This window comes from Melanerpes formicivorus, unplaced genomic scaffold, assembly GCF_026170545.1.
Source record: "Melanerpes formicivorus ecotype bairdi unplaced genomic scaffold, bMelFor1.0.p_v2 SCAF_6, whole genome shotgun sequence".
NCBI lineage: Eukaryota > Metazoa > Chordata > Aves > Piciformes > Picidae > Melanerpes > Melanerpes formicivorus.
Genome location: NW_027142358.1, coordinates 32,996,027 through 33,068,115, shown reverse-complemented (window position 1 = coordinate 33,068,115; position 72,089 = coordinate 32,996,027).

Below are 72,089 nucleotides of genomic sequence, written 5' to 3'. Positions count from 1 at the left end.
CCAAAGCTATTAAAATGATATAAATCCTGAACACCAGGTTGTGAAGTTTGCCTTCATTACAGAGACCTTTCCCCAGCATCCTCTGAGTACTGCAAAAGTCCTGCAAAGAGCTCCCTAAATGAGGCACATTCTGGAACACTGTTCCAGGGTATGAGCAGGAATGAGGAGATCTACAAGTCATAAAGACACCTTGAAAAGGCCATTTTTTAAAGTGTGAACGGTGACAGCTCAGAAGAACACATTATGCCTGTGTTGTTTCAAGGAAAAGAAAGTCATGTGCTTTGTGGATGGAACAGTAGATGGCCAAAAGGGTGATGACTCTCAAAAGGCAGAGTCTACTGAAGTGGGTAAATGTAGGGCTGGGTGTGGTTGTTCTCTTGCATGTGTTACACACTCAAACTCAGCCGACAGAGAATCCACAATGCATCCTAAACCAATATGAATCACACAGAATGTCAGATTGGAAGGGACCCCAACCTTTCTAAGTAGTAGTCTAGGTTGAAATGAGATGGCCCAGCACCCTATCAAGCTGAACCTTAAAACGGACCAGTGCAGGGGAACCCACCACTTCCCTTGGGAGATGATTCCAATATGCCACTAGCAGCCCCTACTCTTTATCAGTGATGTGTCTTTGGTTAAGGCATTTACCCATATAGCTGAAAAAAATTCCTTCCCATGCTCTTTCACCTAAAATAATTTGATCCTATGCCTTCTAATTTCCTGGACACCACTAGCTAACAGGTTAGAGTAAATCCTGGGGTTGTGGATGTTTACCTCACTGTTGTCCCACTAAAGTAATTAATGAAGTGTTTACAAATATCACATCATCAAAGCAATGATTTGCCATGTTTTGGCAAGCTCTCAGAAAAGCTATGCAGCTCTTAATTTTACTCCCTCAGGGTTTGATTAAACTACAAAGTTGAAAAGAAAATTATCACTTATCACAGCATCACAGAATGGCAGAGGGCTGGAAGGGACCTCAAGAGATCATCCAGTCCAACCCCCCTGCCAGAGCAGGATCACCTACACCAGATCACACAGGAATGCATCCAGGAAGGTCTTGAATATCTCCAGAGAGGGAGACTTCACAACCCCCCTGGGCAGCCTGTTCCAGTGCTCCATCACCCTCACAGGGAAAAACTTTTTCCTCATGTTTCCATGGAACTTCCTATGCCTCAACTTTCAACCAGCATCCCTTGTCTTGTCATTGGGCATCACCGAGCAGAGCCTGACCCCAGCCTCTTGGCATTCACCATTTGCATGTTTATCAACATGAATGAGGTCACCTCTCAGTCTCCTCCTCTCCAAGCTAAAGAGCCCCAGCTCCCTCAGTCTCTCCTCATAAGGATGATGTTCCACTCAATCATTTTTGTGGCTCTGTGCTGTACCCTTTCGAGCAGTTCCCTGAGGTCCTTCTTGAACTGAGCGGCTCAGAATTGGATACAATATTGCAATGCAGCCTCACCAGGGCAGAGTAGAGCAGGAGGAGAACCTCTCTCGAACCACTAACCACAGCCCTTCTAATCCACCCCAGAATGGTGTTGGCCTTCTTGACCACAAGAGCAAGCTTCGAAGCTTCTCTCTCGTGGTCACAGTCCATTTCTTACATCATCCATCAGTCAGTGATAACTACAGTTCCTTCTGTTCACTCCCCAGCACCCCACTGTTGGTTTGTATACTTTACATAGTCATTTAAACATGAAATGTGAATTAGTTGCTTTTCCTCTCTTTTTTTATCATTTGATTAAAAGGTTAATCTTCTGAAAAGCACTCTATTGCTGAATCTCTGCACAGGAATGAAAAATAGCTTGAATCATTTTTTGTAACTTATCAAGACAATTGGTTGTCATGCCTTTGCATTTCCAATAGTTTCCAAATTCAGTTTCCTATCAGATGAAAAAATACAAGTGCACAAGAGAAAGTGAGAGAGCAGGTTAAAAGACTTTAGAGCCCAGCTGTGCTGCAGAAATGAGTTCACCACATCATAGATTTTGCTCTCCATATTCTCCAAAGGGGAACTTGAATTTGTGTTTGTCAGTCACTGAAATCTATAGCTGTCAAAAAGTGGAGGAAATTCACTTATTTATGACAGTGGAAGAGCTGGTTTGTACAGACAGACAAAGCTCGGAGACTCCAGCCAGGATCTGTACAGATCTATTAGCACAGCAGGTTTTGATTCAACGAAGCTTAATCTCAAAACAAGGATTGGACTCCACTGGCAAAAGACAGCCCAGCTAAAAGTTTGTAGGCAGCTAAGTTGGTCTTACATGAACACATACAGGTACAGCAACTGTGTGCTGAGACAGGCACAGTGGTGACAATGACCTAAGGCACGGAGAAGGCAGGATCCCAACAGCAGCAGCACTCACTCACATGACTGCTCAGGCTGCGTTTTGCAAGTCACAAAGATGTCTTATCAAGCAGAGATCCAAGACCTCAACTTGCTAAGTGTGTCCAGAGAAAGTGTGTGGGCAGAGCAGCCTGGGACACACAGCTGATGGCTGTGCCTGGAGGGACAGGGCTATTACCCATTCCACTTCATTCCATCAAGTTTATTCACATCCTACAGTCCCATCAATGCCTTTTACAGGTCAAAGTACAAAAACCTAGCAGAAAAAGAATTTCTCTAGCAACTGACAGTGGAGATAATTAGTCTTTTCAACATCTGAAATGTCATTATTGCCCTGGCTTGAAATCACTCTTGATGTGCTGCAGTTAGAACAATCCTTCCACCATGGTGCCTTACAGCCCACCACATCATCTGCATTACCTTTATTCAGTACACAGCCTGACTTTGGTGGGTTTTCCATAGCCCTCACTCCCACATACAAATAGCCATGAGATGCACTGGCTAGGCCACACCTCGAGTACTGTGTCCAGTTCTGGGCCCCGCAGTTTAGGAAGGAGGTTGACTTGTTGGAACGAGACCAGAGAAGGGCAACGAAATTGGTGAGGGGTTTGGAACACAGCCCTGTGAGGAGAGGCTGAGGGAGCTGGGGCTGCTTAGCCTGGAGAAGTGGAGACTCAGGGGTGACCTTATTGCTCTCTACAACTACCTGAAGGGGGGTTGTAGACAGGCAGAGGTTGGTCTCTTCTCCCAGGCAGCCAGTACCAGAACAAGAGGACACAGTCTTAGGCTGCGCCAGAGGAGGTTTAGGTTGGAGGTCAGGAGGAAGTTTTACACAGAGAGAGTGATTGCCCATTGGAATGGGCTGCCCAAGGAGGTGGTGGAGTCACCATCACTGGAGGTGTTCAGGAGGAGACTTGACAGGGTGCTTGGTTACATGGGTTAGTTGATTAGGCGGTGTTGGGTTGGACGCGATGATCTTGAAGGTCTCTTCCAACCTATTCTATTCTATTCTATTCTATTCTATTCTATTCTATTCTATTCTATTCTATTCTATTCTATTCTATTCTATTCTAAAACCAGATAGCTTTCATAGAAAAAGAAATACAATTAACTATTGAAATTTATGCTGAGGTTTCAATACAAGAAACATGTAGACATGGCACTGCAGGACATGGTTTAATGGCCATGGTGGTGTTGGGTTGATGGTTGAGCTTAATCTTAGGTGTCTTTTCCAACCAACAGAATTCTATGATTCTACATTACATATCAACAGGATAAAAATAACACGAAAGGTACATGAAACCTGCAAACTGGGAAGAGTACCTTAGCTGCAGCCAACCTTTCAGAAAATAGAAAGGACTTTAGGAGATGGATGCAGCAGGGATTTAGATGTCCCTCTGTGCTTCCCTGCACAGAAAGAAGGAAGGCAATATCTAAAAAAAGCCTAAAACATTGACAACATTTGTCAAAAAAGTCCTCCATGAGGTAATTGTTTTTCTCTCAGTGAACACCACAACCTGTTCAGAGCACCACTGATCATACAAGGCTGTCACTGGATAAACTCTCAGCTCAGTCAGGATGATGCATTCCTGCCTTTCTCACCTTTCAGCTGCTTCTCTGTAAGCAATCTAAAATTCCAAGCACTGAATGCCCAGGGAAGAGGCACCAGAGACAGCTCTTCAGACCCCTGCTGAGCCCCTGCTGCTGGGGACAGTGCCCACCATCAAGTCCCCACCACAGAAGAGGCTCTGCCTGCTGCTGTTTACTTACAGCACTGCCTATCAATGGTCTCTCAGTCAACATCTTGTCACAAGCCTTACTGTGCCTTCTTTAGAACATGAATTTGCATTGGCAGTGAAAGAGCAAAGAAACCTTTCACACAAGATTCCTTCATTTACTACCAAGAGAAGGTGAGCCATTGCTACTGTTACCTTTAATTAGAACATCCCTTTACAAGAGCCTACTTTGTTCAAAGTTTAAGACAGAACAACAGCATTCTTCTTTATTAGAGGTAAAAGAATGGCAGTGCAGAGTAGTGCCTGGAAGAAGAGCCTCTTGACAAAGCAGAGAGAAGTAAGAGCCAAAGAGGCATCAAATATATTGAGGTTGTAAGAAATGCAAAGGGAATTTAATATTACTGTATGACAAACACAGTCTACATCTATTCAAATATGATAGGAGTCTGTCATTCCTCTTAGAAGGAACAGGCTATACATAGGTAACTTTCTAAAAGTTCTCAAGGCAGGAAACAACAGTGACAAACAAAATCTCTACCCTGTCAGCAGCAGCACAGCCAATACATATAGCCTGCTTGAGTACCTGGCAAGTAATTGAGGCATTTTAGTTTATCAAAAGATTGCCTACAATAAGACATTTGCAGGGCATACAAGGTGACCACAACTCTGATAGCCTAAAATTCAGCATCACTGCATTGGGAATCAATATCCTGGAGGAATCACTGCAGAACAGCCTGCAGGGGAGGTGTTGTGTCACTGACTTCACACTTGCCGGTGGAGGCCTACACCTTGGCTAGCAGAACAGCCATCAACCGCAGAGCTGAAACTTCAGTCAAATCTTCTGTCTCACACTGGAATCCAGCTGCCACCCTGAGAGCTTTCTCCAGCCCTAAAGACAGAACAAGCCAAACTGGCCCAAGTGATTCACAGAGGAGCCAAGAAAATCAAGTACTTGGAGTATTTTGCTTCATCAAACTAAACCCTACTTGAAAAGTAAGTGACGGATCACTCTGGGAGAAGACCTGGTTGAGATTCAGCACACACTGTGGGCAAAATGAGAGGCTTGAGGAGAGGTTGTCTTGGCAACATCCTGTGATTCATATTTAGAGATAAAAGCACTCTCCAAAGCTAACTTCAAGCAGATGACAGAGATGGGAAAAAACCTAACCAAAAGAACCCAGGTAGGCATTTGTAATGCCTTCACAGCAGAAAGCACTGCCAGCTGCCCCAATGCTTTTGAGACTGTTTCCTTTGGGTGCTGATGGTACAGCCAGTGATTTTAACTGCTTCAAGTGACATGTAACTTCCTTTGCAAATAATCTCCTCAGAGGTGGTTCTGATGAGATGGGTAGGAGAACCCATGGAACGTCAGCAGGCATTTGTCAGGTCACCAGCATGCACAATGTACAGCAGCATGGTGACACCAGAGTGCTCTGTGATGGATCCCACCAGGTATCTGCTCAGTCTACCCAGGAACCTCCTTCCAGCAGCCATGTCTCAGGTCAGGAACTCCCATCTCTAATCACAGTATCACACAGTATCACACAGTATCACTAAGGTTGGAAGAGACCTCAAAGATCATCGAGTCCAACCTGTCACCACAGACCTCATGACTAGACCATGGCACCAAGTGCCACGTCCAATCCCCTCTTGAACACCTCCAGGGACGGCTAGTCCACCACTTCCCCAGGCAGCACATTCCAATGATGAATGACTCTCTCAGTGAAGAACTTTCTCCTCACCTTCAGCCTAAACTTCCCCTAGAGCAGCTTGAGACTCTATCCTCTTGTTCTGGTGCTGCTTGCCTGGGAGAAGAGACCAACCCCTTCCTGGCTACAACCTCCCTTCAGGTAGTTGTAGAGAGCAGTGAGGTCACCCCTGAGCCTCCTCTTTTCCAGGCTAAACAATCCCAGCTCCCTCAGCCTCTCCTCATAGGGCTTATGCTCAAGGCCCCTCACCAGCCTTGTCAAGTTTAGTAAATTGCCTTGCTCCTATAACATTCTGCCTCTCACTTCCTCAAAGTTTTTCTTGTTTTGCCTCAGAGGAACACAGGAAATGCCCAGCTCTACGTACTGTTACTTTGTGAACTTTTGCCAGGCAAACAGGAACACAGCAAAACCAGAATGGCCTCAGTTATTTGTCTCTTTTCAGACTTAAATAGCAACTAATGGCAGAAGAGGAAAATTGAAGGGAAATAAAGCCTACAGCTCTCTGCATTTCTTTTACTTGTATAACTTCAGGCTTTGTCAGCAGATGACTTGCCTAAAATTCCACAAGAAATTGACTCCAGAAGAAGAAAAACCAACAAGCACTTTACCAACTTCTGTCATGACACTTCAGTTTCCCTTATCTTCTGGACTTCTTTCTCTTTCCTTTTTTAGCATCACATTTCCTTTTTTAGAATCACAGAAACATTGAGGTTGGAAAAGACCCTCAGGATCACCAAGTCTGAACAGTAACCCTACTCTGCAATGTTTGCCCTAAACCATATCCCCAAGCCAAACCCCCACATCCAAACCACCCTTAACCATATCCAGGGCAGCAGGTTCCAATGCCTGACCACTCTTTCCATGATTTTTTTTTTCCTTATCTCCAGTCTAAAGCTACCCAGTCACAGGTTAAGGCTGTTCTCTTGTTCTCTCTTGTTTTATCCCTTTATAACCTGTGAGAAAAGATCAGCATCAACCTCTCCACACCACCCTTTCAGGGAGTTGTAGACAGCAATGAGGTGTCCCCTCAGCCTCCTCTTTTTCAAACTTAACAGCCCCAGCTCCTTCAATTGCTCTTCATCAGATTTATTCTCCAGGCCTTTCCCCAGCTTCCTTGTTCTACTCTGCACTGGCTCCAGCACCTCCGCGTCTCCCTTGTAATGAGGTGCCAACAGTCCTGCAGAGGCAATTACAGCAGTGGTTCAAACAACATACAAATGTTTTCCTCAAGCTGAAACACTTCTCTGACCTCAGTAAAGTTTGAGTTTGCATTGTCTTCCAGCACTCCTTAGCTGCCACCCACCCACGATCCTGTTTGCTAGTCAATGGGCTGCTCATCACCTGGCACTGTAAGGACACTGAGGAGTGCCACCCTGTCATCTCTGACATTCACTGATCTGCATTTCAATCGGGAACTAATAACAATTTCCTGATTACTATTTTTCTCTAGATCATTAAGCCACATAGCTTAAGACACTCCCAACTCTTTGTAACTTGACAGCTTCAACCACTTCTGTCTCATTGGCACTTTCTATATCCACACAGTGCTTAATCTCTCCTCTCTATTAGTCTCTTGAATAGCCTCTTGAGGCAACTACTGCTGAAATTTGAAGAATGGTAGCAAATTGGTGTAGAAGATTGATTTAAACACGGGCAACATCTTCATCAGATCTTTCAGTCTGTGAATAGCAGAGATTCCTTAATTCCCTCACTAATAATCATTCTTCATACCACTCTGGAGAGGTTCACTGCTCCCTCATTTCCAGGCTCAGCTGAGCACTACAGACAGGCAGTTTTTCCATCAGGCAGGCAGCCCACTTTCAAAAGCAAACTTTAGACTAATTTCACTCTTTTGACATGAGTCTCTTTTTTGTTGGCTATCTCACTTTTTTTCAGCCCTGACTTTTAGCACTCCCATGCTAACAGACAGCACACAATCCTTCCTTCAACAACTAGAAGTCTAACACTTGTACAAAGGTAGTCTTTTCTTCACAGGAACGAACAGGTGGGCACACCAGAAGGATGAAACAATTACATTTAACTGGCTGGCAATAAAGGATGATCCCAAATACCTGCTGCTAATGCAGTGTAAGTCTCAGCTCCAGCAAGCATACAGACAGACAAACGCAAAGCTGCTCTGTGCTTGAAAACCTGGAGAGGCTCCCAAGAGCTGGTACGGCTGCAGACACCGCTGTGACTCGGCAGGCACAGGCACTGCCATGGCCTCACCCAGCATTTTTTCTCACTAACTTAGCCAGTAGTATGCTTCTAACATTGGGGATGGTCACTGGGACATCTCCCCAGCTGCCAGTCAGTCCTGCAGGAATGGTCCCAGCCCTGGGAAGCAGGGTGGGATTCCCTCCCATGGCCTGTGTTTCTCCTTTGCAGTGAACCAAAAGAGCAAAGTTATGTGAAAGGAAGCATTCATGACCTATGTTTCTCAGGCATCCAGAGGTTTCATGATGAAGATATGCCTCGTGGGACTCCCAAAAGACTCTAACCAGCTCACAAAGGGTTTCAGTACCCACAAAATTGCATCATTCATCCAGACCTCAGTTTGAAAAACATTCTGAGGACTTCCATCCCAATAAGGGCTGCCATTTCTCTGTCACTTACCTCTGGGCTCACTGAAGGGTTCTCAGATGAGCCTGTGTCAGCCCCATGTTGCCCTGGGCCAGCACTGTCACACAAATGCCATGACTATCCCCTCTGGACTAGGCATGGCTTTCAGGGATGCATAGGGAAGTTCAGCTCGAGGGAAGAATCACAGTGCATTAGGAGAGGGACTGTGCAGAGAGCTTGGCTTAGGGGAGCACACAGAGGCAGGAACTGGAGCATTGGTAACAGTACTAATAGAGAAAAGCTGCTCAGCTGATAGGAAAGGAAATGTTTGTGCTTTCTGCAGCCTCAGAAGTGAAACATTGGAACTGTGTTTCAAAAGAGCCATGCCAAAATACTCTTACATTTAGCTGATAAAAGCAACTATCACAGAAGAACCTATTTTCCTGGCAGAAGCTGCTGTTTTGCAGGGAGTTCCTCTTCCATGAGAAAATTACTCAATCAAAAATTCCCAGTCAGCCTTGGAAAGCCTTTGAAATCTGGTCCCTGTTATTGATGGGTACATTGCTCTGCCATCAGAGCCCTGAAAGGGCAAAGGAAATCCAAATCCACCCCTGCAATCAGCTGTGTAAATCTCAAGCCAGTGCCCAAGGACTGGTGTTCTTCATACAAAACACAGCTATAGAAAAGCTTTAGCTCCTTCTCCCCTGCTCCCCTTCTATAAATAGAAGAAAACTGTGATTAAGACTAAACAGGTTAAGTAGAATCCACTCCAAAGGGTGGGTTTTGGTTGGTTGTTTTTTTGAAGCCTCCATTAATCACCAAGCTTTCTCATTGATTTTGGTATCATGGTAAGATTCTACAGCGAGGAAGCCACAACTGATGAGGCTACACTCTCTGCTTGGGCTCTCTGATACTCAGCTAAGGTTAGAGATGGGATTCAGAGTCAGGTCTCTCTCCAGTCACCTTGTCACTCTCAGTCACCTAGGTGTTACTGCACATACTGCTCACTGGAATTTCCACAATAATGTGGCATCACAAGTACCAGGCAACACTTGTGGAGTGCATTTACAGCATTTGAAGGAAATGACAATCTTCTTTCCTGAAATACCAATGTTTTGCTTGCTCAAACTAGGAGTGAAAGGTCTTGAAATAAATAAAGCCCACTAATGATTTACCAAGCTACAAACTTTGGCAGACAGATTTTTCTTGTAGCACCTGTTAAGTGCCAACATTGTGTATGTATCTACAAGTTTTAATTAGGCAGAGCATAAAACTGTCTCAGAAGTGTAAAACAAACAGAGTATCATCAACAAAGACACACGGACAACATTTTTTCTATCATTAACTGAGTGGGGTTTATTAACTGCTATTTAGGCAGTTAGACTAAATGACCCTTGTAGGTACTTCCAACTGAACTCTTTTATTTGACAGGCTGGACAGATGGGCAGAGTCCAAGGGCAGGAGATTGAACACATCCAAGTTCCAGGTTTTGCACACTGGCCACAACAACCCCATGCAGGGCTACCGGCTGGGGTCAGAGTGGCTGGAGAGCAGCCAGGCAGAGAGGGACCTGGGGGTGCTGGTTGATGGTAGGCTGAACATGAGCCTGCAGTGTGCCCAGGCAGCCAAGAGGGCCAATGGCATCCTGGCCTGCATCAGGAACAGTGTGGCCAGCAGGAGCAGGGAGGTCATTCTGCCCCTGTACACTGCACTGGTTAGGCCACACCTTGAGTCCTGTGTCCAGTTCTGGGCTCCTCAGTTTAGGAAGGAGGTTGAGCTGCTGGAGTGAGTCCAGAGAAGGGCAACAAAGTTGGTGAAGGGTTTGGAACACAGCCCTGTGAGGAGAGGCTGAGGGAGCTGGGGTTGCTTAGCCTGGAGAGGAGGAGACTCAGGGGTGACCTTATTGCTCTTTTCAACTACCTGAAGGGAGGTTGTAGCCAGGCAGAGGTTGGTCTCTTCTCCCAGGCAGCCAGCACCAGAACAAGAGGACACAGTCTCAAGCTGTGCCAGGGGAGGTTTAGGTTGGATGTTAGGAAGAAGTTCTATACAGAGAGAGTGATTGCCCATTGGAATGGGCTGCCTGGGGAGGCGGTGGAGTCAACATCATTGGAGGTGTTCAGGAGGAGACTTGATGGGGTGCTTGGTGCCTTGGGTTAGTTGTTTAGGTGGGTTGGATTGGTTGATGGGTTGGATGTGATGATCTTGAAGGTCTCTTCCAACCTGGTCTGGTCTATTCTATTCTATTCTATTCTATTCTATTCTATTCTATTCTATTCTATTCTATTCTGACTGACTTCTTTCTCACTCCTGTTCACTCCCCTCTTCTCCTGACCTGCTACTCTTCTGGAATTTTGAAAAGAAATTACACATTTGAAAGAGATTTGGGATGCAGAAATCACACTTAGTTATCCTAGGAGGAAACTGCTGAAGCAATGACAAACATGACACACCTGCAAATTTCACGTATTTGTATTCAGCCCACAAACAGGGAAAAATCCCAGTAAGGAAAACCAAAGACACAGCAGTATTCTTACTAGTACTCTTCATGCAGGAAAAGGAGACCAGCTTCCACTTGAATAATTTGCTATGTCTCATGCATCTTAAACCACAAGTGATATTTAAGTTTCAGAGCATTCTCCCCTAAACAAAGAATTAATCATCCACATAATCAGAGAACCAAAGAATGGTAGAGGCTGCAAGTGACCTCTAAAGATCATTAAATCCAACCTCTCTGCCAAAGCAGGATTGCCTAGGGCAGGTCACACAGGAACACACCCAGATGAGTCTTGAAAGTCTCCCCAGAAGGAGACTCCACAACCTCTCTGGACAACCTGCTCCAAGGCTCCAGCACCTTCACGGTGAGGAATTTTTTCCTTCACGTTGAGGTAGAACTTCCTGGGTTCTGGTTTACATCCCCTGCCCCTTGTCCTATCAAAGGACATGATTGAAAAGAACCTGAGCCCTTCTTCTTGACACTCATGCTTCAGTTATTTATAAACATTAATAAGATCTCCACTCAGCCTTCTCTTGTCCAGGCTAAACAGCCCCAACCCTTCCCCATCAGACAGATATTGCAGTCTCTTCAGAATTCTCTGTTGGACCTATGAGGAGAGGCTGAGGGAGCTGGGATTGTTTAGCCTGGAGAAAAGGAGGCTCAGGGGTGACCTCATTACTGTCTACAACTACCTGAAAGGTGGTTGTATCCAGGAAGGGGTTGGTCTCTTCTCCCTCGCAACCAGCACCAGAACAAGAGGACACAGTCTCAAGCTGTGTCAGGGGAAGTGTAGGCTGGAGGTGAGGAGAAAGTTCTTCACCGAGAGAGTCATTCATCATTGGAATGTGCTGCCCAGGGAGGTGGTGGAGTCCCCATCCCTGGAGGTGTTCAAGAGGGGATTGGATGTGGCACTTGCTGCCATGGTCTAGTCATGAGGTCTGTGGTGACAGGTTGGACTCGATGATCCGTGATGTCTCTTCCAGCCTTTGTGATACTGTGATACTGTGGACACTCCCTAGTGTATCCCTGTCCTTCCTGAACTGGGGAACCCAGATCTGGACACAATGCTCCTGATAAGGTACGGAATGCTTAATTTATATCTTGACTAGCCTCCAGTGGAAGGAAATCCCAAGTGGACAGATTAAACAATGGCCCCATTCCAAGTGGAAGATCCTAAATATCAGCTGCCTTTGAAAGGAAAAGATGCCAATGTCTATAGAACTGCTACACACTAATCCAGGAGATGAACCAGCAGTGTGTCAGCAGCCCTACAGCACTATATAAAACCCTGTGCAGAGTTATTTTATAGGGAAATGAACAGAATATGTTTTTATATAGTTCAGCTTTATGATTTATGGGCTATCTGCTTACTAAAAGTACACAGTAAAGGAAAAGGATGTTTCCACTTTAGCAGACTCATGAAACCAAAAGGTATGAAAATAAAGTGATCCTTGAAATCCAAATATATTTTGGCCTAATAAATATAATTTGTAATATTATTTTATTTTTAATTTTAAAGATATTTTTATGCACCCTGAGACACTGCACTATATTATGGATTGCTTAGAATCTAGTTAACAATAGTATCCTGTGATCCTCTCTCCTAGGAAGGCACTGCAGACACTGAATGTCCTTTTTCCAGTATATGGTGTTAAGGTTACTTGAAAAACATAGAATAGAATAGAATTAACCAGGTTGGAAAAGACCTCTGAGGTCACTAAGTCCAACCTATCACCCAACACCATCTAATTAACTAAACCATGGCACCAATCACCCCATCCAGGCTCTTCCTAAACACCTCCAGGGATGGGGACTCCACCACCTCCCTGGGCTGCACATTCCAATGGACAATCTCTCTTTCTGTGAAGAACTTCTTCCTAACCTCCAGCCTAAACCTCCCCTGGCACAGCTTGAGATTGTGTCCTCTTGTTCTGGTGCTGGGTGCCTGGAAGAAAAGACCAACCCCCACCTGGCTACAACCTCCCTTCAGGTAGTTGTAGACAGCAATAAGGTCTCCCCTGAGTCTCCTCTTCTCCAGGCTAAGCAACCCCAGCTCCCTCAGCCTCTCCTCACAGGGCTGTGCTCCAGACCCCTCCCCAGTTTTGTTCCCCTTCTCTGGACACCTTCCAACAACTCAACATCTTTCCTAAACTGAAGAGCCCAGAAGTGGACACAGGACTCAAGGTGTGGCCTAATGAGTGCTGAGTACAGTGGCAGAATGATTTCCCTGCTCAGGAAACATGGATCCAGAACATCACAGGTGTTGTTTGCTATCCTAGCCAAGTCACTACATAAAGGGACCAGAGCGGAGGGTTAGAGTACCAGCATTGCTTGTGTACTCAGGTAAGGCAGGGAGAAAGCCATAAATACATCAGGTCTCACACAGGAAGAGGGTGAACTTGTGAGTTGCCAGCATTAATGGTGGCAATTTTGACTTCTTCAACATATATTATTGATACTACTTTAAACAGTTTAAGCTTCAGGTTCAAACACTTGGTCGAAAAACAGCATACAGAGTTGACAAGATGTTACACTGTGCTCCAAATCTCCCTTCCTCCATCTCCATCAGTGGAGGTTTGAATGGGGAAGAGAAAGGCACTATATTGCCTTCCAAGTTGTGAAATTGCCTGGGGACAGGTAATTAGTACACATTCTTCCTGCCAGGGTGGAGGTTCCTTCCCCATGCGGGAAGTCTGCTGGGTTTGGGAGCTATGATTAAGCAGGGTGCTTCGTACCCATTACACATTGGCCTTGGACACATTGTCTAGAAACATCTTAAATAGAGTGGTCTGTAAGCAATCAGGGCTCTCACCATCATCTTCCTCCTGCTCTTGCTCTTGATCCTGCTCTGGCTCCCACCTTCATCTTGCTCGCTCCACTTGGACCTGGCTTCTCCACAGACCCTGCCTGCCAGAGGTCCTGCTTCCTGCCTGCCATGGAGAGACCCTGCCTGCCAGAGGTCCTGCTTCCTGCCTGCCATGGAGAGACCCTGCCTGCCAGAGGTCCTGCTTCCTGCCTGCCATGGAGAGACCCTGCCTGCCAGAGGCCCTGCTTCCTGCCTGCCATGGAGAGACCCTGCCTGCCAGAGGTCCTGCTTCCTGCCTGCCGTGAAACCTGTGCCTTTCTTGCAGTGCTGCTGCTCAGGAGTTTTGCCTCATAGCAGCTGTGTCTACGGACACTTCGATTCTGGTGGGTCCTTTTCCTTTGGATCGTGCTGCGTTATCCACAAACTGGATTGTAAACCATGCAGTTCCTGGAGCCTGCCACCAACGAGAGACCTAGGGACCAATGCCAAATTGCTGCTTCATCCTCATGAGTACAACCTGGTGTTCTCATCGGCTTTCCCAAGGTTCCTGGCTTGCCTCTGATTATAAGTGGGGAAAAGCTATTTGTGGCTTAGCTCTATCCATTTTCTGGATTCTCTAAATTGTACTAAAGTTGCCTATAGGCATCCTGGAAGAATTCACAACCAAATAGAACCTGTCAACAATTTCCAAAGTTTTATACCTAATCTGGGGGCAGGGGCTTGGGGAAAAATGAAGATGACTAAGACTTTTATCATTCCTGCCTCATTAATTCAGCCCCTATCAAATCACAAGATTAAAAGTGAATGAAGTCTCTGAGAAGTTAAAAACCAGTACTACAAACACCAGACTAAAGGTTTCCATGAGGATTCACCAGGATTTGTACCTAACTTCCCTGAGGCATTTAGTGACCACTCAGCCAACAAGGTCTGTTATTCACCCCTGTAATAGTATAGATGTTTTGTAGATGTTGGATTTGCTTTGTGCAGTGCTTTCAGGACAGATGTAAGCAGGCAAAGATGTTTATTATGTTATACAGCAAAGTTATATAGTCCATCAGCAGGCACATGTGTCACATGTGTCAAGGGGAGATTGGACGTGGCACTTGGTGCCATGGTCTAGTCATGGGGTCTGTGTTGATAGGTTGGACTCGATGATCCTCGAGGTCCTTTCCAACCTAAGTGATACTGTGATACTGTGATACTGTGATACCTCTCAATTGGCCATTTTCTACTGGCATACATGGAATTGAGGCATACAATAGGTCAAAATAACAAAACAGTATTTTAACACATCCAACCAAATTCTGCCAAGCTTCTCTCCTTCAATTCCAAAGTGTTTACATTACTCTCAGAGTCAAAGACAAAACATAGCTTGCTCTAACTCGAGCAAAGGCAAACCTTCCCTACAGTCTTCTAAAGCTATCTGAAAACAACCCTCTTCCCACACACCCCCTTGTTGAAAGCATGTCCCAGTTAGACACTCCCAAGCATCTAACTGCAGGCAGCACATTCCACACTTAAAGACAACAAACAAATCAGACATTCCTAAAACTCACTGCTCTTATCTGGGATTTCTTTCCAGCTCCTCTTCTATGAAATCTGTGCAAAATTAGAGAGGGGTTCATTCATGTAGACAGGCGGATGTTGGTCTCTTCTCCCAGGCAGCCAGTACCAGAACAAGAGGACACAGTCTCAGGCTGCACTAGGGAAGGTTTAGGTTGGATGTTAGGAAGAAGTTCTATACAGAGAGAGTGATTGCCCATTGGAATGGGCTGCCTGGGGAGGTGGTGGAGTCATCGTCATTGGAGGTGTTCAGGAGGAGACTTGATGGGGTGCTTGGTGCCATGGGTTAGTTGTTTAGGTGGGTTGGATTGGTTGATGGGTTGGATGTGATGATCTTGAAGGTCTCTTCCAACCTGGTCTGGTCTATTCTATTCTATTCTATTCTATTCTATTCTATTCTATTCTATTCTACTCTATTCTATTCTACTCTATTCTATTCTATTCTGGTCTAGTCTACTCTACTCTATTCTGTCTCAGTACATAATCTGAATGGCCTCTCCAACCTGACAAAGGCATCAACCCCCCACCAAAACCAAACAAAAACCAGTGCATGAACTTACCCATGCTGCTGCTGTCATGCTCCCAGTTTGCCAGTCGAATGACTGTGTGACGATTTCAGAGCAGCCAGAGGATTAACTGAAGGAGAACAAAAATATGTTCAGTTTACGCCTGAGGAGTCAAACAGATGCAAAAAGAAAAATGAAAGTAACACTAATTCCTTGCACTCAGGCATACTTGCTACAAAAGTCTAAGGTAATCAGTATTTCCAGATGAATAGTCCTCTCTTCTCTTTCATCACACTGCAGGCTCTTCTGTATCTATTTCCCATCTGTAGTATTTCTAGGACATGCCATTCATAGATTTTCTGCTCACAACTTCATCCTCCATGCTAGCTAATAATCTAGAACAAAACATCCATTTCTTGGCAATGTGCCTAACCCATTTTATGAATCCATTTTCTGAACAGATTCATAAATTCTTCCCAAAATACTTTTTTCTTTCCCCAATCCCTTTTCTTCCCAAAACCTGTAAACTTCTCTGATATAGGAGAGAATAGAATAGAATAGAGAATAGAACAGAAAATGGAATAGGATAGGATAGGATAGGATAGGATAGGATAGGATAGAATAGAATAGAATAGAATAGAATAGAATAGAATAGAATAGAATAGAATAGAATAGAATAGAATAGAATAGAATAGAATAGAATAGAATAGAATAGAATAGAATAAGCCAGGTTGGAAGAGACCTTCAAGATCATCATGTCCAACCCATCAACCAATTCAACCCACCTAAACAACTAAACCATGGCACCAAGCACCCCATCAAGTCTCTTCCTGAACACCTCCAGTGATGTAGACTCCACCACCTCCTTGGGCAGCCCATTCCAATGGGCAATCACTCTCTCTGTGCAGAATTCTTACCTTTCACCATTGTCTCCAAATGAAACTTTGCCACTGAAGTGTGAAAGTCTGAATTCATGCTTACTTTAGTTGCTCTGATGCTATCACTGGGGGGGAAAAAGGCAAACCAGCCCCCAAAAACTTGCAAAAATATTCCAGACAAGTATAATGTAGAAACTGAGGAAGGTTTGTGCTCATTTCTATGTGGGGAAAGGGAAGTGACGAATCTTGTTTGCATTGGTTGTAGTTAATTACGTATTTAGCAGCATTAGCACCTCGGGTCAGCAATTAGACCCCTAAGGGAATTGGCAAGCATAATCTGGCTGCATGTTAAGAGTTATTACACAAATAATTTAAGGTATGAACTATGAAATCACCCAAAATGTGGCAAAAATAAATGTGAGACAGGAACCCTGGCATCAGACATCAGCCACTGTAGAGAGGACACTGAAGCAATGTAACTGCCTTGAAGAGCAGTTGTATAGGTAATGGTGCAGAAATACCACAGAATCACAGCCTGCATTGGGTTGGAAGGGACCCTTGAAGGTCATCTTGTCCAATTCCCCTGCAGTCAGCAAGTACATCTCCAACTAGATCAGGTTGCTCAGTGTCATACACATTCTGTTAAATAAGCCCCTCCTTGCCTTCAGAGATGAGCCTGGTCTCCTAGGAGGCCAAGTGAGTCACACCCCATCTCCTAACTGGGAGTAACAAAACAGAAAGTTGCCTTTCTCTTGTCCCAGATCCCCAGGCTCATTCACTGTAGAGCAGTTCGCTCCCTGAGGGAGAAGCTTCACACTTTGTTCCAGGTCGCTGTGTGAAATTCACAGGGAAATGACTGACAACTGCGCTGTCAAAACTCCGGAGAGTAAGAATCAAGGGACTGGCAGGGCTGGGATGAGCTCTGGCTAAGAGAGCATTCCTCCCCCAATGAGACAAAGTGCTTAAGGTGCTTATTTTAATAATCAAAATGTTTAGGATCTTTTAAAGGCCAGTTATTGTCTGTCACCCCAGGAGAAGCCATAACATTAATGGATACTGGCTTACACTCCCTGTACAAGGAAATGTAACTTCTGCAATTTCATTTTGATGTGACATTTACAGATTATTCTCTGAGTAAATCTCAAAAGATGTGTGTGTTAGTTACAGAGATCTGTATGCTGTTTGAAAGCTCCAATTAAACTTCCTAATTAAAATCCTTAAGTGACAAATTCTAAGCCAGTGCTCTCTCTAGATACAAAAAGGAAGCCAATGAAGGGAGCAGCATGACTGTGTGGAAGATCCAGAATCTAGCTGCCTGATGTAACTTCTGCTACAGAGAATGTAAAATACATTAAGTTTTAAAAACCATGGCAGTAACAAAACAAAACAAACTCAATTTGCTCCTCCAAACAGAAGAAATAATGCCAGGGCAGACAGTCATAAAATTCAACTCTTTGGCTTTGTCAGTTGCCTTTCAGACAACAGAAGGCGTACTCTAAACATTCTGAATGTTTGCAGTGCCACTGAAGGCTTCTGCCTCAAAATCGTATGAATTTCACCAATGAGTGGAAATGTTGTCTAGAAATATCCTTCTTACACTTTCATACTGGTGCTCCAAACAGAACCAATAAAGGACAGATGCTTAGAAATGTTCTTAAAGCTGCAGCTCAAAGCCAGCACCGTAGTCACTGTCTGTGAATGAGGGTACTGGTCCCTGTTGAACAGGTCCTGCTTCTTTTCTCCTATTTCACACATTCAGAAACTGCATCCAGTTGAAAAGGATCTTCAAAGGCCATCATGTCCAACAGCCTAGCAGTGAGGAGGGACACCTCCAATTAGATCAGGTTGCCCAGGGCCACATTGAGTCTGATCTCTAATGTCTCCAGGGTCAGACCCTCAACCATATCCCTGGGCAGCCTGTTCCAGCATTTTACCACCCTCATTGTGAAGAATTTCTTCCTAATGTCCAGCCTAAATCTACCCTGCTCCCATTTAAAACCATTGTCTCTAGTCCTATTGCTACAAGCCCTTCTAAACGGTCCTTCCAACTCTCTTGTAAGCCTCCTTCAGGTAAGAGTGTAGGTGTCACGCCTGCTGCAAGTCTTTTCAGACCCGTCAAGACTTTCCTGTAACCTCTTCTGGAGCCACACCAGACACAGCTCTCATTTACAGTTCACTTAGATGCTTGGGGTTTTGGGGGGGTTTTAGGACAAGTTTCATTTCATCTAAATGACCAAAGCACAGCAGAAACTTCAGCATCATGTAATCCCTACTGACAAGATAGAAAAACAGGAGAACATGAAAACATCAGACAAGCTCTCTGGGAGAAATAAGCTAAACCTCAAGCATCATGTAAGTTAAACAATAAGACTATTTGGGACTGTACTACAACACAAAAGTGAGGGAAAGTAACACACACAAAACAAACAAACAACCTGGACTGAGATAAAGAGTTGAGATAAGATAAAAAGAGTTCAATATAAATGACATGACATGAAGCACAATCACCTCAGCCTATCTGCAGAAAGAGCACAGCAAAATGCAGAAAAGCCACAGCAAGCAGAAGCCAGCAAGCGAAACCCCAAGACAGGGAGCTACCACCCCCCCCCCCCCCATCCCTTCCCATCCACCTGCCATCCCGATGGAAAAACCAACACCCAGAACTCAAAAGCAGCAATTGGCACAGGAAGCCTCTCATGTTACAACCTCAACTCCAAGCCCCACGGTGCTTTGCTCCAGCTGGACGAGGCTCTGGCCAGCCTGATCTAGTGTGGGGTGTCCCTGCCCATGGCAGGGGGGTTGGAACTAGATGATCCTTGTGGTCCCTTCCAACCCTGACTGATACTATGATACTATGATTTTGAAGCTGTCACAGGCAGGACGGCTTCGGATAACAGCGGCAAGCATTCAACATAACCCATGACAGTGTCTTGACTAAATAACTACCAGAAGACGAAATTAATCCCTAATTTTAAGTAACTTGCATTTTTCATTCTCACAAGGAAAAACCTTTCCCATTTGTAATACAACACAAAGAGATAAATTATTCAACCTAAAAAATAGCTGACATTTAAGAAAAGCAGCCCAAAGGATGTCAGAGCCTGTTAGCTGCTTTAGCACAGTTCATTGGGCTGTCTAAAAGAGCTAAGTGGCCAGCACCAGAAGCTTCACAGGCACTTCAAAGCCTTTCCTCAAGGTATCACAGTGTCACACTATCACAGTATAACTAAGGTTGGAAGAGACCTCAAGGATCATTGAGTCCAACCTGTCTCCACAGACCTCATGACTAGACCATGGCACCAAGTGCCACATCCAATCTCCTCTTGAACACCTCCAGGGATGGTGACTCCACCACCTCCCTGGGCAGCACATTCCAATGACAAATGACTCGCTCGGTGAAGAACTTTCTCCTCAAACAATAAAATCACAGAATAAACCACACAACTTTGAGGAGAGAGACTTGGGGGTGCTGGTGGACAAAAAGCTCAACAGGAGCTCTCAGTGTGCACTTGCAGCCCGCAAAGCCAATCAGATCCTGGGCTGCATCAGGAGAAGTGTGGCCAGCAGGGCAAGGGAGGTGATCCTCCCCCTCTACTCAGCCCTGGTGAGACCCCACCTGGAGTACTGCCTCCAGTTCTGGAGCCCCTATTACAAGAGGGATGTGGAGGTGCTGGAACGTGTCCAGAGAAGGGCCACGAGGATGATCAGAGGGCTGGAGCACCTCTCCTATGAGGACAGACTGAAGGAGTTGGGGCTGTTCAGTCTGCAGAAGAGAAGGCTCTGAGGTGACCTCATTGTGGCCTTCCAGTATCTGAAGGGGGCCTACAGGAAGGCTGGGGAAGGACTTCTCAGGATCTCAGGTAGTGATAGGACTAGGGGGAATGGAATGAAGCTGGAGGTGGGGAGATTCAGGCTAGATGTGAGGAGGAGGTTCTTCACCATGAGAGTGGTGAAACCCTGGAATGGGTTGTCCAGGGAGGTGGTCGAGGCCCCGTCCCTGGGGGTGTTTAAGAGCAGGCTGGCTGAGGCTCTGTCCAGCCTGATCTAGTGTGGGGTGTCCCTGGCCATGGCAGGGGGGTTGGAACTAGATGATCTTTGTGGTCCCTTCCAACCCTGAATGAAACTATGAAACTATGAAACTTAAGCTTTTAACTCTCTTAAAAGCTTAAAAGTTTTCAGGCATGGAGCCCCAAGATTATACAAAACTTGCACTGTTTTCTGTTACACACACTACAAAACATTCCCCACAACTGGTGCTCATATAAGCTGGTTATATATCTATTAAGGTAATGCAAGGTGAATACGCTTCAGAGATGATATTCCTAAAACCTTACATGCCTCAAATTCCTCTGACTTTTCTCAACATGATGTGGAGCAGGTGTCTAAAAATGCAGGAGCTTTGCTTATGAAGCGTGGCATTAAAACACTACGATTCTTCCCAATATTTGGAGCATTTAAGGCTGTGTGGATATTTTTCAATTGCAGTGTTGTCACCCTGGATATATCATGGGATATGCTGTCTAATGTCATGAATAAGCACATTGCACAAATAAACACACCTCACTCATCTCAGTCTCTGAAACCTTGGAACAGCTTAAAGTATGTGTTGGGGGAAAGTGAGAAGTGTGCTTTCAAATAGATCTTAGGTCTCTCTCTACCTCCTGTTGTCATGGGAGAAGGAGATACAAGGGCCCCTTCTTGGCTTCACAGTAACAAATGGTAGAGACTTGTACATATAGAATAGAATAGAATAAACCAGGTTGGAAAAGACCTTTGAGATCATTGAGTCCAACCTACCACCCAACACCATCTAATCAACTAAACCATGGCACCAAGCACCACATCAGGTCTTTTCCTCAACACCTGCAATGATGGTGACTCCACCACCTCCCTGGGAAGCACATTCCAATGACCAATCACTCTGTCTAAGAAGAACTTCTTCCTAACATCCAGCCTAAACCTCCCCTGGCACAGCTTGAGACTGTGTCCTCTTGTTCTGGTGCTGGTTGCCTGGGAGAAGAGACCGACCCCCACCTGGCTACAACCTCCCTTCAGGCAGTTGTAGAGAGCAATAAGGTCTTCTCTGAGCCTCCTCTTCTCCAGGCTAAGCAAGCCCAGCTCCCTCAGCCTCTCCTCACAGGGATGTGCTTCAGATCCCTCCCCAGCTTTGTTGCCCTTCTCTGGACACCTTCCAGCAACTCAACATCTTTCCTAAACTGAGGAGCCCAGAACTGGACACAGGACTCAAGGTGAGGCCTAACCAGTGCTGAGTACAGGGGCAGAATGACCTCCCTGCTCCTGATGGAGGCCAGGATGCCATTGGCCTTCTTGGCCACCTGGGCACACTGCTGACTCGTGTTCAGCCTACCATCAACCAGTACCCCCAGGTCCCTCTCTGCCTGGCTGCTCTCCAGCCACTCTGACTGCAGCCTGTAGCACTGCATGGGGTGGTTGTGGCCAATGTGTAGAACCTGGAACTTAGATGTGTCCAGTCTCCTGCCCTTGGACTCTACCCATCTGTCCAGCCTGGCAAGGTCCCTCTGCAGAGCTCTCCTACACTCTAACAGATCAATTCCTGCCCCCAGCTTGGTGTCATCTGCACATTTACTGATGATGGGCTCAATACCCTCACCCAGGTCATTGATAAAGATAGTAAAGAGCATGGGGCCCAGCATTGATCCCTGGGGGAGATATCTGCTCTTAGTTACTGCTGCTCTACAGTGAACAGCATCAATCTTTTCACTCTTCCATAAAAAAAGCTTTTCAAACTCCCTAATCTTGCTTGTTTATCTCTCCCTGGTCTCTGTGCTTTAATCTGGCAGAAAATATCATTATGAGATACCAGAGTAGATGAAATGACTTGGAAGCGCAGATTTTTATATAGAAGCAGTCACTTGCACATCTTGCAGAAGGGTTGTGTGTTGCTTTCTATTTTATACATCACAAATGGGTATTTTTGGAGGTAATTTACTTCAGCATTACCAGATGAAGCACCTCAGCCAGGGCCATAAGGACATCAGAATAGATGACTCTAATGATGCCTGACTGTCAAAGACCCATGCCATCATCTTCAGTCAAAAGCAGCCAGCAGGGAAATCTGGATGTGTCATACTTCACCTCCACCCCAAAATTTGCCTAGGTATATAAGGCAAAAAAGGGAATAAAAGTTAAAAAACTTCTTTCTATCTGCAAGATCTTCCAATCTCAACATGGTGTCTTTCTGGACAAAATCTTACAAAGCAAGAGTCAGAGTCCAACAGAGAGCTATGAGGATAATTAGTTGGTGTAACAGGACAAGGAACAGTGGATAACAAAGCAAGTTCCACCTCATCATGAGGAGAAAATTCTTTGCTGTGAGGGCAATAAAGCCCTGGAACAGGCTGCCCAGAGAGGTTTTGGAGTCTCCTCTGGAGACTTTCAAGACCCATCTGGACATGTTCCTGTGTGGCCTGCCCTGGGTGATCCTGCTTTGGCAGAGGGGTTGGACCAGATGATCTCTAGAGGTCCCTTGCAACCCTTAATATTCTATGATTCAAAACTTGTTTGACCTCCTTTGCTTTGTTTGTGCACATCCACAAGCCAGTCTGGAGAACAGAAGACTCCAGAGGCATTCCAGTACCTGAAGGGGACTACAAGAAAGCTGGGAAAGGACTTTTACAAGGGCTTTCAGTAGTAGGATGGGAAGGAATGGATTGAAGCTTGAGGAGGGGAGATTTAGACTGGAGATTAGGAAGAAATTCTTGACAGTGAGGATGGTGAGACACTGGAACAGGTTGTCCAGGGATACTCTGGATGCCCCTCCCTGAAGGTGTTCAAGGACTGGTTGGAGGAGGCCTTGAGCAACCTGGGCTAATGGAAGGTGTCCTTGCCCACGGCATGAGGGTTGGGCCAAGAAGGCCAATGGCATCCTGGCCTGTATCAGGAAGAGTGTGGCCAGCAGGAGCAGGGAAGTCATTCTTGCCTTGTACACTGCGCTGGTTAGGCCACACCTCAAGTACTGTGTCCAGTTCTGGGCTCCTCAGTTTAGGAAGGAGGTTGACTTGCTGGAAGGTGTCCAGAGAAGGGCAACAAAGCTGGGGAGGGGTTTGGAGCAGAGCCCTGTGAGGAGAGGCTGAGGAGCTGGGGTTGCTTAGCCTGGAGAAGAGGAGGTTCAGAGGAAACCTTCTTACTCTCTACAGCTCCCTGAAGGGAGGTTGTAGTCAGGTGGGGGCTGGTCTCTTCTCCCAGGCAACCAGAACAAGAGGACACAGTCTCAAGCTGTGCCAGGGGAGGTTTAGGCTGTATTTCAGGAAGAAATTCTTCATAGAGAAAGTGATTTCCCTTTGGAATGTGCTGTCCAGGGAGGTGGTGGAGTCACCATCAATGGAGGTGTTTAGAAAGAGACTTGATGGGGTGCTTGGTGCCATGGTTTAGTTGATTAGATGATATTGGATGATGGGTTGGACATCATGATCTCAAAGGTCTGTTCCAACCTGGTTAATTCTATTCTATTCTATTCTATTCTATTCTATTCTATTCTATTCTATTCTATTCTATCCCATCCCATCCCATCCCATCCCATCCCATCCCTGAGGCCCCTTCCAACCCAAACCATTCTATGGTTCTGTGAACTGTCCTAACCAAGTGGATGTATAAACATGAGAATTCATAGAGACAATAGCTGCCATGGATGCATCAAGCTGCAAATGCCACCATCTAGGGAAAATACAGAGGAGTCTCAAGGGAATGAACAGCAAAAGTGGAATCACTAGAAGCAGTCTTTACACAGCTAAGAATTACATTAATGCAGAAGGGGAGGGAGAAGAAAATTAACATTCTGTATAAGAAAGACTTCATGAGGACTATTTTGCCATGAGGTAGGTTAGCCTGTTTGTGGGATAAGGATAGCTTCTTACCTCTGAAAAACCTCCTGTTTATAAAACCAAAAGCTGCAATCAAGGGGCTTGAGAGCCTGCTGAAGTGCTGTACAGAGTGGGGACAGACTCCTGCATGTGCTGAAATGCCACAGTGCACACTTGTTACCTCTGGCAGAGACTGCAGGTTGTGTGAGCTACACATAAAACCTCTTAGAAGCATCCAAGTAGTATATTGTGTTTATCAGTGAGTATATTCCAAAGTAGCTCTACAGCCTAGACCTCTCCCATGAACAAAGACTGTGAGAGCTGAGTTTGTTCAGACAAGGATCTGGGGAGACCTTCCTGTGGCTTTTCAGTACTTCAGAAGAATGGGGACAGCCTTTCAGCAGGGCCTGTTGTGACAGGACAGGGGGTGATGGTTTAAACTAAAAGAGGGGAGATTCAGACTGAGTAGAGGGAAGAAGTTTTTTACAATGAGGGTAGTGAAACCCTAGAAAAGGTTGCCCAGAGAGGTGGTAGATCACTCATCCCTGCAACCATTCCAGCTCAGGTTGTTAGGAGCTCTGAACAACCTGGTTACTGAAGACGTCCCTGCTGACCACAGAGATGTTGGACTAGGAGACCTTCAAAGTTCCCTTCTAGCCCAAAGCATTCAATGAATCCACGATAGACACACAGCTCTTCATGCTTCCAGAACCAAAACCATCTTGCAAACCTGGAAGGAGCTAGAGTCACCATAGTTCATATCCTGCATTTTTCAAGATGCCTGTTTGTTTTTTCCCACCACTCCTCTACTACCACTGAACAGAACCAATGGATGAAAGGAGGCAGATGTTAGGACATTTGGGACATTAGCAGGAAATTATCATCATCCAAGTGCATTACTTCTTAACCACCTGAATAAGAATGTTTCTATAACTAAACATAATTCAGAGGCCAAGACCAAACATACTGTAATGTCTCTGATCTTGAGGCTTTAACCTTCAGCATCTTCCCTCTGCCGCTTGTTTTGACAAGACAAACGTTGTGGACACAGGTATCATTAATTTCACACTGAATTACCTCTCTCTGCTTCAAGCTTTTCGTAGCATTGAACACCACTTTGATTACTTCTTCTTCACAGAAAACCAAGAGAGCTCTGTATGAACAGCAGCTTCATTTAGACACAGATTACCCCCTCTGAATTAGTAAGAAGATAAATGTTAATAAGATTAGCCTATATGTGGAAATGGAAAGAACCCATGAATAATGTTGCTCTGATAATTTAACACACAGATCTACCACGCTATGAAGTGAATCTGACTATGTCTGATTTGCAAAACTGGAGAAAGTGAAATCAATCAAACTGATTAATAAATTAAGTTGGGCAAAATTATCTGCTCTTAGGAATTTGCTCTGTTATACCAAAGTTGGGCATCTCCAGTACTGAAGTGCACAGCTGCCTCCTCCTCCTCTTCCTTCTGCAACAAACATTTCAACCTTGTTTGATCATGTTAAATAAAGATGAACTCTTAAGTAATTGCTGCCAAAGAAAATAAACTAAGCAGTAGGCCAGGTTGAAAGGCAGCTGCAATGCTACCTGCAGTTCAGTCAAGTTAAGTCACAGCACTTTTTTGGATGTGACTCAAAGTGCTTGAATCACAGAATGGTAGGGGTTGGAAGAGACCTCTGGAGATCAAGTCCAGCCCCCCTGCCAGGGCAGGTTAACCTAGAGAAGGTCACACAGGAACACAACCAGGTGGGTTTGGAAGGTCTCCAGAGAAGAAGACTCCACCACCTCTCTGGGCAGCCTGGGTTCCAGTGCTCTGTCACCCTGAAATCGAATAAATTCTTCCTCATGTTTAAAAGGAACTTATGTTCAAGTTTGTGGCCATCATCTCTTGTCCTGTCACTGGGCATCACTGAAAAAAGAGTGGTCCCTTCCCTCTGGCACCCACCCTTTAAATATTGATAAGCATTGATGAGATTTCCCCTCAAATCTGAGAAGGGCTACAAATGACCTTTCAAAACAGACACTACAGGACAGGTCAACGGTCATGGTACCTGTAAGTGATCTCTGCAAAGCAGACACTCCCTAAACCACACAAGCTCAGGCCTTAACTGATGGAATCCAGGCTAGCTAACAGGAAAACAGACTTCCACATACCCCTAGAAAACTGAGGAACACCTTGAGAGAAGAGAACTTATATTTTCCTTACAAGTTATTGACTGTTCCAGGCAGCAATTAAATTGTACATGGCAGCAAGGAAAATGAGAATTTTCCATTATCTTTGTAATGAATTTAATTTCCTGAACTTGGTTTGTATTTTATTTAATTTACTGACAGGCACACTCTTCAGTGATGCTATCTTGCTGCTTCTAAAGCTGAAGGAGTTATGCCAGTTATGTTGTACTCTTTACTGCAGGTTATTTATTAAGAGTTCCCCTTTCATGGAATTTATTTTCTGCATGAAAGCAAATGAAAATGTAAACCTTGAGGGATGGAAACAAACTAGGTAAGAAAAATGTGACAGTTTCAGCTGCCACTACTAATATCCTAGAGTTGTAGCACTAGTGTGAATCCCTCAAACACTCCACACAGGTCCATTTGCTACAACCCATAGCAATGGGATGCTCTTTAAATGAGGGCAGAGCATTTATGTTACAAGCTCCTCTCCAAAAGTGTGAGTTCCCCTCAGACATTTTGGGCAGTTCTGATTCAGAACTCCTGCAAAGAGAACACTCCTTTGGCATGGTCATAAATGAGGGAACTGCAGACTATAAAGAGGGAATCACAGAATGCATCAGATTGGAGGAGACCCTCAAAGGTCATCTTGTCCAAGCCCCCTGCAGTGATGAGTGGAATTTTTAACCAGATCAGGATGCTCAGGGCCACATCAAGTTCGACCTTGAATATCTACAGGGATGGGGCCTCAGCCACAGGTCTGGGCAACCTGTTCCAGCTGTCAGTGCTATTAGTAGGGCCTCGTGTTCTGCTAAGTGACAGGCGCTTTGCACACATGACATGCCTTCCCATACAAGGATCAGGTTAGTATATACATTTCACATGAGTCTTTGTAATACCAAGTGTGGACACTGGCATCTACAGTTTTTATATTATCTATATTAATTCCACTTAAGAAGATATTAATGAGCTCTTTTTTCAGGTCAGTTTTAATGACACAATCTGACAAGGACTCCCCAAATCAGATCTTTGCCTTTCTAAGGCCTACAAGGGCACAGAAGACATCCAAGTTGCAAGAAGGCCAATGGCATCCCGAACTGTATCAGGAACAGTGTGGCCAGCAGGAGCAGGGAGGTCATTCTGCCCTGTGCTCAGCACTGGTTAGGCCACACCTTGAGTCCTGTGTCCAGTTCTGGGCCCCTCAGTTTAAGAAAGATGTTGAGATGCTGGAAGGTGTCCAGAGAAGGGCAACAAAGCTGGGGAGAGGTCTGGAGCAGAGCCCTGTGAGGAGAGGCTGAGGGAACTGGGGTTGCTTAGCCTGGAGAAGAGGAGGCTCAGGGGAGACCTTATTGCTCTCTACAACTCCCTGAAGGGAGGCTGTAGCCAGGTGCAGGTTGGTCTCTTCTCCCAGGCACCCAGCACCAGAACAAGAGAATGCAGTGTGAAGGTGTGCCAGGAGAGGTTTAGGCTGGATGTTAGGAAGAAGTTCTTCTTAGACAGAGTGATTGGTCATTGGAATGTGCTGCCCAGGGAGGTGGTGGAGTTGCCATCACTGAAAGTGTTTTAAGAAGAGCCTGGATGAGGCACTTGGTGCCATGTTGGGTGATGGGTTGGATTGGATGATCTCAACGGTCTTTTCCAACCTGGTTGATTCTAATTCTATTCTATTCTATTCTATTCTATTCTATTCTATTCTATTCTATTCTATTCTATTCTATTCTATTCTATTCTATTCTATTCTATTCTATTCTATTCAACAATGTTGTAATTAGAAAACCTGCCTGGCTTGTCACAAGTGGTTATCGAATGAGTAAGATTATGCCAAGGGGGAAAACAGTGTCTTGCTGTGAAGGTAGTGTTTGAGTGATGAAAACAGCAGAGGACAAAGGATTCAATGATCCTTTTAGAAATGAAGCTTTTCTGAGGGCCACAGAGTTCTTAGTGATACAGGTGCTGAAGTTTTAAGTGAGCTGCTGCACAAATGAGTCGTGGCTCTTGCAGAGCTTCTGTAAAATATTCAACAGTAACTTTCTCTCCAAATCATCCTGGTTAGCATTTTTTCCCTTGTGCTTTGCATATCAGAAAATTAAATTAATGAAGCTTTTCAAAATTGCTTAGTATCCTAATTTAGCAATCTGCAAACATCTCTGAAGAGTACTAACCTCAGAATACTGCAGATAGCTTGTGACTATTTTAGCAAGAGCCCACTCTCAACTAAAACCAGTCAGCTTAGAGCAGTGTTGGTCACTTTTCCTGTGCTATGCACTCAGCCAGATGCTAGAGTTATTAAAGAAAAAGAAATAGCAGTGAAGTCTGTCTGTGAAATATGTATCTGAGGGGTTCTGTAGTGTTGTCATTCTGCAACTCAGATGCAGGAGTTGTCTATATTATTAGTTAACAGTTTAGAGGTGGTGCAGGAAATTTTCTCATTGTTTGCTAGATGGAGAGAAGAAGCAAGGCAAGAGGTTGGGTGCACTACTCATGACCAGTGCCATGACCATAGCCAGGCAGACTGCCCTTTGCTCCTCTTCTCAAACTAGACAACTTCCTTCTCACATTCTGATAGTATAAAGTCCCTTAAACAGTCTAATCATCGCACCAAAATTAAAGCTCTTTGGGACACACACCACATGTTCTCATTTACTTAGGCTTTGTAGAGTGCTGGCTCAGCGGAGCTTAGGTCTTTACTGGTGTCTTTAGTGTTACATAAGTACAAACCAGAAAACTAAAACTGCATACACATTAAGCATGCAAGTAGAAAAAGGAGCCTGGCAAAATGAAGCCCTGTTAGCTATCAGCTGAGATGGGCAAAACCTGTGACTTGAAAGGGTTGAGCCTCTCTGAGTATTCCAAGAGTCACCGAATCTGCATAACAAGATGAAAAACTCTTAAGCAGAAAGAAGCAGGAATCAGATGCAGCCAGACCTTGGAGAAAATTGTCCATGAATAGGAACAGGAGAGAAAGACACCACTCATCTGGAAGCTATAGCAATAGTGAAACTCAGGGAAGGTGAGTCTCCCCCGCTGAGAGTATTGCTTACAAGCTCTATGATTTCACTACTTTGTTTCTGAGGAAAGATGTTCTTAATATTCCTAGGAGAAGATAAAACACAGATTTCTGGGGATATGACTTCAGAGACTGAGGATAAGTCAAAAACCAGTTTACAAGTTACCTGTGTAACCATAGCCTTGCTGCAGTTCGTAGGAGTAGCATCGCTGGTCTCCAAAGCGCCGCAAGTTCTTTTGGTGACACGACAGTCCTCAATGACCCCTGGAGAGTAACACTTCAAACCTGGCAGAAAACAAGAGATGGATCTAGCCAAAGACTGGACAGTCCTGAGCCAGACTGTCATACTGTGAAGAACATACAATGAAGCTCAAAGAGACTGCATGAGCTGGCTGCTGCTGCAGTCATACCCAGCCTTACAGACAGAGGGCAGGGCCAAGGGTGTTTGCCAATCTGCTCAGGGTCATGACAGCATCATCCGATGTGGACTGCTTAGGTTTCCACACCTGAAATAATTGATGCATCTTCCCCCCTCCCCATTCTGGTAGCATCTTGCTTATTTAAACACATTTATACATTGTCCACATAAAGCAAAAGCCATTCAGCACCTTTCAACTCTAAGTTACAGAGGGGACAAGAAGTAGAGGAGCACTCTGCCAGCACCTAGTGAAAAGGAGAAATGATAAACAAAAAGGACAAACTAGCAGCCTTGTTTTCAGGAGTTGTTTCACTAAGCTGGAAATATTTCTTATGGACAGTGATAGAATTATCACAGAGCAGAAGAGAGCTTGCCATTTATGATAATGTACCAAATGACCACAAACCACCCACACATGCCCAAGTGAAGGCTCCCCCTAATCAAAGCCAAGAGCTTCCAGCATCAAGGTGGAAATGCAAAGAGCCTCAAAAATTGAGGAGGGAGCTTTGTGTAAGTGCACGCTCCAAGGTATGCGCTGGGAGAGCTGTTGCAGGGTCACTGGTATGCTAGAGGACTGTGTTAGCTCTCAGTGCTACATGGCCTCTTGCTAGGAGCTGAAATGAGAAAAGCTGTTAGCAAAGCTGGTATGGGTAGCTAGAGCAGCGGGTGGCAGGAGGCAACAAGGTATTGCTAAAAACAAAGCAGGTCACCACACAAAAACTGACAGTGTAAATCAGGCCATGCCACACAGCAAGCGTGAACAACCCCAAACTACAGTGAAATATTAGCACAGGGAAGTTAAAAACAGCTGGTCTAGTGCTTGTTTCAGCAGATAGAAGAGCACTGGAAGTGTTACACCTGAAGAATTCAGGAGCTTGTGCCACTCTACCTACCATGCTCCAACCATCCCCCTGCCTTGCACTTGCATCTTGTTTGCCAAGCTAATTTTGGAATGCAGGCACAGAAGATTCATTTGTTGCCATCAGAAAGCGTGCTTAGCTTTCCTCACGTTTCTAGGCAAGAGCTTGCTGCACCCCAAGGGCTAGCAGAAAAGCCATTCTTGTGAGCAATTCCAGAGCACCTAACCAGCACTGTTCTTTTGCTGGTTTCTGGCTGGAGAGATGAGCTGAGTCCAATTCTGAAGGGGATCCCCAGACACCTTGATTCTGCTGCCGACAGCTGGTGCTGAGCAGCAGATATAAAAGACACGGCTGAGGAGGAGACAGAAGATACATGCTTTTTAATATTTGCTTTTCTTTGCTCTTAAGCCTAACTTTAGAAATCCAGACAATCATCAGAAGCTGGTGACTTGCTGTCACAAACCTCACTGCACATTTATAACAGAAGCTTTACTGCCTGCCTGGAGAAGGATGCCACAGCTTTCATCACTGTTATTACTTCTCATCCCTTACATTCATTCCTGCTTCACCACTGTGGGAGCTGGGGTATAAATTAGTTCCATTTTCCAAACTAGCCTATGTCATTTTTCTTGGGTGTTACTTCCTAATGGTATTTTCCTTTTTTGTGATGCCACTATCAATTTGAGGCCCAATTCTGAAATCAGATTAATTCAATGGAAGCCCTCTTTATTGAAGCAGTGAAGCAACTGACATGGATAATTAGAATCAAGCCTATTAAATATAAAAGATGAAACTTGGTCTTTCCTCTGTCTCTCCTGAGTACAAGGTACCAGATGGAAGACTTGAAGTGTCTAAGGAAACGTTCTGTTTGAAGCACAGCCCTGACAGAAGCAAAAATCCTCTGTACAAGAGGACAGATCTGCTACTGAGACCACAGATGGGGTTTCCACCCCTCTGCACGCAAATCCCCAAAGTTCACCTGACTGTCTTCAACATACTCCTAAAAGCTGCAGACAAGTGCTGAGGAAAGCACTGTGTGAAGGTGTGGAAGGGTGTGTACTCATCCAAGCAGGCCAACAAGTCTGTCCCCTCCTGAGGTGCCCTGCAGGGTCTTGGCCAGCCTGGGTGCACACTGGTTCTTGCTGAGTCCTGTCCCCTCCTGAGCTCTCCTTGCAGGATCTTGGCCAGCCTGGGTGCACACTGGTTCTTGCTAACAAGGAAAAATGGAGCTTGGAGAGCCCTGATAATTTCTGGGACTGTGGGCACAGTCTGTTGATGACTCTGGAGTCACCATCACTGGAGGTGTTTAGGAAGAGACTGGATGGGCACTTGGTGCCATGGTTTAGTTGATTAGATGGTGTTGGGTGATAGGTTGGACTCGATGATCTCAAAGGTCTTTTCCAACCTGGTCTGGTCTGGTCTATTCTATTCTATTCTAATTTTATTCTATTCCTAATCCATTCCATTATTTTTTTTCACAATTTATGTAAAAAAAAAGGCAGCTGTAAGCATCAGCTAACAATATAAAATGTTCTAATTCTATATATTATATATTTAGAGTTAGAGATATATAGAAAGTGTCCAGAGAAGGGCGATGATGAGAGGAAAGGCTGAGAGCTGGTTTTGTTCAGCCTTGAGAAGAGAAAGCTTAGAGGAGACCCTGTTACCTTAGACCAGTGCATAAAGGCTGGAGCAACTCCCCTACAGGGGACAGGCTGGGAGAGTTGGGCCTGTTTGGCATGGAGAAGGGAAGGCTCTGGGGGAACCTTATAGCAGCATTTCACTATCTGAAGGGGACATACAGGGATGCTGAGGAGGGACTGTTTAGAAGGGCCTGGGGTGATAGAGTGAGGGGCAATGGTTTGAAACTGGAGCAGGATAGATTTAGGTTGGACATCAGGAGAAAATTCTGCGCAATGAGAGTAGTGAGATACTGGAAGATTTTGCCCAGAGATGTGGTTGAGAATCCATCCCTGGAGGCATTCAAGGTCAGGCTTGATAGAAACCTGAGCAACTGATCTAGTTGGGGGTATCCCTACTTACTGCAGGGGGTTGCACAAGATGACCGTTGAGGGGCTCTTCCAACCTGATGCATTCTATGATTCCATGACTACCAAGAGGGTGTGGACTCCCTTTTTCCAAGGAGTCCCATGGAAAAGACAAGGGGTGATGGGGACAAGCTACTGCTGGGGAGATTCCTGCTGGAATCTAGAAGAAAACTTTTCCTCATGAGAACGTGAGACACTGGAATCATATCCCAAGGGAAGTAGTGGATTCCCCTGCACTGGTCAGTTTTAAGACTCAGCTTGACAAGGTGCTGGGCTATCTACTATCTACACTCTCACCTAAAAAGGTTAGAGCAGATGATCTTTGGGGTCCCTTCCAACCTGGCATTCTGTGATATTTATTGTTGCTGGTTTATTTCTTGAGAAGGAAGCATATTGCTAGCCCACTGGGAAGCAGTGTGGCGAACACTGGGAGCAAGCGCAGTTCAGGATGATTACAGCAGTTAGCTATGAGCAATTCAGCAGTTCAATTTTACAAAGCCATGCAGAGTTAAATTAATCCCTAGCCTGAAAAATATGTTCAGTGCAATCAGGAGCTGCAGCTTGGAGCTGCTGCCAAATCTTATTCCCCCAAAAAGCTCTCCCCTCCAACTTCAGTGATTCCACATGACTTTCCTCCAGATTCCATCTGCCACATCAGGAATCAACACTGAATTTCCAGATCTGATGTGATTTATAGTTCAGGCATAGCATGATCAACAAATGAACTGCCAGAGGCCAACACAGAAGCAGAGATCTCTTTCCCCTCTTTGCTTTCTGTCAAGGAAATACATCATGAGGCTATTTCCTGCTGCAGTGCTGTCAGATCAGAGGCCATCCCTTGCAGCTTTTGTGTGACTGTGGCACATGCTGGAAGCTGTGTGTATGGAAACAGCCATAAAATAAGTCATCATTTCAAACTTCACACCGGGCTTGAAGCAGTCAACAAATCAGCACTGCTCTGGTTTAGTTCTCTGTGTGTTGCAGGGGTTTATCAATAAACACTTTTGAAGAGCTACAGATAAAGACTTTCCAATATGAATGGAAATCAGCCTTTTTGAAACTAAATCTTTTACTATCCATAATAGAACTGGTCCAAAACAGGTCTGATGGACTAAAGCCTGCCATTTGATGAAGAGTTGCATGCAATGACATCCACCAACAGCATTTGTTTTTCCCAGAAGCTAAAAGGCCTCCAAAACTACGACTTAGTTTTGTTCTAATCTCCCTCACACTGCTTTTCACCTTTTCATTTGTACTTCCTTGCAGACTAATACACAAGTCCACTGAAAACTAAACAGAATGCAGACATCATGGCAAGTTTAGTCCAGACCAACAGCCAAAAGAATTTCCAACCCCCTTCAAATATTGCAAATGTTTCCTCTGTTACTGACCTTGAGGATAGCTCAAACAATTTTTGATGCAATCAATTCTTTTTATGCTGTCAGGTGTAATGACAGCACACCGACAGTGATGATACTTGATAGGTGACACAGGATTTGATTTGCCAAGACAGACACATTCTTACCACACTCCAGTCTGCAATCAGAGCAGGTAACATGAGCAAATTACAGTGAGCTTCCCAAGTCACACAGGCAACAAACAAAAGCAGACAGAGGACAAACTCTGTTGTAAAACTTGGTCAGGACACAAGGTATGAGGTTCAGTAAGTGCCAGGTCCTGCACTTGGGTTGTAACAAACTCCTGCAACATTTCAAGCCTGGGGCAGAGTTATTGGGAAGCTGCTCAGCAGAAAAGGACCTGGGGGTGTTGCTTGGCAGCCAGCTGAAGACCAGCAGCAATGTGTTCAGATGGCAAAAATACCAACAGCATCCTAGCCTGGATCAGAAACAGTGTGGCTGATGCAATCAGGGCAGTCATTGTGCCCTGTACTTGGCACCATTGAGGCCCCACCTAGAGTACTGGGTGCAGTTTCGGGCCCCTCATGCCAAGAAGGACATTAAGTCACTACAGTGGGTCCAGGGAAGGACAATGAAGCTGGTGAAGGTTCTGAAGAACAGGTCTGGGGAGGAGCAGCTGAGTGAACTGGCGTTATTTTGTCTGGAGACAAGAAGGCTGAAAGGAGGTTGGAGTGAGATGAGGGTAGTAACAAGCCACAGGACAAGAGGAAACAGCCTCAAGTTCCACCAGGGGAGGTTTAGGTTGAAGATTAGGAATTATGTCTTTCCTAAAAAGGTTGTCAAGCTCTGGAACAGACTGTGCAGGGTGGAGTCACCACCCCTAGAGGGATTTAAAAGCCGTAGAGATGTGGTGATGAGGTGATGGTTCAGTGGTAACCTGGCAGTGCTGGGTAATAGTTGGACTTGATGGCCTTAAAGGTCTCTTCCAATCAAAACTATTCTATGAGTCTATGGGGAAAAAAAAAATAAATCACTCCAAGCCCCCAGTCAAAGCTGCACTACATACTGCAGCTGAAGACTACAAGAGTGGTTTGCCATCCAATCCTGAAACAGACCTAAGAGGCAAAATCCTTCAACACTGATAATATCAACAGGGGCAGTGCACACACGAATCCCCAGCTCAGGCACTTCTTATGCTCACCAGATCTCCTGCAGGGGAGCCGAGGGTCACCTCTGTGCACTTCACAAACTTGTTTCCAAAAGGCAGTGTTGAAATCTGACAAGTTCCAAAGTGAAAACAATCTGAACTCCACATTTTCCCCGAGTTTGACTGTGGCTGTCATTGCCTTGCCAAGAAACTGGAGCTCTGAAGCAGCATCAGCAACATCATTTTGAGTAATTGTGAAGGTATTAGCAAGGCCACAGACAACTTCTGATGAGTAGAAAGATACTGATATTGACAACCTAGTTCTGTTTGTCAGTCAGATTTAGACTGAATCATGTACAGTCCTGCACATGTTTAGCCAAGCAGCATGTAAAAAGCAGTGTGATAGCCTGCAAGGGAGCATGTGACTGATTGCTGTGACATGCCAGGGTGAGGGCTGAGAACACCTCAGAGTTTTGGGAGCGTTATGCATGCCTTCAGGATGAAGCACCAAACTTCTGGTCCTAGTGGACAGTCAGTTTTCTGTGCAACAGCAATGTGCCCTTGTGGCCAAGAGGGCCAATGGTACCCTGGGGTGCATTAAAGTGTGTCCAGTAGGAGCAGGGCTCTCCTCCCCACCTTAATCTGCCCTGGTGAGACCACACCTGCAATACTGTAACCAGTTTTGTGCTCCCCAATTCAAGAAAAACAGGGATTGACTGGAGAGGGTCCAATGAAGAGCTATGAGGATGATGAAGGGACATAAACATCTCTCCTATGAAGAAAGACTGAGACACCTGGGACTGTATAGTCTGGAGAAGAGAAGGCTGAGAGGGGAATCTTATCAATGACTATAAATATCTGAAGGGTGGGTTTCAAGAGGAAGGGGCCAGGCCCTTTTCAGTGGCACCCAGTAATAGGCCAAGGAATTATGAATATATGCTGGAATACAGGAATTTCCACCTCAACACTGGGAGAAACTTCTTTACTGTGAGTGTGACAGAACCCTAGAACAGGTTGCCCAGAGAGGTTGTAGAGTCTCCTTCTCAGGAGACTTTCAAGACCCATCTGGATGGGTTCCTGTGTGGCCTGCCCTAGGTGATTCTGCTCTGGCAGGGCTGTTGGACCTGACGATCTCTGAAGGTCCCTTTCAACCCCAAACATTCTATGATTCTTAGTCCTTGGAGGCTTGATTTTCTTTTAAACCCCAGTGGTGGGCACTCTGGTACACATGTCAGCAGAACACTTTCACACAGCTGCCCTTCTTAAATGTCCTATGCAAAAATGTGCATAGCTATTCATGCTGCAGAGTACCTGGAATTGCAACTGGTTGTCAATCAACAGCAGCTTAGCCAGGTAACATGCTGTGGGGATTGGCTTCTACAGTCAATACTAAGGAGAAAGGCTTTTCCTTCAACTAAGTACTTGCCTAAGTGCAATATTAAAAGCATGCCTCAAGAGAAATCCCATTTAATGGTTTGTCTGTAGCTTCAGTGTTTAAAGAGTGGTTCATATGTACTTGCAATCCTTCTAGAAGATGCTGACCTTTAATTATCAAGCAAACATTTGCTGCTAATAGCAGTCTTTGAAACAAATGTACAGAATAAACTCTTGGAAAATGTCAGCCAAACAACACCAGGTTCTAATTAAGGCAAACTAATCAAAGTATCTCTCTTTGCCTTATTTCAAGTTGTGTCTTCCCATTTAGAGAGCTGCCTCATGAAACAGTGTAGAGAAGTCATAGTTAGAGTCCTCTCATAGGTGTGCAGATAAAAGACAAACATGAACAGGCCCAAGGTGTAAGAAAGAATAAACCTTTATTTAGAATAAACCAAACCAGGTTGGAAGAGACCTTCAAGATCATCGTGTCCAACCCATCAACCAATCCAACCCGCCCAAACAGCTAACCCATGGCACCAAGTACCCCATCAAGTCTCCTCCTGAACACCTCCAATGACAGCGACTCCACCACCTCCCCAGGCAGCCCATTCCAATGGGCAATCACTCTCTCTGTGTAGAACTTCTTCCTAATATCCAACCTGAACCTCCCCTGGTGCAGCCTGAGACTGTGTCCTCTTGTTCTGGTACTGGGTGCCTGGGAGAAGAGACCAACCTCTGCCTGTCTACAACTTCCCTTCAGGTAGTTGTAGAGAGTGATAAGGTCACCCCTGAGTCTCCTCTTCTCCAGGCTGAGCAACCCCAGCTCCCTCAGTCTCTCCTCACAGGGCTGTGTTCCAAACCCCTCACCAACTTTGTTGCCCTTCTCTGGACTCGTTCCAGCAAGTCAACCTCCTTCCTAAACTGAGGGGCCCAGAACTGGACACAGGACTCAAGGTGTGGCCTAACCAGTGCAGTATACAGGGGCAGAATGACCTCCCTGCTCCTGCTGGCCACACTGTTCTTGATGCAGGCCAGGATGCCATTGGCCCTCTTGGCTGCCTGGGCACACTGCAGGCTCATGTTCAGCCTGCCATCGACTAGTACCCCCCAGGTCCCTCTCTGCCTGGCTGCTCTACAGCAGCCAGGAATCACCTTTTTCACCCGAGGGTTGCCCACCACTGCAGCAGGGGTGCAAACTGGCTGAGGAATCTCCATCCTTGGAGACAATCAGAACTCACCTGGACAAGGTCTTGAGCAACCTAATCTACTCACACTGCTTTGAGCAAAGGGCTGGACTAGAGTCCCCCAGAAAGCTCTTTTGACCTCAATTATTCTTCATTTCCATGATACTAAATGAGGTTGGGAATAGGAACACAGAATATGTTGATTCCTTTATTCCCTCTTCCCGGCAGGCACCTGAAACCAGTCTATAGAAATGGACTGCTTCCTTCCTGAGCAGCTCTGAGTCAAATTGTTGCAAAACTATTTTCTACCCTAAGTACTCTTATAAAATGTATATATGTGAGGATTTGGGGGGGAGGATGAAGGACAGGAGAAAGCCTGTTCACTGTTAGTGCTGAAACAAGAATGCTTACACAAGACTGCAATGCCCACTGAAGTGAAATCAGAGGACAGACATGGAAGGAAAATGCCTTGGGGAAAAAAATCTGGTAGAAATCTCATGAAAGTCAATTGGCAGTATAGAGAAAACGGTTACATGATAGCTGTTAACAAACCAGAAAGCCTTCCTGGGTTAGTTTTAACACAAGAATAAAATTAATCCCCCTCTGATATGACTATAGACAGGTATGAGAGATGAACAAAAGTGTCTGCAAAACACCAACCTTTGAAATGGGATCCTCAGTGTGAATTGGAACATTATTGTGCTAATCAAACCTGCTTAAGCAGCCTTGGTATAGCAGCAATTGCCTGGAGGAGAGAGAAGTACTGCTCAAGATTTTAAAAGCCTCTTTCTTTCTAAATAGGCTCCCAGAATCAGGTAGATTTTTTTAGGAGTATTTTAGTTGCTCCTGACATACAGACACAAGTAATGCTTCTAGCACTGGGGACAATTGTTAGAAAACACCAAGCTGGGGGCAAGAGTTGATCTGCTGGAGGGTAGAGAGGCTCTGCAGAGGGACCTCGACAGGCTGGACAGATGGGCAGAGTCCAACGGCGTAAGATTGAACACATCCAAGTGCCGGGTTCTGCACATTGGCCACAACAACCCCATGCAGTGCTACAGGCTGGGGTCAGAGTGGCTGCAGAGCAGCCAGGCAGAGAGGGACCTGGGCGTGCTGGTCGATGATAGGCTGAACATGAGCCTGCAGTGTGCCCAGGCAGCCAAGAGGGCCAATGGCATCCTGGCCTGCATCAGGAACAGTGTGGCCAGCAGGATCAGGGAGGTTATTCTGCCCCTGTACACTGCACTGGTTAGGCCACACCTTGAGTCCTGTGTCCAGTTCTGGGCCCCTCAGTTTAGGAAGGAGGTCGACTTGCTGGAACGAGTCCAGAGAAGAGCAACAAAGTTGGTGAGGGGTTTGGAACACAGCCCTGTGAGGAGAGACTGAGGGAGCTGGGGTTGCTCAGCCTGGAGAAGAGGAGACTCAGGGGTGACCTTATCACTCTCTACAACCACCTGAAGGGAGGTTGTAGACAGGCTGATGATGGTCTCTTCTCCCAGGCACCCAGTACCAGAACAAGAGGACACAGTCTCAAGTTGTGCCAGGGGAGGTTTAGGTTGGATGTTAGGAAGAAGTTCTATACAGAAAGAGTGATTGCCCATTGGAATGGGCTGCCCGGGGAGGTGGTGGAGTCGCCGTCATTGAAGGTGTTCAGAAGGAGACTTGATGGGGTGCTTGGTGCCATGGGTTAGCTGTTTGGGTGGGTTGGATTGGTTGATGGGTTGGACACGATGATCTTGAAGGTATCTTCCAACCTGGTTTGGTTTATTCTAATAAAACCATGAGTGATCTGCAGAAAGAGACAGAGCTTCTCAAATGCAACAAAAGCAATACATAAATAAGGTATCGCCCCACACCTAATACTCAAAGCTGATTCCAGCAATTTCTTCTTTTTCCTCTCCTCTCATTTGTCAGCATGCTAGAATGAATATAAGGCATTAAATGTTACTTGCAGGTATGATCACAGAATGTTTTGGGTTGGAAGGGACCTTTAAAGGTCATCTAGTCCACTGCAGTCAGCAGGGACACCTGCAACATCTAGAGCAGGTTGCTCAGAGCCCCAAACAACCTGACCTGGAACAGTTCCAAGGATGAGGAATCTACCACCTCTCTGTGCAACTGACAAGAAGGAAATTGAAAATGAGAATGAGTTTGTAAGAGGAGAAGACAGACATTTATCATTCAGATGGAACAATAATACAGTGCCTTTCAACTCGGAAGGAAAAGGTGTAAGCACGTTTTCCATCATTAGCAACAAATTCCACCAAACCAGCATTCAGACAGCACAAAATGTTAACTTCCATATTAAATTGTACAAGGGAAAGAGTAATGCCCACTCTTCTGGCATCCAAGACCACGAAGAAAATTCCCTAGTCCTGCATCTGCTTAATGGCAAAAAAGAATTCATAGTATCACAGTATCAGTCAGGGTTGGAAGGGACCACAAGGATAATCCAGTTCCAACCCTCGTGCCATGGGCAGGGACACCCCACACTAGATCAGGCTGGACAGAGCCTCGTCCAGCCTGGGCTTAAACACCTCCAGGGATGGGGCCTCGACCACCTCCCTGGACAACCCATTCCAAGGCTTCACCACTCTCATGGGGAAGAACTTCCTCCTCACCTCCAGCCTGAATCTCCCCACCTCCAGCTTCATTCCATTCCCCCTAGTCCTATCACTACCTGAGATCCTGAGAAGTCCTTCCCCAGCCTTCCTGTAGCCCCCTTCAGATACTGGAAGGCCACAATGAGGTCACCTCGGAGCCTTCTCTTCTCCAGCCTGAACAGACTGAACTTGGGCCACTACAAATGCTGAAAGGCCACGAGAATGTCTCCCCAGAGCCTTCTCTTCCCCAGGCTGAACAACCCCAACTCTCTCAGTCTGGCCTAACAGCAGGGCTGCTCCAGCCCCCTGATTATTTCTACTCCAACAGGCTCATATTCTTCTTGTGCAGAGAATGGAAGTGTGACTTGAATTAACAGTGATTTTCTACAAACAGAATGCCTTTTCTATGCATTCATTTTAAAAAACAACACAATAAAAATGTGACAGTGAATAAATGAGTTGACAGGTCCTGATCTTAAAGCAGGAGGTGATGGGCATACTGCTGGACAAGAAGCTGGACATAAGCCGACCATGGGCACTTGCAGCCTAAAAGGCCAGTTGCATCCTGGGTTGCATCAAAAGCAGCTCTGGGACCCCCAATATGAGAGAGACAGGGACCTGCTGGAGTAGGTCCAGAGAAGGGCCATAGGGATGGTCAGAGGGCTGGAACACCTCTGCTATGAAGACAGTCTGAAAGAATTGGGGCTGTTCAGTCTGGAGAAGAAAAGGCTCTGAGACCTCATAGCTATATTTCAATATCTGAAGGGGACCTAGAGGAAGGCTGAGAAGGGACTGTTTAGAAGGGCTTATAGCAGTAGGACAAGGGGCAGTGGTTTGAAATTGGAGCAGGGTAGATTTAGGTTGGACATCAAGAGGAAGTTCTTCACAGTGAGAGTGGTGAAACACTGGAGGAAATACTAGTTGAGGCCCCATGCCTGGAGACATTCAAGATCAGACTCGATGTGGCCCTGAGTAGCCTGATCTAGTTGGAAGCACCCCTGCTGACTTCAGGGGGGTTGAACACGATGACCTTTTTGAGGGTCCCTTCCAACTTGACGCAACCTGGGAATAAGCCTTTGTCATTAAAGCAGTCTGGCACCAGGCCTGGTTTACTGCTTTTGTAAGGGTAACATTTGCTAACTGTGTAAGGAGCCCCTGCTCACACACTCCAAGTAGAGAACCTGACAAGCCAGACTGTTTGCCACATCTACCCAGCAGTAGAGCTCAGCTCACTCCTATTACAGGCAGATCAAGGAACTCCCAATATAAAGAGAAAGCAACTTTCAGGTGCAGCTGCAATAACATCACTAATCCATGTACTCTCCCCTGTATAATCTGGCTGAGAGCAAACAAACAAAAAATACCAATGGAATTGATTTTCTCCTGCTGTTGCTTCTTCAGTGTTATTGTCCTTTTAGTGAGTTCTGAAACACCTCTGGAGACCTGAGCAGCACATTCCTTTTGCAGGCAGACCTCTTCAGAAATCAATAGCACCTATTCAAGGGATTTATAGCATGGTTACACAGAACCCTTTCACAAGGCCCTGCATAACTTGTTGGGGAAGCTGTATGCAATGTTATCTCTACAAGTGCCCTGCTAAGACTTAAGCCACAAAAGATAAACAAAGTCAATGAGTCACAAGTACCACACAACCATTTAATGAAATTATATAAGATGTAAAGATAATTTAAAGAATGAAAAATGAGGGGCAATTCTTATCTCTGGTGTCAGGAAAGTATTGCCACATAAAGGCAGAAACCCACTTTTAATAACTGGGAATACCGGGCTCTTCATTAAGCTCAGTGTGTCAGAGGAAGGATGAAAGAACACTAAGATTTCTGATCAATACTTGTCAGCAGTCAATTCTCAGTGTGATGCAACTCCTGGTGATGAATCTGGTAATAAAACATTTAATCATTTGCCCTGCTGAAGAAGGAAACAGGACCCAAGCACAGCAGTGTCACCATTAAGCCCCAGTTAGAGCTAGCATCTAAATCGTCTTTACTCCATCAGTCTGTCTGCAGTGCTGGGAAATTTCTTTTCCAGCCCAGAGCCATTGCTGCTCTGCCTCCCTCTGATTGCTGATAGCTCATACAGGAGTTGTTATTTAATGTTCACTCTGCAATTGAGTGATTCCAATACTTGGAGCACAGTAGTCATGCTTTTATGTTATCCTTCAGATACATCCAGGTGCCACTGCAAAACACAAGCACAGAGGTAGGTGCAATTTCCTTGTTGTTGTGAAGACAAGTAATCAAGTTCTGATTTGGGGCACACAAACCACAGGGGAGCCAGTACAAATGCTCTCAGGGAGTACTGCTCTGGAAGCTTTGAACAAAACCCTTCCCCTTTTTCTCAAAACTCTTTCTCCAAGTAATCAAACATAACCAGGAAGTTCACAGAGATCCATGTGTGACAGTGAAGTACTAAATAACCTGGCAGCAAAACCTTGGACAGAATCAGATTTAGGATTACCTTACACTGATAGCATCGTGTTCTCTACTAGTAAGATTCAGAGAGAAGAAATGTTGTGTCTCCACAGGTAAAGGGCTTGCTCACAAATGAGACAATGCATCTGACAAAGAGCATCTTCAATTTGACATAACTTTGAGGTGGAGTTGCCCAAATATTTCTCTACATGAGCCTTTGAGAGAGGAGTGGAAGATGGTTCAACACAGGAAAAGCCAAACCTCACTGTAACAACAGTGCTGGTGTTTCATTTCTGAAGAGAGAAACTCAAAGAGCACAGGAAAGACTGTGGTAAAATAACTCCCTGTTTGTTTGTTGTGTCCCTATTTCATGTCCAAGGAGTGACACAGAAAAGCCTGCATGATCCCCGTTGGTCTTCTTCCTCTTACTGATGGGATCAAAGTCTCTTGGTCCCACCTGTGCTGCAGGCTCCCAGTATGGAACTGTGTTTCCCTTGCCTGCCACCTCCTCCCTTTGAGCAGGATCAGCAGCTACAGCTACCTGAAAGGAGGCTGTAGAGAGGTGGGTGTTGGTGTCTTCTCACAAATCACAACGGATATGTCAAAAGGAAATGGAATCAAGTCATGCCAGGGAAGGTTTAGATTTGGCACGTTGGGACTTCTATACTAAAAGGGTTATCAAATGTGCCCAGGGAAGGGGGTTGAATCACCAGCTCTGGACATATTTCAAAGCTGTCTACATACAGTACTAAAGGATACAGCATAGTAGTGACCCAGGTAAAGTTAGATAATTGTTGGACTTGATCTTGAAGGTCCTTTTTAACCATAGTGATTCTGTGAAAGCCACGATCCTGCTCTCTCACTTTAAGAATCAGCACGTATTTTCATTGGAGGTATCACAGTATCACAATATAACTAAGGTTGGAAGAGACCTCGAGGATCATCAAGTCCAACCTGTCACCACAGACCTCATGACTAGACCATGGCACCAAGTGCCGCATCCAATCTCCTCTTGAACACCTCCAGAGACGGTGACTCCACCACCTCCCTGAGCAGCCCATTCCAATGACGAATGACTCGCTCAGTGTTCAGGAGAAGACTTGATGGGGTGCTTGGTGCCATGGGTTAGTTGTTTAGGTGGGTTGGATTGGTTGATGGGTTGGACACGATGATCTTGAAGGTCTCTTCCGACCTGGTTTATTCTATTCTATGTATTCTATGTATTCTATTCTATTTGGGAACCACATAAGGGTCACCTTCCCTACCCACCCAAAAAACCTCAAACACCAGAACTGCAAAGACTGTCCTCCATTGCAAGGATATTCAGCAAGCATCTGGTTTATCAAATCAAACTACCATTATAGAGTATTAGCAGAAAGCAGAAAAGCCTTTCTTTGCAGAAAGACTGTTTGAAGTGACAGAGTGAGGCAGTATGTATGCATGCATTTCTGATAAGAGGTTTTTGAGCCCAGTGGCAATGCTGATTCAACTTTCCACTCTCTATTGTTCTTCCTCCATCTCATTTGTTAAATTTTACTGATAGAGCTAATCATAAATTCACTTCAGATCATTATCTGGAGACTACTTTAACACAGGGGGTAAAAACCAACCACCAAATCCTCGAGGAGACTGAAAAGCACAGTCCTCCTACAGTTTCTCTAATTATGAGGAAAAATAACAAGGATAACTCAAAGAGAACACTAGCCTGACATGTTGGAGTAACAAATTAATAGGCTGCATTCAGAAACACACAATATATTGATCATTGTTCAAGTATCAGCATCCAGGGACCCAAAGCATATGAAAGCAAATCATTATTAATTCTCTTGCAGAATTCTTAAAGAAGGAAAATTTGATTAATATTCTCTGTTGCAGAAGTATTTTTAATTGCATTTAACATTTGGGGACTATCTCCACATGCATCCTTTCCAAAGCACTGACAGTTCATAATGAAGTATTGTGGAAGGTGAAAATGAAAGAAATTAAAAAAACCCCAAAAAAACCCAGATAAACCAGAAGTAGATATCTAAAGGTACTGAGTAACTTCTGGGTTCTTTCATACCCAGGGCATGCTAACAAAAATGTTACTGGTTCTAATTGCAGAGAGAGAGATGTGCATTCCCCAGCCTCCCCATTCTCTGACAGTGGATAGAACAGAAAGGCTTGTGTAGAGCAGCGTGGCAGGAAGTGATAACATGGAGTTGGTTTTAAGGAGAGAGAAGTGTGGGGTAATCACAGTCTGTCCTAGTTTTGAGCCACAAGGCACCCAGGGTAAAAGGACAGAAAAGATATTTTACCCCTTCCCAAGGAGTAAATAAAAATGTTCCACATTGGATTGGAAGCTTAAATGGAAATTCTATTTACAAACATATACAAAAGGCATCCAGGTAAAAGGAATACACCTGGGCCTACCAGCCAAAACCTTCCAGAGTCTTCCAAAAACCTCCATCCCTCTCAGCCTCAGCAGGCCCAAGAGCAGCCAAAGTGTCTCCCACTAAACCCAGGGCTACCACAGGCTTCAACAGGTCCTGTGGCAGATAGGGTGCTTGGTTGCATGGTTTAGTTGATTAGGTGGTGTTGGATGATAGGTTGGACATGATGATCTTGAAGGTCTCTTCCAACCTGGTTTATCCTATCCTACCCTATCAAGTCTCCTCCTGAACACCTCCAGTGATGGTGACTCCACCACCTCCTCAGGCAGCACATTCCAATGGGCAATCACTCTCTCTGTAGAGAACTTCCTCCTAACCTCCAGCCTAAACCTCCCCTGAGACTGTGTCCTCTTGTTCTGGTGCTGGTTGCCTGGGAGAAGAGACCAACCTCTGCCTGTCTACAAGCCCCCTTCAGGTAGTTGTAGAGAGCAATAAGGTCACCCCTGAGTCTCCTCTTCTCCAGGCTAAGCAACCCCAGCTCCCTCAGTCTCTCCTCATAGGGCTTGTGTTCCAAACCCCTCACCAACTTTGTTGCCCTTCTCTGGACACGCTCCAGCAATTCCCTGCCAGCCAAGGCCAGGAGAAAGCGTTTTGAGACAGAGAGAAGAGAGAGAAAGCATTGGCTGTGCACAGCCTTGAATAGAGAAATACAGGGAAACAGAACAGAACAACAGATTACAATATCCTGGGACAAACTGCCTGTCCCCCTGGGACTCTAGCCTCTGGGCAACTTTTCTTTGATGTTAGACCAATTAACTCTTGATTGTCCCCTTAGCCTGCAACACAGTTTGTCCCCTAACACTTGCCCTTGCCTTCACAAAGGGAAATCTTTAATATTCTGTGTCCTATGTGATGGTGTTTAGCAGTAATGAGCTGTAATAATGTATTTCCTTCTATGATTCTATCTGACATGGTCAGGGGTTCAATTAAAAACAAGCAACTGGGTACACCACTTAGTAGTCCTTCTGTCTATACTCAAAAGAATTCACTCACTTGGTTTATTACTTACCCAATGAAACACTCAAAGAATGGCATGAGTATAAATGACAGAACAGATCATGCAATAGAGGAAATGCACACCAGGAAATGGAAACTACTTTTGAAGTCATAGACAACTAATTGTGGCTACCCTTTTTATAGTCCTTTTGCTTAGGGTAGTTTTGCACAATGCGGTTGAAACAGGTTATTTAATCAAGATTTTCAACATCACCATTCTTTCCTTGGGATGTTTACTACAGAAAAGGGCAGGAAGATACAACCAATATACTGGAGTTCTGTTCTTCACAGTGAGTATTACTCTGGCTACCAGTTAGAGTTGTAGAAACACACACACAGAGACTATCTGGCTGGCAAGACAAACAGAGCATGGGGACCCAGCCTTTTCACAGATAATGTGATAGCAATAGGGAGCTCAAGAGATCAGGGAGTTTATCTCCAAGCATCAGAAAGGGGACTGGAACCCCTCTACTGCAAGTGATAGTGATGCACATTTATCCAGCCCCTTCTTAACGGCCTCTGGGGATGGAAATACCACAAGTGGCACCAGAAAACTATTCCAAATCAATTCCCATCCTTCAATAATGCTAAGAAAGGAAAGTACTTAGCCTGTAAAGCCACCTTGCTGCTGTGCTTCCCACCATGCATGTACAGCTCTGCACAGTTTCTAGCTCTGTCTGGTTTTACAAATGCCATGTTTCCTCAGCTTGCTTTTGAGAACACCACAGGGAACAGCATCAGAACTTTCACTGAAGTGAAGCCACAGCATCTCACATTTGCTGTTTCCTCTACAGTGACAAGGTCTATTAACGTGACGTCCTGTGCTTGACATGATTGCTTTTTGACAAATCCACCCTGCCTGCTACTCACCACTTAGTGCTTGCAAGCCCTGAACACTTGTTCCAGCATTTCCCTGAAAACAGAACTCAGGCTGGCTACTCTGGCCTGCCCACAGCTATTTTCTTTCCTTCCTCTCCTTCCCTCCTTCCTTCTTTCTCTCTCTTTCCTTCTATTTCATACTGACATTCTTCAGCCTTGTAAACCTTCACATCTTTCTCTTTTTAGGTGCCAGGGAAGGCTTAGGCTGGATGTTAGGAAGAAGTTCTTCACAGAAGGAGTGACTGGCCATTGGAATGTGCGGTCCAGGGAGGTGGTGGAATCACCATCACTGGAGATGTTTAAGAGACTGAATAGGGTGCTTGGTGCCATGGTTTAGTTGATTAGATGGTGTTGGGTGATAGGTTGGACTCGATCTCAAAGGTCTTTTCCAACCTGGTTAATTCTATTGTATTCTAAATTGGAACACTAAACCCCAACTATGGCAAAATATCAACACCTAGAAGTATCAGTTCCAAACCCCAGCTAACTCCACCTCCTTCAAACAACTTTGCTCTAAATTATATGTCAAAAAACACCCCTTTTGCAAGGCCTACAATGCAAGCCATCTGGATTAATATTTCAACTAGATGAAGCTGCAAGAGAGCACACCTCTAACACACACACACACACACTCCATCTCACGAGGAAAGATGGTTTCTGCATTCCTTTATGCCACCATCCATCACAGACAGCATGCCATTAGCTCCAATTAGACACAACCAAAAGGAAAGGTATTTTCTTGTGTAGTACTCTCTCTGCACACATATTGCAGCTAAAACACTTTCTGACAATGCCACTCCTAACTGCAGCATCAACCATGCTAAAACCTACCTTTAACCCAGACTGAATTTTACATCCCGTGGTCCTAGAGTTGCCTTAATCAGCATGAACCCTACAGTGCTGTTACTAGCAAAAGAGATCTATCATTAGCAACAGTGAATTGATTTCAAGACCCCAGAAGTCACAAAAAAACACATTTACAGCCACAATCAAAGACTTTTCCACCTCTGTTGTTTCCATTAAACTGACAGGACCACACAGCTATACAATAATTCCAGAAAGTGAAAGCAGAGCAAAATGGACTCCTTTTAAAAGCAGGATCATGGAGCCAGAGAATTGTTTCCCCATAAGCAGGGACACCTTCCACTAGACCAGGGCCCTGCTCAAGGCCCTGTCCAACCTGGCCCTGAAGACCTCCAGAGATGGGAAATTCACAACCTCCCTGGGCAACCTATTCCAGTGTCTCCCTACCCTTACTGTAAAGGATTTCTTCCTGAAATTCAGTCTAAACCTTTCCTCTTCCAGCTCAAAGCTGTTGCTCCTTATCCTACCAACTACAAGCACTTGTAAAAGTCCCTCCCCAGCTTTCCTGTAGGCCCCTTCAGGTAGCTTTTACCCTCTTCTGCAGTCAACTTAGAACTCTTTCCATTGGCAAAGTTAACTTTTTTTGTTTTTCTCAAAGCTTTGTAAGAAAAGACACAAAACAATATAAAATATTACATAAATTGAGTTCAAAGACTAACACATCTCAGGACAAACCTAAACTCTCGATAAAAGGCCTCCTAAAGGCAAAGACATGCACAAGCCATTTCCTGTCACGTTTTCTGTAAACCAAACCAAGCCTTACAGCTGTGTAAAGACCTTGATTAAGCCACAGAGTACAAGGTAGTGTTGCAGGTGCACTAATAACAGTTTAAACTGAGCCTCACTGTGCCGTGACAAATGACACTGCTTTGACATAACCAAACATGGAATGTATTAGAGGCTTAGTAAAATGCCAGTCAAAACCAGAGTAATAACATCTAACTGACAGGAGGTTCAGCCCACTGCTCTATGCTGGGAAATGATGCAATCACATGCAACTTGAGATGGCTTAAAATCATGGAGCTGTTGAGGATGGAAGAGACTTTTGAGATTATCAAGTAAAGCTGCTCACTAGAGCTGGCAATCCCACTACTAGGACCTGGGGGTACTGGTCGATGGTAGGCTGAACATGAGCCTGCAGTGTGCCCAATGGCATCCTGGCCTGCATCAGGAACAGTGTGGCCAGCAGGAGCAAGGAGGTCATTCTGCCTATGTACTCAGCATTGGTCAGGCCACCACCTTCAGTACTGTGTCCAGTTCTGGGCCCCTCAGTTTAAGAAGGACATTGAGACACTTGAACGTGTCCAGACAAGGGCAGGAAAGCTGGTGAGGGGTTTGGAGCACAAGCCCTATAAGAGAGGCTGAGGGAGCTGGGGTTGCTTAGCCTGGAGAAGGAGAGGCTCAGAGGATACCTTATTGCTCTCTACAGCTGCCTGAAGGGAGGTTGTAGCCAGGTGGGGGTTGGTCTCTTTTCGCAGGCACCCAGTACCAGAACAAGAGGACACAGTCTCAAGCTCTGCCAGCAGAAGTTTAGGCTGGATGTTAGGAAGAAGTCCTTCACAGAAAGAGAGATTTGCCATTGGAATGTGTTGCCCAGGGAGGTGGTGGAGTCACCATCACTGGAGGTGTTTAGGAAGAGCGTGGATGAGGCATTTGGTGCCATGGTTTAGTTGATTAGGTAGCGTTGGATGATAGGTTGGACTCGGTGATCTCAGAGGTCTTTTCCAACCTGGTTAATTCTATTCTATTCTATTCTATTCTATTCTATTCTATTCTATTCTATTCTATTCTATTCTATTCTATTCTATTCTATTCTATCCTATCCTATCCTATCCTATCCTATCCTATCCTATCCTATCCTATCCTCTACTGCATATTTTGATTAAGAAAGGAAAACAGCCACAAGTGAACACACCCTGGATAACATCATCTAACTGGGAGGCTTGGCTGATACAGCTGAAGGCTGTGCAGCCACCCCGTGAGACTTGGATAGGTGAGAGCTGGGCACAGAAGAACCAAATGAGGCTCAACAAGGACAAGAGCAGAGTCCTGCATCTGGGGAGGAGTAATATACTGCACCAGTCAGGCGGGGAATTGATCTGCTGGGGAGCAGCCCTGTGGACAGGGATCTGGGAGTCCTGGTGGAGAACAAGTTATCCATGGGACAGCAATGTGCCCTTGTGGCCAAGAAGGCCAATGGGATCCTGGGGTATATTAAGAAGAGTGTGGCCAGCAGATCGAGGAAGGTTCTGCTCCCCCTCTACTCTGCCTTGGTGAGACCTCATCTTGAGCACTGCATTCAGTTTTGGGCTCCCCAGTTCAGGAGGGACAGGGATCTGCTGGCTACAGCACTACAAGGATGATTAGGGGACTGGAGCACTGACTTGTGGGGAGAGGCTGAGGGACCTGGGGCTTTTTAGTCTGGAGAGGAGAAGACTTAGAGGGGAAGTAATAAATGTTTATAAATATCTGAGGGCTGAGCGCCAGGAAGTAGGGGACAGCCTCTTGTCACTTGCTCCCTGTGATAGGACAAGGAGCAATGGATGCAAGTTGCAGCACAGGAGGTTCCACCTCAACACAAAGGGGAACTGCTTTACTGTGAAGGTCAGAGACCACTGAAACAGGCTCCCCAGAGAGGTTGTGGAGTTTTCTTCTCTGGAGACATTCAAGGCCCATCTGAATGTGTTCCTGTGTGACCTGACCTAGATTGTATGGTCCTGCTCTGGGAGGGTGGTTGGACTTTGGGTCCCTTCCAACCCCTGACATTCTGTGACCCTGTGAATGATATCATTACTAAAAAGGAGTTGAGACATGTACCAAGACACATACTAAAGCAGCAAAACACAACAAAACAGTGCTCCAGAGCAATTTGGTCTATCAAATATGATGTTCATGATCACAGTAAGGCAATGAGGAGACAAAGTGAAAGCCTCAAAAGCATACTATAATCTAAGGACTTGATTTCTTTCCTGCAGTTTTGTACTAGATGGGAGAGTGAAAAACAAAGAATTACTAAAGAAAAGATTTGAAGAGACAATAAATGATGAAGATGTGCAAGGACATTTGGATCACTAAGATGCTTTACTGGTGACCAAAGAAATTTTGATCCTTGATGGCTCCAAGGAGTTCAGTAAAAGATCAGTGGTCCAATCCAGGCATTAGTTCCTTCTACTACTAGCTAGAGGTGGAAGAAGAACACCTACTTATATGCATATCCAAATCCTGAAGGCCACCAACAGTAGTGAAATCATTCTACATTGCTTTGCTTTTTGGAGTGAGGGGGTTTGATGCTGAACTGTATCTCGCTCACCCCAGCACACACCCTTTCATCTGCTGAGTTCTAGGAAATAGTAGCACAGACTGAGTACAGTTCCAGTGTCCCCATCACAAGAACATCATACAGCTGTTGGAGTGAGTCCAGATGAGGGCCACAAGGATGATCCAAAGGCTGGAGCATCTCTGCTGTGAGGACAGGCTGAGAAAGCTGGAGTTGTTCAGCCTGCAGAAGAGAAGACTCTGAGGGACCCTAGAGCTGCCTTCCAGTACCTGAAGGGATCTAACAGAAAGGCTGCAGGACTTTTCATGCAGTGTGTAGCAACAGGACAATGGGGAATGGTTTGAAGCTGGGGGAGAGTAGGTTTAGACTGGATCTTAGGAAGAAGTTCTTCAAGATAAGGGTGGTGAGACTCTGGAATAAGGTTGCCCAGAATGGTCGTGGATGGCCCCTCCCTGGTGATGTTCAAGGCCAGATTGGATGAGGCCTTAGACAACCAAGTCCAGTTGACAGGTGTCCCTGCCCATGGCAGGGGGTTTGTGGTAGATGATCTCTGAGGTCCCTTCCAACCTAAGCCATTCTATGATTCTCTGACTTTCCCACTGAGAAACAGAAACCACCTCCAACCTGTGTGCTCAAATTCTCCAATAAAACTGGGCCTTGTAAAGAAGTCAACTCAGAAGGTCTCTGTGGATCACAAGAAAGGGAAAAGGGTGATTATAGTGGAGGTAGCCACATGGCCTCTACCCCACACATGAACAAACTTTGTGAAAAGCATAACACAGAGGATGTATAACAGCATCACTTTCTTACCATCTTCTGCTCACTTATTCTCCTTGTCTGTACTCAATTTTTGTGCCACTTTGTAAATTCTAAAGCAGGAATTCACCTACCATTCCCCTTCCACTAGTGCTCAGTGCTGGTCAGTGCTAGCCAGCCGTGCATTTTTCTGCTGCCAGCAATATGTTTTATACCACAATGGATTACACTCAAACAAAGCTGTCAGGTACTGAAAGAAGGAAGCTTTGAGATAAGCTATGGAGATAAAATAGAGACACAGCAAATCCAGGTCCCATTAACTTTGTGTTTCTTAAGTCTGGAATTTATGTGATGGGTAAAGGACTTGGAAAAAGGAAGGGCAGAGACATGATTGAGTGCTCTGACCCTGTAACTCTTCACTGGTCAGTGTGGGAGAGGAGGTCCCTCACATAGCTTTGTAGGAGTCACTTATGGCTTATCCTGCACTAAGTGTAGCTCAGAAAAACCTCCTGGGTATTAACCTTTTACTCAGCAGGGTGGTTCAATGTTCTCATCTTCTGTGCCTCTAAAGATATTAGAGATGGAAGAGTAATCTGTGTATTTCCATGAAAGATAAGGAGCAAGGTTCAGGGGTAGGATTTTATCTCAGACTGGGTGCTGATAGCAAACGCAGGCTTTGTAAACTCTACAGAAGATAACTTTCTAAAACTCGAACTAAAGCTGTGACAGCCAGTGCAAGGATCCAGTGCCAAAGAGGATCATGACTGGAGAGTTCTGACTTCCTCACTGGAGACCATCAGCTCCCATAGGAAGGTTCATTAGGATACGTTTAAGCCAAAACTATAAATCAAAACCCAACCAATCAGCAAAGCTCTTTTTCAGGCCTGTGATGTGGCCACTCCCAACCTTGGCATCAAAGCTAACTAGGCAGGAACAAAGGAGAGCTATTATTGCTCTCCTTGAAGAAAGCAACACCAGTTGTCAGAAGCTGACAGCTCTGTTCCTCCCTTCCCTGGTTTCATTTATTTGAATCTTACCTTTTTCAGGTTGCCTCTCACAAAACGCAGTACCAGCACCCCGCAGCTCTACAAAACACAACATCCTTTTCCTGAGAATACAAGATTACAGAGGCAGCATAAAATAACCAGTGTTCATGAAGAAATACTAAGGTTAGTCCAAGACCCTTTCTTGAATATTCTCAAGAGCCTTGTATCCACTGACACACAGAATTGTTCACCATCCAGACTGTTTTACAAGGACTGAGGCTGTGGATTGATTTGGATGGAGGCAGCTGGTGCTTGGAACAGCTTCTAACTCGCTTAATGATTCTAACTCAGTTCAGGAAGGATAGGGAATAGCTTAAGAGAGTAAAGAAAGCAAAGGCTACGAAGATGATTAAGGTACTAGAACATCTTTCTTATGAAAAAAGATTGAGGGACTTGGGGCTTTTTAGCCTAGCAAAGACTAAGGGGGGTGGATCTTATCAATGCTTATAAATTCTTAAAAGGGTGAGTGTCAGGAAGGTGGGACCAGTAGTTTCTTCAGTGGTGTCCAGTGACAAGAAAAGAGGCAATGGCCACAAAGTCAAACATGAAAAGTTCCATCTAAACACAAAGAGTAACAGTTACTTTGAGTGTGGTGGAGCAGGCTGCCCAGAGGATAGGATAGGATAGGATAGGATAGGATAGGATAGGATAGGATAGGATAGGATAGGATAGGATAGGATAGGATAGGATAGGGTAGGATAGGATAGGATAGGATAGGAGAGGATAGGAGAGGATAGGAGAGGATAGGAGAGGATAGGAGAGGATAGGATAGAATTAACCAGGTTGGAAGAGACCTTTGAGATCATCGAGTCCAACCTATCATCCAACACTATCTAATCAACTAAACCATGGAGTTTCCCTCTCTGGAGTCATTCAAAACCTACCTGGACACTGTCCTGTGCAACCTGCTCTAGGTGAGCTTGCTCTGTCAGGGGGGCTGGACTTTATGGTCTCCAGAGGTCCCCTCCAACCCCCATTGATAATTCTGTGATTCTGTTCCTAAGAAAGAAGGTATTGCCCAGGAGCTTGACAGGAATAGCTATGGTATGCCTCAAAGAAAAAGCATTTATTGAATAGTTTTAAATTAAGACAGGTTCCACAATTAAAGCAGCTATCTCTCTTTGGACTTTCCTTTTTGAAGAGTTTGTTTTAGAAGCTACTGCCATCACACTTGGCTTAAAGTATTTCAGAAAGAGAAAAACCAACCTCATCCTTTTGTCAAGGGTGTTTTCCAATTATAGTTATCCAGTGCCTGTGATCGTTATGGAACCAAAAGCTGCCTTCAGTACTCCCTGTAAATGAACTTGCACCTGCATGCACTGCACAATTCAGAGGACAAGCAGCGATCTGCCTTCAGCCTAACTCAGCCAAAAAGGCAAAAGGAATACATGGGCTCTGCCTTTGGGAAGAGGAGTCTTCACTGAAATCCCCATTTTGAATGAAAGTTGCTGGCTTTGGGCTTTGTTTGGTGAGAAAACACTTTTCTGCCCTGCAAGGAAACGAAGCTTTAGCAAACCGCACAGAGACCATAGCAGCCTGTAATGGAATCCATAAATTAGAAAGCAGGAAGCTGCCATTCCAAGATTAGCCAGAGTAATGAGGGATGTGCAGAACAGCCACATGGACCAAGCCTGAGCAACACCCGTTACTGCAATTAGGAACAAGAGGTTACACAAGCTTACTGCCTTCGTTCGACCGGAGCACCAGTTCATTTGCTCGCATTTAATACTTTATTATACCTTTAATTCTAACAGTCTTTCCCATACTGCTTCGGCTTTGTAAAATGATCTCAGATGGTGGGTGACTGAAATATTTAGTCACAGAGAAAACACAGGCTGAATGAGATTTGGGAATTTATTGCTGTGTAAATGAGGTCATGAAAGCCTCAAGTGCTCCCTGCAGGATGAGTGTACAGTAAAACCGCAATTTTGGAATATACATGGGGATGATAATTCTAAAGCCACAGAACGTTAGACCCAAAACACTGACATGGGCTTTTGATAGAAGAAGCTGGTGAATTGACTAGAAAATAAACAGAAATAAATGGCATGCAGATTGGCTTTAATTACTCAAGATACCAAGAGAATGTATTGTGAACAACATGACGAGAGAAATGTTTGTCTAAACATGCATATACTTTCTGAGCATTTCCACACCCTTATTCAGACACTGACTTTTAATACAGTAAAGCTTTGGGCTTTCTTTTCCTTCTCTGAAAGCCAGCTGGAGTACAGGCATTGACTCCACACAAAGCATGAACTTACTGTCATAAAAATGTTCTGCTTTTGCTATTGCAAAAGAGTCCCAGGAATTAGTTTCTCAACTTAGAGAAATGTCAGCACCAGAAATTGATGCAAGAAGCTATATAATGGATCTGGATTGGTTGGACATCCCACAGAGAGAGTGCTCATAGTGAGAACCTTCTAATGATGTCCTAGATGGAGAACAGTCTTGTGTGGCTCACGCCCTTCACTGCAGGCAGTGCTGCCTCTGAGACTCAACAAGACTGGAGGAACACTTCCCCAAGCCAGGAAAGCATACCACATGGCCTCTCTGCATCTGAACACAAGGCTTTTCTCATCCTGTGCTAAAATGATATGCCTCAAACAAATGATTATTTACACTTATAAGAAAATGAACACAAGCTTTCATTCTGCAGCTTCCTTGACCTTAAGGAATCCCTGTCATCTCCTCATCGGTCCAGAAGAAATTGTTCACAACAGGAACAAATTCTCTGCAGGCCAAGCTCATCTTATTACCTGAAATAGGCCCCAAATGCCAGTTCAAGTTTCCTTCCAAACCTGCACAGACACATCTGTGAAAGCTTCTGCATCATCTTAATCAAACCACAATTCATACAGATGAAGGTGGTTGACTCTCAAAATCTGAGCAGTGTCCCTTTCCAGGCCATCAGTGAGCTCCCCTCTTTCTTGCATATGCTCAGTATAACCCTGGAATAACATTCCAAGGAAGAGCACAGAGGTATAGAGAATAAAAGCAACATGGAGAAGGAATAGTTGATAGGAAAACAACATGACAGCACATCAGAAGGCACAAATACATACCTTCAAACTCCAAACTACACACTGTCACTGGACAGGAGCTCATTACAGCTTGTCTGATCCTTAACTCTGGCTCTTTCTCCCATAATTGTTTTTATCTTGTGTTCATTTCTGCAAGCATACTAAAGCATACCACATGGCCCTGCTGAAAACAATCCCACAGAGCTAACTAAGTGCCTTTCCAGAACAACACAACCACAAACACTGAGTGACAGAAATGGATTAATATAGTCTTGAAATGCTTTGACTGAGTTAATGACAGTGAGGAGAAAACTAAAAGAGTTCTAAATGCTGTCTTCAACTGCCTAGTGGAGAAGACAGGCTTGGACTCTCCTCAGAGGGTTAGTAACACATTGAAGAAAAGGAAATTGTGCCTTGAGCATAAAGGGGGAAAATAAGTCCCCAGTGAGGACACTGTGACTACTCCGCCCAGGGACACAGTGGAGTGTCCAACCCTGGAAGCATTTAAAACTCAACTGAACAAAGCCTGAAACACTGAAGGCTATGTCTGAAAATAGCCCTCCCTGAGCAAGACTTTCAGAGATCCCTTAAACCTTTTGGCCTGAATGTGGTGCTTAATGCACCTGATGGAGGGCTGGCCCCAGCATTTTCTAGGGGCTGCATACAAGATGCACTAGAGGGAACAAACTTGTGTCTCCAGAAGAACACCTAAGGACTAAGCAGTCCTTCTGAATGAGCATGAGGTTTACACCTCCTCTCCCTCCCTGTCTTTCTCTCCTCCTCCTTCTTTCTGTTTGCCTCTCAACTTCACGTCTCCTCTCTTCTGGGGAAGGAATGCCATTCCAATAGATTACTCTAATTCTTTGACCCTCTAGCAGAACTAAATGTTACTGCAGGTACCTGTGTTCATTAGTCAAAATCCACAAGGTCACCCAGCAAAGAAAACCAGTGACAAACAGAAACTACATTCTGCTGATGCTGTCTCACTGCTTGCAAATGAGCCAGCAAAGATGCCCAACCATTTTTAGGTGAAACCAATGACAATCTCAAAACAGGTAGCAAACATTTAAAAAACAAAATAAAAACACTAACACAAAGGAGAGATCCCCAAAATAAACATCTCCATTGCTAAGGACTTTGAGTACCACATGAACTGACAGCTGCATCCAGAGTCATTAACTGTCTGCTATCACCAAAGAGCTGCCTAATTCTCACCTCTGTGTTGCCCCTGCCCCAGTTTTGCTGCCATCATCTTCTCTTCTGCTATCCTCCTTTCTACCTGCTGTTGAAAGCAATCTCAGTGGAAGTGCAACCCTTTGAATGCCTGTGGATTGGACCATTACACTCTGAGCTGGGTTAGGAACTGGCTGGAGGGCCGGGCCCAGAGAGTGGTAGTGAACGGTGCCACATCCAGCTGGAGGCCAGTCACCAGTGGTGTCCCCCAGGGATCACTGCTGGGCCCTGTCCTCTTCAACATATTTATCGATGATCTGGATGAAGGGGTAGAGTCAGTCATCAGCAAGTTTGCAGATGACACAAAGTTAGGGGCAGATGTTAGTCAGTTAGAGGGTAGAAAGGCTCTGCAGAGGGACCTCGACCGACTGGACAGATGGGCAGAGTCCAATGGGATGGCTTTCAACAAGTCCAAGTGCTGAGTGCTGCACTTTGGCTACGGCAATCCCATACAGAGCTATAGGCTGGGGTCGGAGTGGCTGAGAGCTGCCAAACAGAGAGGGACCTGGGGGTGCTGATTGACAGCCACCTGAATATGAGCCAGCAGTGTGCCCAGGTGTCCAGGAGGGCCAATGGCATCCTAGCCTGCATTAGGAATAGTGTGGCCAGCAGGAGCAGGGAGGTCATAGTGCCCCTGGACTCTGCTTTGGTTAGGCCACACCTTGAGTCCTGCGTCCAGTTCTGGGCCCCTCAGTTTAAGAAGGACATCGAAACACTTGAGCCTGTCCAGAGAAGGGCAACAAGGCTGGGGAGAGGCCTTGAACACAAGCTCTATGAGGAGAGGCTGAGGGAGCTGGGATTGTTTAGCCTGGAGAAGAGGAGGCTCAGGGGTGACCTCATTGCCCTCTACAACTACCTGAAGGGTGGTTGTAGCCAGGAAGGGGTTGGCCTCTTCTCCCAGGCAACCAGCACCAGAACAAGGGGACACAGTCTCAAGCTGCGCCAGGGGAGGTTTAGACTCCAGGTGAGGAGGAAGTTCTTCACCGAGCGAGTCATTCGGCATTGGAACGGGTTGCCCAGGGAGGTGGTTGAGTCATCGACCCTGGAGGCGTTCAAGGGGAGATTGGACGTGGCACTTGGTGCCATGGTCTAGTCATGGGGTCTGTGTTGATAGGTTGGATTCAATGATCCTCGAGGTCCTTTCCCACCTAAGTGATACTGTGATACTGTGATAAACATTTGGGCAAGCCCCCAGAACTTTGCAGAAGTTGACACTGAAATCAAATGCTGTGTAACTTTTATTTTCACCTGGGAAATTCTAAACAGTATTTTAAGGGAGACAACAAGGTAGTCTTACTAATTCAGTGGCATTTCTCCTTCCACCTTACTTTCTCCCCTGACATCAAGAGTTTACTGAAGAATCTACACTTCCTGTGAGGCTGTAACAAACAAACAAAAAATCAGAGAAGACCTTCTACTGTAAAAAGTAATGTGATAATTGTCAGCTTGTCCTGAAGCCAGGAAAACAAGGAAACTCTGCTTCTAGACACATTACACAAGAAGAGTTCTGTCACCATTTCTGTAACCCAGTCTTGTACTTGGGAAAGAACAACCCCATGCATCAGTATAGGTTGGGGACTGACCTGCTGGAGAGCAGTGAAGGGGAAAATGACCTAGGGGCACTTGTGGTTGAGCATGAGCCAGGAATGTGCTCTTATGTCCAAGAAGGTCAATGACATTCTGGGGTGGATTAGAAGGGGTAAACAGGTTGAGAGAGGTTCTCATCTGCCTCTACTCTGCCCTGCTGAGGCTGCATCTGGAATATTGTGTCCAGTTCTGGGCGCCTTGGTTCAGGAAGGACTTCAGGGAACTGGCTGAAAGAGTCCTGTGCAGAGCCACAAAAATTATTAAGGGAGTGGAAAATCTTCCCATCTTCCTTATGATGAGAGACTGAGGGAGCTAGGGCTCTTTAGCATGGAGAGAAGGAGACTGAGAGGTGATCTCATTCACATGCAGGTTGAGTGCCCAGAGGATGGAGTCAGGCTCTGCTGGATGAAGCCCAATGACAGCACAAGGGACAGTGGGTGAAAGTTGAGGCACAGAAGTTCCATGGAAACACGAGGAAAAAAAATTTTCACTGTGAGGGTGATTGAACACTGGAACAGGCTGCCCAGGGAGGTTGTGGAATCTCCTCTGGAGACATTCAAGACCTTCCTGGATGCATTCCAGTGTGATCCTGCTCTAGCAAGGGGTTAGACTGGATAATCTTTTGAGGTCCCTTCCAGCCCCTAACATTCTGTGCTTCTGTGAAGAGTTATGATATTAAAGAGAAAAGCTGAGGACTGAAGCAGCAGAGAGGAGAAGCATGCTTTTTAACAGTATACACAATTAACCTGAGCTTCTGGCTGATCTAAAGGATCAAGAAAGGTCAGCAGCTTAGTAAGACTTAAATGGAGGATTAGTCATTTATACAGGCACTAAGAAGTTCCATGGTTGCTTCTGCTAATATTAAGCATTTATGAAGCATATCAATGCTTCAGGTATGACACAGTCACTTGCTGCCGAGGATTAAGAAGGAGAATAATCACCCCGAGCACGAGGGATAGTCGGCTAGATAGCCAACTCTTTATGCCAGTGTCAATGCTGGAAGGGATGACCTTGCTGTTCTCATTGGAGCCTAGCTCTTCTCAGGTGTTGGACCATGGTGGGGTAAGAGAGCTTGTGGTGGCACTGACATTGCAAGTTATACTAATGGCAATCAAATAGAGAAATTCAAAATACCAACATGGTCACAGAATCGTAGAATAATTTCAGTTGGAAAAGACCTCTAAGATCAAGTCCAACCATCAACTCAACACCACCTGGCCATTAACTAAACCATGTCCCAAAGCACCATGTCCACACACCTGCAGGGATGGTGACTACACCACTTCCCCTGGGCAGCCTATTCCAATCCCTGACCACTCTGGAAGCAAAGAAATTTTTCCTCATCTCCAACCTAAAAATCCCGTGGTGCAACTAGAGGCAGTTTCCTTTTGTCCCATTGCTTGTTACTAGGGAGAAGAGTCTGACCCCCACCTCACTCCAACCTCCTTTCAGGGAGTTGTAGAGAGCAATGAGGTCTCCCCTCAGACTCCTCCAAACTAAACAACCCCAGTTCCATCAGCTGCTCCTCACCAGACCCTGCCCCAGCTTTGTTGCCCTTCTCTGGCCACACTCCAGCACCTCAATGCCCTTCTTGGAGTGAGGGCCCCAAAACTGAATCCAGTTTTCAAAGTGTGGCCTCACCAGGGTGCAGCACCAGGGCAGGATCACTTTCCTGCTCTTGCTGGCCACACTATTCCTGATCCAGGCCAGGATGCTGTTGGCCATCTGAGCACAATGCTGGCAGCCTTATTGGCCACCTGATCATGATGCTGGCTCATGTTCAATTGACTGTCAACCAACATCACCAGGTCCTTTTCCACCAGGCAGTTTCCAGTCAATGCCCCAAGCCTGGAACATTCAGGAGGTTGTTGTGATTCAAGTGAAGGACCTGGCACTTTGTTAAACTTCATACAATTGACCTCAGCCCATTGGTCCAGCCTGAGCAGATCTCTTTGCAGAGCCTTCCTACCTTCAAGCAGATCAACACTGCCACTCAACTTAGTGTCATCTGCAAACTTACTTACCTCATCCACTGATAAAGATATTTAAGCAGGTTTATGGACTAGACTAGAAGGAGATGAAAATTGAGATTGATGAGGTATTTCTGAACTTGTTTTAAAAAAGCAATGAGTTACAAAAGCAACACAGAAACCTGCTCAGCAAGGACACAAAAGCAACAGACAATGTTGTCCTGACGAGAGTGTTCAAGCCGAGAGACAGTGTAAGTGACTTCACAGCATAATAAACCAGCAAAAGACACACTGTGGGTGAAATGGATTAACATAATCTTTGAAATCCTTGGAATACATTAAGGACATCTAGAAGCTGACAAAAAGGAAATTGAAAATGAGAATGAGTTTGTAAGAGGAGACGACAGGCATTTATCATTCAGATGGAACAATAATACAGTGCCTTTCAACTCGGAAGGAAAAGGTGTAAGCACGTTTTCCATCATTAGCAACAAATTCCACCAAACCAGCATTCAGACAGCACAAAATGCTAACTTCCATACTAAGCTGTACAAGGGAAGGAGGAATGCCCACTCTTCTGACATCCAAGACCACGAAGAAAATTCCCTAGCCCTGCATCTGTTTAATGGCAAAAAAGAATTCATAGTATCATAGTATCAGTCAGGGTTGGAAGGGACCACAAGGATCATCTAGTTCCAACCCCCCTGCCATGGGCAGGGACACCCCACACTAGTTCAGGCTGGACAGAGCCTCATCCAGCCTGCTCTTAAACACCTCCAAGGATGGGGCCTCAACCACCTCCCTGGACAACCCATTCCAGGGCTTCACCACTCTCATGAGGAAGAACTTCCTCCTCACCTCCAGCCTGAATCTCCCCAGCTCCAGCTTCATTCCATTCCCCCTAGTCCTATCACTACCTGAGATCCTGAGCAGTCCCTCCCCAGCCTTCCTGTAGGCCCCCTTCAGATACAGATTCAGCACAAAGGGTGAGCACGTTTTCTAAGAGAATAACAACAGCTGGGGAGGAGGGGGGAACCTGCACAAGACATAAAACCAAACCCACCAAACTAACCCAAACCAAGGCTTGTTTCTTAAGTCAGAGATTTCTCTCTTAAGCCATGAAGATCTTCTCTCTGAGGAAGCATACTGCATCACAACTATATCTGTAAAATCACCTGGAACTCTCTCATGGGGATTTGAAATGTATGTGCAGAGAGGGAAAGGTTCATTAATCATTCAGCATGACAGAGCATGCACAAATGCCCTCCTTGGTTCTGACCACAGTTTTGGTGTAAATATCAACTCTATGGGGTTCCAGCTACTATGGCTGCTGTGATATTGTGTGGGCACCACTCACAAGAAAGGCTGGGAAGCCCTCTGGTCCAGTCTAAGGGAGCCTAAGGAGGAAATTAGATTAGAAACCCTTAGGTCACTTTAAAGAGTATTCCACATTACAGCTTAAAATATCTAGCATGAACAATCAAATCAAGAATGACCACCAGCAACATCACCTCAAGCATCGCTTTGGAGAGTGAAAGAATACAAATAAGGAGTCAGTCAATCTACACTGATGGTTAGGTTAGGTTAAAATTTCAGCTACTGAATTCCATAAAAGCCATTAAAGCTCAAGCAATCCAAAGGGATCATGGCATTAACTTCAGAGCAGCTGATGTTTCCAAGGCCTGAGGAAGGGTACACACTCCAGCTTGGGCTTTAACGCTTTGGACAGGAAGATCATGCAGATTTGAATCTAAAATTAGAGCCATGCTGCAAATGAAATATAAATATATCCTTTTAGGAGGTAAACTGTAAGACCTGATGTGCATGCTATTTATACCTGAACAGATGCAAAAGGTGAAAACATACTGGAGGCAGTCAAAAATGTCTAAAGACTCTCAAACAGGATTCTTCTGGAAATAGGTGTGCATCTGAATTTGGTTGTTGATCCCAAGACCAACAACAATCTCTTACCTGCAGGCTTACGTAGAAATACTAATGGAATATTGGCATGCATGTTAAACCCACAGCAAAACAGTTACCTTAAAATAAGAAAATATAGATCTTGCACCTGGGAAACAACCCCAGGGAGCAGTACAGGCTGGGGACTGACCTGCTGGAAAGCAGTGAAGGGGAAAAGGACCTGGGGGTCCTTGTGGATGGAAGGTTGACCATGAGCCAGCAATGTGCTCTTGTGGCCAAGAAGGCCAGTGCCATTCTGGGGTGGATTAGAAGGGCTGTGTTCAGTAGGTCCAGAGGGGTTCTCCTCCCCCTCTACTCTGCCCTGCTGAGGCTGCATCTGGAATATTGTGTCCAGTTCTGGGCCCCTCAATTCAAGAAGGGCCTCAGGGAACTGGCTGAGAGAGTCCTGTGCAGAGCCACAAAAATTATTAAGGGAGTGGAAAATCTTCCTTATGAGGGGAGAGTGAGGGAGCTTGGAGAGGAGTAGCCTGAGAGGTAGCCTTATCAATGTTTTTAACTATGTAAAGGGTGAGTGTGCAGAGGATGGAGCCAGGCTCTGCTCAGTGATGCCCAGGGACAGAACAAATGGCACTGGTGGAAACTGAGGCATAGGAAGTTCCATGGAAACAGGAGGAATTTTGTTTTTCAACATGAGGGTGATAGGACACTGGAACAGGCTGCCCAGGGGGGTTGTGGAGTTTCCCTCTCCATAGATATTCAAGATTTGCCTGGATGCATTCCTGTGTGATCTGCTACAGGTGACCATGCTCTGGCAAGGGGGTTGGACTGGCTGATCTTTTAAAGTCCCTTCCAGCCCCTAATATTCTGTGAGTCTGCAATAAATGACCTGTCATAGGCTTGGTATTTGACTGAATGAATTAAATCTTGTCTTGAATCATACTCCAAAGTTACAAATGTGTTAAAAAGGAAATTTTCCATGCAGTTCCCACATCCTGTGTCCAAATACAAAAGGCCTGTACCTGAATTGGTCTCCTGCACTGACTTGCTAGCCATTCAGACACAGACACTTTAATTAAAACAACACAACCCAAACAGAAGCCCCCTCTCAGCTTTGTAAGATGATTCATTCTGTAGAACCTGGCATTTCTGCATGAAACAACAAAAACTGCAAGCTGTAGGAGTGGACAGCAATCATTCCAAGTCAATTACAAACTCTACCTTTAAACAGTATCAACATGAAAGTAGAAAGGACTAGTAAAATAATGCAGGCTCAGCACCACTCCACCTCCTGCTTCATTCAGAGTTTACCCTCATTCACTGTCTTGTCAGATTTGCTGTGCTAAAACAAACCAAAGCCACTACTTTGGAGAATAGAATAGAATAAAACAGGTTGGAAGAGACCTTCAAGATCATTGCGTCCAATCTATCAACCAATCCAACCCACCTGATCAATTAAACCATGGCACCAAGCACCCCATCAAGTCTCCTCCTGAACACCTCCAATGATGGTGACTCCATCACCTCCCCAGGCAGCCCATTCCAATGGGCAATCACTCTTTCTGTATAGAACTTCTTCCTAACATCCAACCTAAACCTCCCCTGCCGCAGCCTGAGACTGTGTCCTCTTGTTCTCATGCTGGCTGCCTGGGAGAAGAGACCAACCTCTGCCTGTCTACAACCACCCTTCAGGTAGTTGTAGAGAGCAATAAGGTCACCCCTGAGTCTCCTCTTCTCCAGGCTAAGCAACCCCAGCTCCCTCAGCCTCTCCTCATAGGGCTTGTGCTCTAAACCCCTCACCAGCTTTGTTGCCCTTCTCTGGACACATTCCAGCAACTCAACATCCTTGCTAAACTGAGAGGCCCAGAACTGGACACAGGACTCAAGGTGTGGCCTAAGCAGTGCTGAGTCCAGGGGCAGAATGACCTCCCTGCTCCTGCTGGCCACACTGTTCCTGATGCAGGCCAGGATGCCATCTAAGGAGAGCTACACAGATTTCCTTTGCTACAATTCCTGACTAAGACATATCATCTCCACAGTACAAGAGGTCTTTTACCAACTATGTGATCAGTTGCAGGTTAATTACTAAGTCACTTAAAACAAAATCTTTCGAATTTCTTGGCATAAAAGAACCTTTCCCTTTTTTCTCAGCAAAGATTTATGAACTATTTCAAGAAAAATCATTATTATAGTAATTAGGAGTCCTCTATGGATTAAAATCTCTGGAAGTCTCTGTAATCTTTCTGAGAGCTGAACATGTTTTCATTGTGTTGCATTAGTATTCTGACTCTCAGGCACGAAAAGAAACCTTTAATCTCCTCGTGCCCTAGGGAGCCATCATTGTATGCTGATACTTAGAATGGTCTTAACCTATCTAAGCATTTTAAGATTTATTTGTGAGTATGATAATCCGATCCCAAACCTTCACTGGCATTTGCAATCAGCCCTAGCAGGATAAATCCATATACAAACTCTACCGAAAAACACACAGCAATCTTTCTCTTACACGTCCCCAGACACAAATGTATTGACCTGCTGTTTAGGAGGACCGGTGTGGATGCCCTCATAATATACATTTCCATCCTCTGCCTCAGGGGAAGCCTGTGCCACAATTCACTGCTGACAGATTCACTTACACTAGCCATTCTCTGAGCTTATTCCTTCAAGGACCACTCCCTGCAACAACTGGGTGTTTCTTTACCCAAAGGTGTTACCTACAGAGAAGACCTGGAATTTAATCTCAATTAACATGGCCAGAAAACTCACTCAGATACAGGCAAGTAACTATGTCAGTACAGCCAGTGCCTAGTTCCTGGTTTAGAAGCTTAACTATACACTGCAAAGGTTTCCCAGACAAGCCAAATGCTGTCTCAGGGAAGCCTGCCCATAGACAGCGCAGTCAGCAATGAAGCAATCATAGATCATAGTATCATAGTATCATTCAGGGTTGGAAGGGACCACAAGGATCATCTAGTTCCAAGCTCCCTGCCATGGGCAGGGACACCCCACACTAGTTCAGGCTGGACAGAGCCTCATCCAGCCTGGTCTTAAATGGGTTTGGTTGGAAGAAACCTTAAAGATCACGTAGCTCCAACTCCCTGCCATGGGCAGGGATATTAGACCAGGTCCATTAGACCAGGTTGCTCAAGGCCCTGTCCAACCTGACCCTAAATACTTCCATGGATGACACATCCACAACCACCCTGGGCAACCTGTTCCAGTATCTCACCAACCTTACTTAGAGATTTCTTCCTAATCTCCCCTCTAAATCTTTCCTCTTCCAGCTCAAAGTCATTCCCTCTCATCCTATCACTGGAAGCCCTGGTAAGAAATCTCTTCACAGCTTTTTTGTAGACTCCCTTCAGGTACTGGAAGGTTTCTGGGGTGCTTCAAGCTGTGCACATTGGAAAGGAGTTTTGCATGCACATCCAAGCACCTTCAGACTGCTGAAGATGTTGGCTGGAGACAGGGTGACACCCTGTGAAAGGGTGTAAAGTGGAAGGAATTATCTGTGTGTCACAACATATGTTACATTAGATGAAGACTGAGTGCAGGGAAAATTCAGCTTCTATTTAGAGACACTAATTACAGTGTAGCAACTAATAATCATCCTTTTATTGGAAAACTATCAAAATAAGCAGCTTTCCTAGCATTTCTGAGGCAATTTCCAAGACTCACTGTGTGTGACACTACAGGGGAAAAAAAAACCCAAACCTAGTCACTCTGCTGAGAATTCAGATCTTTTCCAGTCTTTTTAAGTAGCTAAAGAAGACACAAACAAAATAGCATTTAACTCTTTCAGATATTCTTGTGCTCACAGAATCATGGAATTTTTTTCAGTTGGAAAAGGCCTCTAAGATTATCAGGTCCAACCATCAACCCAAGACCACTATGCTCTTTAACATCTTTATTGATGATCTGGATGAGGGCATTGAGTCCATCAGCAGTAAATTGGCAGATGACACCAAGCTGGGGCAGGAGTTGATCTGCTGGAGGGTAGAGAAGCTCTGCAGAGGGACCTCGACAGGCTGGACAGATGGGCAGAGTCCAAGGGCAGGAGATTGAACACATCCAAGTGCCAGGTTCTGCACATTGGCCACAACAACCCCATGCAGTGTTACAGGCTGGGGTCAGAGTGGCTGGAGAGCAGCCAGGCAGAGAGGGACCTGGAAGTGCTGATTGATGGTAGGCTGAACATGAGTCTGCAGTGTGCCCAGGCAGCCAAGAGGGCCAATGGCATCCTGGCCTGTATCAGGAAAAGGGTGGCCAGCAGGAGCAGGGAGGTCATTCTGCCCCTGTACACTGCACTGGTTAGGCCACACCTTGAGTCTTGTGTCCAGTTCTGGGCCTCTCAGTTTAAGAAAGATTGACTTGCTGGAATGAGTCCAGAGAAGGGCAACAAAGTTGGTGAGGGGTTTGGAACACAAGCCCTATGAGGAGAGGCTGAGGGAGCTGGGGTTGCTTAGCCTGGAGAAAAGGAGTCTCAGGGAAGATGTTCTTACTCTCTACAACTAGCTGAAGGGAGGTTGTAGCCAGATAGGTGTTGGTCTCTTCTCGCAGGCACCCAGCACCAGAACAAGAGGACACAGTGTCAGGCTGCACCAGGGGAGGTTCAGACTGGATGTTAGGAGGAAATTCTGCACAGAGAGAGTGATTGCCCATTGGAATGGGCTGCTCGAGGAGGTGTTGGAGTCACCATCATTGGAGGTGTTTAGGAGGAGACTTGATAGGGTTCTTGGTTTGCATGGTTTAGTTGGTTAGGTGGTGTTGGATGATAGGTTGGACACGATGATCTTGAAGGTCTCTTTCAACCTGGTCTATTCTATTCTATTCTATTCTATTCTATTCTATTCTATTCTATTCTATTCTATTCTATTCTATTCTATTCTATCACATTCCCTGATTGAACACTACATAAAGTGTAGCAGTGAAATAATTTCCAAGAGACACATCTTCAGAGCTGTTTTCATTATCTGAGAGACACAGGTGGTTTTCACTGACTCCCAGCTGAAACTGTGCATATGTATCTGAGGATAGAATTTAACAGCAACAGCAGATCAAAAGAATTAGTTCAAGAAGCTTTCTGAGAAGTGATACAGAAGGGAGAGGAAAATAAACAAAACACCACCAGCTGGATATCTATCTTTATGCAGAAGGGTGTAAATACAGAGCAAACATGAAACCAACAGCCACCCTTGTGGAGAAGGAGGCCCAAGGACTGTAAAGAAAGCTGAGTGAATAATAAGCACCTACCAGAACTGATGGGAAGCGCCGGAGAAAATTACACAGCCTTCAGGAATATAAAGGAAAACAAGAAACTTAATAAAAACAGCTTTGCATGCTCATGAAACAACTGAACCAGGGAGATGGAAAAATAAATAGGATATTCAATCTCTACAAAGAAGCCATGGTCCATCCCACTACTACTCTTTTTACCTAAAAGAAACAGTCCTGCAAATACCTTCAGTGGCACTTCTGTAACGAAGAGAAAGAAATTGCAACACCTAATCCCACCCTTCCCCACAGTTCCCACACCTACCTTCCTTACAGGCCAGGTTCATCCACTGGCTACTCCAGTATGTTGGGCTGGAGCTGAGATCGATCAGCCTGGACAAGAGAAGGCTCCAATGAGAATTTACAGTAGCTTTCCACTACTTAAAGAGAGCCTGCAGGAAAGGAACTTACTATCATGGAGTGTAGTGACAAGACAAGGGAGAATGGTTTTAAACCAAAACAATGTATGTTCAGATTAGATATGAAGAAGAAATTGTTGACTGTGAGGGTGATGAGACTGGGGAGGGATTTTTTTGTAAGGGCTTGTAGTGATATGATGATAGGGAATGGATTAGCTTGAGAAGGGCAGGTTTAGACTGGATATTAGGAAGAAATTCTTTACAGTAAGGATGTGAGACACAAGTTGCCCAGGGAGGTTGTAGATGTCCCCTCCCTGGAGGTGTTCAAAGGCCAGGTTAGATGAGGCCTTGAGCAACCTAGACTAGTGGAAGACATCCCTGCCCATGGCAGGAGGTTTAGCACTAGATGATCTTTAAGGTCCTTTCCAACCCAAACTCCACCAAGACCTATGATTCTTTAACTGTCTCTTAACTGATGTAATTGGTTTGGAAGCTGCAGGAACTACAGGTTTCGTTTCTGTCTCAGACGAAGGCTGCTCTGTTCAACCCTGGGCAAAGGCAGAGATTTGCTGCAGGGCTGACTCCATTCTTGGGCACCTCAGATGGGTAGAGCAGCTGCATGGACTCACCTCCCCAGCATAGCCCAGCTGCAAACCCAGATGCCAACATGCCCAGCTGGCTGAACTCCCATTGCTGTCCCTCCCACCTGCCTTTCTGCTGTTCCTTACTTGAAGGAGTCAATCCTTTTCTAACCAAATACTGGATTGCCCTCTATTCCAGAAGCATTTTGGCAATAATGAAGGTCCCTCAGCAGTAGGATGGTTTTCTTTCACAATGGATGTTGCAAATGGAGCACTTTAGAGCTCTAGATAAACAAGCCTCAGCTCTTTCAGGCACAGAAGGTTAGAGGCTGCTTAGGGAAACATCAGGACAATCAGAACTTCTGGCTCCTTGTTGTGGGTTAACGGGTGTTTTCCCCCTGGGATGCTGAGTCTGTTCCACTCTCCCCTCCCTGCCCAGCTAGGGTATAAAAAGCAGGGCATTGCAGCTATTAGCTCTTCTTTTGGCTCCTGCCTCTCCTGGATGAGAGCTACTGCATCTGCCCTCCTGCTCCTCTGCCACGTGGTCGGGCCTGATCCTTCTCCCTGCTGCCTCTTCAGAGAGAGATTGGTTTTGTATTATTATTCTTTGTCCCACTCCCATCCATCCTTGTTCCTTGCCCTTGTGAACCTTACCTATTATTGTTTTATATATATATATATATATATATATATATATATATATATATATTGTTTAAAGAAAACTCTTTACCTCTCTACTTCCAAGCTGACTCCAAATTATTCTTTGGTGGACTTGCTCCTTTTTTTTTTTTTCCCTCTCTGTTAGGAGGGAGGAGGGGGAAGTGGGGGAGAGATTCTCAGCCTTGCCCCCATCTCAGCTCTTAACTCCCAGTTAAGGCTTAAACCACCACACTTCTCTTCTTCAATAAGCGCTAATCTCTCACCCTCCTCCTCAGGTTTACTGGGGACAAAACTAATTTATTGCTGAGTGGTGTGCAGATGTAAGAGAATGGTTTTACGAAGCACAAAAGATGCACCATAACGAGGTGCTAAGGTACCCAAAAGCACTGGTCAATAAATGATACAAAACAATTTATAGGGGGCTCAAGTAATGGCTGTAAGTGTTGTTCTTTACAGAATCATAGAATTGTAGGGGTTGGAAAAGAAATCTGGAGATCATCAAGTCCAACTCTGCTGTTAAAGCAGGTTTGACTAGACTGCTTGCACAGATTCCAAGCAGTTTCTGAAGGTCTCCAGAGAAGGGAACTCCACAACCTCTCTGGGCAGCCTGCTCCAGGGCTCAATCACACAAGTTTTTCCTCATGTAGAGGTGGAACTTCCTGGGTTCCAGTTTGCATCCATTGCCCCTTGTTCTATCAGAGGACATCACTGAAAAGAGCCTGGCCCCTTCTTTTTGACAGCCACCCTTCAGATAGTTAAAAACATTTGTAAGATCTCCTCTCAGTCTTTTGTTTTCCAGACTCTTGTTCAAATTGGTCAGATACTGTTCTGCACATTTCCAGAAGTGCTAACACCCTTGTCACTAACCAATCCTATTTGACTTAACTTAGGACTTGGAGAATGCCATCATTTTGCTGTGACAGAGTGGTCAGCTACCTGAATAGAATCGGTCAACAATCTGATGAAATCCAAAAGGCTGCAAATGTTCTCCAATCATCACCATTAGCTGTGCAGCAAGATGTTGACCAGACCCATCATCAGCAACACAGTGGCAATAATAAGAGCTTGCTGAAAATGCAAACTCTGCATTAGGCACTGCAGTGAATGATTTAGAATTACTGTGGATGGTAAATACAGCATATAACAAAAGTGTTCAGCAGCCCCTTCACAACTCTGCTGTGATGATGGGTAACATTTGGTGTAAAAAATTATACAATACTCAATATTACACTGGGAGCATGGAAATTTTCATTATAAATGGCAAGGGCCCAAAACCATAACTAAGTATTAATAAAAGTTACTTGATTGACTCTTTTTCCACTCACAACTGCATTTTCTCTCAGAAACACTTCAGGGATGTAACACATAGTCTGGCAAGTTTTACCCCTGAGGAAAATCCCACTTAAAATGTTGCCTCTGTCCATGGTTTTGATGCTGAGTTTCTCCACCATAGTCTTGAGTTCTCTAGCTTTCCTGTAACAACATGCTCCACGGACAGCTTGCTCCTCTTCTCTCTTTTGCCTCTGCTCCTAGTCTACTCAAACTTTTCTTTCTGACACCCCATGCTTTTGTCTCTCAAACAGCTTCTTACTGGAATAGGCTCCCGAGGGAGGTGGTTGAATCCCTATCCCTGGAGATGTTTAAAAGAGGCAGGGATGTGGTACTGAAGGATATGCTTTAGCACCAGCCTCAGTAGAGTTAAAGAATGGTTGGAGTCAATGATCTTAAAGCTTTTTTCCAACTAAACCAATCCTATGAATCTGTGCAGCAGATGAGTACCAACCCAGTAGCAAAATGATCACAACAGCACAGAATTGGGGCTAAAGCAGAGGATACCTAAGAGCTGGCTAGTAAATGCCACAACTGAGCAATGTGTCATGGCCACAGGGGAAAGCCACAGTGGATCACAGCATGCAAGCAGAGCAACCAAGAGAAATACAGCAGAACTTCACTGCAGCAGATGGATGAAACAATTTTCTGGCTTATTCAGTGTTTGGAGCTAAAAAACAGATGTGTCTTCTTACCTCCCAATTTTAATGCAGTCATAGCCAGCGGCAGCACAATATTAGAGATGGCTGACTTATACCTTTAATCTAGTAGTCATGCGTAGACAAATCTCATGTTTCCAGACCAGCAGTTGAATGTATTTTGCATGTTTACAAAAAGTAAATGTCCACAAG